The 63,161-nt window shown below is 42.3% G+C and overlaps 1 protein-coding gene across 2 annotated transcripts; it reads right to left on the reverse strand.

Moving 5' to 3' along the window:
- Positions 1-3,894: 3,894 nt before the first annotated feature.
- stac (SH3 and cysteine rich domain) lies at positions 3,895-42,353 on the reverse strand. Of its 2 annotated transcripts, XM_022197115.2 has the most exons (12): positions 41,829-42,352; positions 40,719-40,751; positions 38,821-39,154; positions 29,280-29,413; positions 22,589-22,670; positions 22,272-22,378; positions 21,450-21,531; positions 20,473-20,540; positions 15,222-15,319; positions 9,643-9,694; positions 8,896-9,033; positions 3,895-5,380 (listed from the first exon to the last, which is right to left on the reverse strand). In XM_022197115.2, exons 1-12 carry the CDS (start codon positions 41,940-41,942, stop codon positions 5,282-5,284), a joined length of 1,341 nt encoding a protein of 446 aa, XP_022052807.1. In that variant the 5' UTR covers positions 41,943-42,352; the 3' UTR covers positions 3,895-5,281. The 2 variants fall into 2 exon arrangements, with proteins under 2 accessions (XP_022052807.1, XP_022052816.1); XM_022197124.2 differs by lacking the exon at positions 40,719-40,751 and having other exon boundaries at positions 41,829-42,353.
- Between the last annotated feature and the right edge of the window lie 20,808 nt (positions 42,354-63,161).

A 63,161-nucleotide genomic window follows, 5' to 3' on the forward strand; every position in this document is an offset into this window, starting at 1 on the left:
ACAGGGAGGACATGCAAACTCCACACAGAAAGATCCCAGGCCAGTACGCGAACCGCTGATCTTCTAGCTATGAGGCGCAAGTGCTAACTAGGTCTAAACTACAAGTCTGAAAACTGACACGTCTGTTACCAGCATTAAGACTTTTCACTAGCACCCTGACAAAGCATAAGTCTGGGTGTTAACTGCAGCTTGAGAAGGACTTCATGTGTAAAACGGCCTGACAGAAAGTGTGAAGCAACTTATTAGTGTGAACAACTCTGATGTCAGCAAGAAAATGACATCAGTCTGAAAAAAGGCACGCAGCACTAGAGCATCGCTGCAATTCAGATAAATCTAATTTCTTGATATTTCTAGCAGTTTGACAAAAAAAAGCATCCAAATTCTCTGAATGCTCAACTGCCACGTTTGCAGTTTTCTTGGTTTTCACAGCTTCAGCTTGTATCAATAAACAGACCACACACGCCTCAAAGACTACTTCCTTCTTCACACCTACTGAGACACTCACAGCTTGTGTGTATACCCTTCACATGCACAATAGTCAAAATGATTTTTAAAAAAAAACTATGAGTGCATGTTGCAATTGTCAGCAGCTTTAACAGAGTAAATATGTGTATAAATGTCAAATGTTCAAAACAGCAGACAGCATGTTTTGTTTTTACGTGTTTATTGCTTTTATAAATACGTACATGTGTACTTTGTATCATGTTGGAAACGGAAACCCCTGTCTGAATATTCTGCATGTACTGCTTATACCCTAAACATGCAAAGGGAACCTGCACCCAGACAGCACCAAACAGAGAACGATTTTTCCATAACTGCCTGAATCATCAGACTCTTTAGCTGCTAAATGATCCACGATGTTCATCAGTTCCTTACTAATTTTGTGTAGTTTCTTGTTGAGGAAGTCGTGTTTTGTCAGTTTATGGCCTTTTGTTGCTGAAAACAACCGCAGCCCAGACAGCTACAAAAATGAGCTCAAAGATGCTAAAAAAAAACAATTCCACAGAGGTGAAAAGAACTTGCAAGCAATATTTTTCATACCGGTCATAGTCACTTGACTTATTGCTCATGGAAAAAAAGTTTGGGTGTTTACAGAAAAAAATCCAGTCAAAGTTGGGTGAAGTTGTTCCATTCAAACATGTAGAACATTTAAAAAAAATATTATGAGATTGAGGCAATCTTTGGGCTCCTTTTTGTTCTGTACAATTTAAAAGATCTGTAATAGTGATATTCAGCTCATGCAGGCAAGAGTGAGAGTATGTGTGAAAGTGTTATTTCCAAAGTCAAAAGTATCTCTGGTCTCACATTCTTGCTTTTCACTCACTTTGATGTGTTTGTTTCTCACTGGTTCAGCGGTTATTGCACAGGACCTTTGCAAAACCATCGTCAATAGGTTGCATATTGCTGTTACTCCAAAGAACCAACAGGGTGTACTAGAGTCAAATATGTGAGGCGTGGTGAGACTTATTACACAGACACACAACAGGAAAATGGGCAGACACTGAAATAGCAAAGTGTCTTTGATTGTCTATAGTTAGGCTGCGCCTCCAGCAACAATTTCAACACGTGAGCAGCTGCTTAATGGAGCTACTGAAGCCTCTTAATCTGCAGCGAGACAGCAAAGTGCAGGATGTGCAGGTTGAGGAAGATCAGATAGGAGTGAATCAGGAAGACTTCCTGAACTGAGAGAGTGATGGATGAGGAAGTGACCTTGTTCAGCAGAGAATGTCCTGGAAACAACATTTTACAGGTTGTTAGTTTGGAGTCTGAAGGCAAGTGAGCAAAATTCTTAACACAGAGAGTGAGAATGCTAATTTAACATTCATACTTACAATAACGCTTCCCTAATTAGCGTTACTGCAAAGCAACTACTGCAATAAAGCTGAGATCTTTGACAGGAAGTTTGCTCAGTTGTCAAGGAAGATGCTTAAACTTGACTGACAGATGTTCTGTTTCAAATATGAACAGAGACTATGAAATGTAAAAATACACAGTAAAACAATCAAAGACAGTTTACACATGACACACACACAATGCCAAACTTTATTAGTTTAAAGCTTGACAAGGCAGAGAATTTATTTTGTCTCACTTTGTCATTTCGTTAGATATTACTTTTTAGTATTGTATTTTTTGACTGGTGTTACTTGGAAACAGCAGAGGATCACAAAATGTTTAATCGACATTGTAAGGAATCTTCAAATCCACTGATTTTGCACATTAGCTTCTGTTTATGGATGTACATAAAACTACAGTTACCACTTCATGGTTGTCTTCCTCCACCGAGTCTTTGGATATAAAATGTTCTTACTTCATAGTTTTATCCAAACAGAAATGATGTCATAATTAGTGTGTAAATTCTTGAGCCAAAATGGTTCACAGACCTTTGACCACCAAATTGTAATGAATTCCTAGTTGAATCCAAATGAACATTTGTTTCATATTAGGACCAGTTCCCTCAAGGCTTTCCAGAGATATTATGTTCACAACACAGAGGTGGACAGACAAACATATGTATGTATAGGCAGAAAGACAGACAACCCATAAACACAACATCTAGCCAGCTTGGAGGCATTAACAAGCTTCTCGAAACCTAGTTTTAACTGATATCATCTGAGTCAGCGACAGGTGAAGATGAAGACTGCTAAGACTATGAAAAAGATGAGTGGAGATGAGCAGAACATTATTATACCGCTCCTCATCTCTGACGGAGGTGTTGGTGGTTGGCTGCATTGTGAGTAATGTCGGGGCCGTGTTTTCCCAAGCTGGAAGAAAAATAAAGATATTTTTTCTAGTTCTGCTACATTCATTTCTTTACCTCTTTTAAAACATCTGATAATGTTATAAGCATGTGAATTAATATCACGTAACATTCATAAAAGATGTTTCCTGTCTTGATATTTCATTTTTTTAGACTTTGAAGACAACGATCCTTTTACAGTCTTTCTTCCATCAGGATGAACTAGTACTGTACCTGCAATCGGGATTTCCGTATTAAAGGAAACGTTTGCTATAGAGATGTAAACCTTTTGCAAATATTAGGAAGGGGTCACCATCTGAAACCTCACTTAAACTTTTGCAGGCTGTACTACCTCTATTCATCCATTAGCTGTAGCTGCTTTATCCTGCAGGGGGTTTGCAGCAAGGCAGGAAAGAAGGCAGGATAACACAAAGACAGGCTACCGTGAATGCTTACATTCACAAAGACAGCCAAATAATAATCACTGGTTAACCTATCATGAATGTCTTTGGTCTGTAGGATGAAACCAGGACACAAAGAAATGTCCCCTGCAGGTTCCAACCCAGAGCTTGCTGCACAGGATTTTCTGCCTGATTTGTCACATTTGTTTAGACCTTCCAGAAAATGTAGAATTTCTAAAACTAGAACATTTTGTGTTTGGATCTGATGTGAAAAGTGAGACATCCATCCATCCATCCATTCTCTATACACCGCTTTATCCTCACTAGGGTCGCGGGGGTGCTGGAGTCTATCCCAACTGACTCGGGCGAAGGCAGGAGACACCCTGGACAGGTCGGAAAAGTGAGACACAGTAGTTTTAAATCAAAACTTGTCTTTGCATTACATCAGAAACTTAACTTGCTGTGAAAATGGATTTGTTTCTTTACACACTGAATAACATGAATCACAACCCTGTTGTTTTCACTGTCAGCTACATCACATCACAGTGTGCATAATCACAAAATACATTACTTTCAGGGACTCGCTTGAATGAAACACGACCTTATTATTAGTAGCAAATTCATCTGCATAACATGAACCAAACTCTGACAGAACTGTTCAGCATAAGTTTTAACATAATGTAGTTTTTCTTTTGGATGAGAAATGCATAAAAAATGTGAAACACCACAAAAAAAATCCTCAGAACACAGTTTAGATTATTGTAATAAAGAAGGACTTTTAATCTTGTACATACATTATGTACAATAAAGCATTCTTTGACATTCAATGAAGCCAAGTTTCAGTGAAGAGCAACCTTTGACAGATATACTATATCTACTATGATGCAACACCTCGCTGTAAATGCACTTCACTCGAATCTGAATGAGAAGTCCTGTTCAGAGCTTCCTCTGCTGAGGAAGAGGAAAACCACACGAGTGACTGGGTTTAACGTGAACAACGAGAAATGAAATGTTCACAGGTCATTCCCAGAAGATCAAAACCAACTTTAACCATTACATCATGGAAAAACTGCCTCTGCTCTGGTTATATTGTAGTTGTACCGTCTATTTCTGAGGAAAGAATAATACAAAACAGGTAAAATTAAAGCAATTAATGAATGAATTAATGAAAAAATAAACTTTTAAAGACACAGCTTGAGAGATAATTCAATTTCTATGCATGTAGCACTGACTTTAGTGTTGATATCAAACTGCTGTATATTATCTTCATCATGAGGGAAAAGACAGTGAACCTTGGGAGTTTGAGGATATATTTGGAGGCCAATGAGGATTTTAAAAAGCCTTTGATTGTGTCTTTCTCCTCTGAGAATTCTCCCTCATGTCTCTTTCTTGCTCTTGATGTGCTTTGCCGTTTCTCACCAGTTCTAAGACGAACATACGGAAACCTTTTTTCAGTCTGTCATGGGAGTTCAATCGTACACTCGAGATTATACATGAAGTTTTTTGATAGATTAGATGTTCAGGGGCAATTAAAGGCTTGAAAGCTCTTTTTGTTTTATTCTATATGATTCTATATTTGAATCAATTCTCCATCACTGTCTGATTTTAGGGAATTTACATTCTAAAATAAGAAACTCCTTTTGACTACTTTGCATTAGCTCAACTTTTCCTTGGAATACAATATAAAAGCATGAGAAACTACACTATTTAATGGAAGAACTCCATTTATGTAGTGCAGCCTTGAAAAATAAACATCCTAGCAAGCAGTTATTTCAGGCTTAAGCCGTCACTTAGCAGCCCCACTTTCAAAAATAAACGGCTTGTTGCTGAGTAAAACTAAGGGGAAATTTTTATAAAACAAATACAGACTCTATAAATTAAATCAAATCCAGTCACACAGTGATCTCCTGTCTCCGTGCAAACAATAATCAGTTTGTCATCCCTCTCTGTACGAACAGGGAGACCTGCAACAAAAGTGGAGTCTTCGGTGGTAAAACCAGCACCACTTGTTCAAGTTCAAACTCCACTTTCTGAAGAGGTCAACTCCCTCACATGTCGTCGATTCCTCCTCCTTTGACCTCCAGGTGGCTGATCCTGCCTCCCCCGCTTACTCTCTGTCTTCATTTTTCTCTGAGCACAAGTCTCATATGATTTCCAGAACGTCGCAGGGCACGAAGCCTCTCTTCTTTCCACTCGCCACTCTGATGAAGCCGCTTCGTTCGCCCTCACTGCTCACACAGATCTGAAAACACCATGAAAACAGTAATACCATTGTTGAAAAGTTTGGTGTCACCTAGAAATGTCCTTATTTTTGAAAGAAAATATTTTTTTTTAGTGAAGATAACATTAAATTAATGAGAAATACAGTGCAGACATTGTTAATGTGGTAAATGACTATTCTAGCTGGAAATGACTGATATTTAATAAAATATCTCCATAGGGGTACAGAGGAACATTTCCAGCAACCATCACTCCTGTGTTCTAATGCTACATTGTGTTAGCTAATGGTGTTGAAAGGCTCATTGATGATTAGAAAACCTTTGTGGAATTATGTTAACACATGAATAAAAGTGTGAGTTTTCATGGAAAACATGAAATTACCTGAGTGACCCCAAACTTCTGAGATTATTTGTATGAGCTGACACTGATGTGCTGATACGGAGTTTAGAATTAGAATACATGATGTGGACTCGTCATAGCTGCAAAAAGAAAATCTTCTTTGGGTGATGACACTAAATACTAGATGATAATAAATATACTATGAGGTCAAATATTCATGAAGATGCTTTTGCTTACTTGCATTCTGCTGCTGCATTTCATTTTAAGGTTCCTTCATTTCAATATACGTCACACCCACTTAACCCTCTGAACCCAAAAAACAGCTGGAAGGTTTCAGAGACATTTAAGAAAATTGCACCATCTATCAGTCTGACACATTAAAAACAGAACGAATTATTGGATTTTAAACTTCTCAACATCATCTGTGATAGGTGGTTCTGCTGGAAAATCAAACCAATATAACCTTGCGATCAATTTCATCAGAACATTGTATCCTACATGTCTCATTCAAAAATCTACCAAAAAAATAATCTGCTTTAACCAAATTAAGAAAAAAAATTCAAACTATTGTGGTCTATGGTGCAACTCAGAAGCTATGACTGACTCAGCAGTGACCAACGGCCATGTGCCAAAAATTCAGGGAATTTTGTACAGAACTGCAGACTGTGTTTACACAGAGCAGATAAGAGACAAGTATGGATGTACGTAATAAAATGCCTCAGTAAGTTGAGTATATTTTTTTCCATTACTGGTAACACTTGTGGACATTTGGGAAAATGCTGTGCATGTTGATTCCAGGCTTTCCATGTGCGTGCGTAAGATAAATAATCAAAGAAATTCAGCTTTTTCTTTTTTCCCCTTGCTTTATTTCTTGCTATTTCTGGCATTATATAACTTTGTTATACTGCAACAGGAGCAAAAAACACCCAGAAACTGCTTGGGGTTCAGATAATTAAAGTCTTTACACCGGTTGCAAGTCAGTCTTCAAACTGACCTTAAAGTTTCCCTAAACTTGTTTAAATTTTCCTTGTATCTCCGTTTCATTCTGTACATTTATTTATTAGTTTTTTGTTTTTATTTCTTTTGATAAATATAAAAAGGGATTCATTTCTGATTTTTGTCATACTCAAAGGTGATAATGGTGGTGATAAGTTGCATTTAGAGCCTTTTTCAAAAATTCTCATTTAGGAGGGCTTTAAAGATTATATACTATGTTTTATTTTTATCTTCAAGATTACAGTCAATTATATAGTTGATTATAGCCATATGGTGTCGGAACACACTGTGTTTGCAAGTTGTTCTAAGCTCTCCACAACATCCTCCCCTGGGTTTGTGCGACTGGAAAAGAGAGTCAGCAGGTCACAGACTCATTTTGTGTTTGGTGGTTTCATCTCCACTGGGGGTTGTTTACTTTAAGTCCCCTCAGAGTCCCTACATGCCCTGGAAAGTATTGTGGGAAAAAGAGGGTCTGATCTAAGTACAGCCATTATGCCAAAATGCTAATTTAATGCTAGCTCCCGAGACGGATCCTCCATGTGCCAACTCCAGTCGAGCTTCTCAGTGAGTAAGTGTCTGCGAGAGAAGAGTCGCTGGAGGTAAGAGGCTACGTGGGAGTTACAGAAGGGTAATAAGATGGTGAAAGAGCCGCTTCATAATGTGGATCTGATGTACTCTAATGGCTGGGGTGTGATGATGAATTAGATACAGGTGTAATGTGGAAATTTTATGGCCGTGATAAAGGTCATCCCTTCCCCAACCCACGACGAAGATCTCTGGTTCAACCACACTTATGTTTAGTCTGGCTCCTTATAGTAAAAGCTAGATTAATCCTCCATGTGTTTTGTCTTTCCAGCTGCAAAAGCACGCAGTTAACCCAAACAAGAATATCACTACATTCCTTACATTCATGCTTCTTATTTTTTCCTCACACATTTTAAAGTTAATCTAGCAGTTATGCTTTTCCAACGTGTTATAGGTTCTTCTTGTCCCTTAGAATATATATATTCCTTTACAAGAAAGTTAGCGTTAGCAGTATTCCAGTAAAAGTCCAAAACTGACTTCAAGTGAACCTACAACAAAACCTGACTAACAAAAATGAATTCTCAAGAAAAATGTAAAGATAATGACACCTCGTTTAGAGTGCAGTCGACCCAAACAGACCCTAACAGAGAGTCTGAGCAGTGACATCGACCCCAGCATGAAGCTCCATCAATTAACAAGCAGCTGTGGTTTTAAAAAGTAAGATCATTTTTTTAAAATAAGTGAGTCTCCTTGAATCACAGCACTTGATCTGATTAGAGTATAATTTAAAACCCAGCCTGACTCAAGTTTGGTTCAGGTCTCAGTTCATGGAAATCTACAGTACATCTCCTTAAAAGAAAATGTCATAAGGATTCCACTGTATTTATCAGGACTGTTTCATTTTTGTACAAAAAATATGTGGCAATAAAATTATTTAAGATGTCATGAACACACACACACACACACACACACACACACACACACACACACACACACACACACACACACACACACACACACACACACACACACACACATATAAATATACAACACGCTTTATACACAGTAGTCTGACCCATATGATGTAGACTATGGATATAAGCCTGTCATTGGCCATTGGTCTGCCCTTTACCTTTCTCCTCCCCTTCTGCTGTCAACATGTTGCCATTTTCAAAATCCACTTCCACACAGGAAAGAACAATAACCTAATTTTAATAAATAATAATCTTTTCCTCCCCCCAATAATTTAGCCATCTTAATGACAGTGCTTGCATCCCTGCCTGCAAATATTCCACCAAAACCTCACTATTTTGAGGGGACACTGTTGCTGCATCCTGGGCTTCGCTCCGCCCAATACGATTGTGATTGGTTTATTAACAGTATTATAAGGACTTCACTGGTCTGACTATGATAGACTACAACCACAGTAGCTGCATTTGAATGATCGCTGTGTTGTTCTGTTGAATGGCTAAAACCATTTTAAATCTCTTAAACAATAGAATAATAATACATTAAGAAGAAGAAAAGCCAGCAGAAGGACACAGATAGTGACAACTCAACAATGTAGCCAAAAAAAAGTGTGATATTAAGCTTTTGACAAACACAGCACCTCACTCACATTAGATTCACTCACTCATTATTGCCATTACAGAGGGTAGATTTGTGATCCTACAGTACCTGTCCTTCCTTCAGGGTGATCTGGCCTTGTTCCTTGCAGCCGATGAACGTCCTGGTACACCTGAACACTTGATCTCCAGCTCGCAGCTGATGAGCAAAGGCTGCTGGGAAGAAACCGATCCTGTCCTCAATTACCCCCTTAAAAAAACAGAACATGAAAACAGCTGACACATAAGAGGATTACAAACCCAGCATTTTCATACATGATTAGATTAAAACCTTGAGTAAAGACAGCAGGGGTTTTGTTACCGTTACTGTAAATGCACGTATACAACGTGCTATTACAAATTCTACAAATGTATTCAGTGTATACCTGCTGCATACAGTATATACATGTGTTTGCATAGAGCTCATATACACTGTATGCATATGTTACATCAGGTGCTAATGTTTGTCTCTTGACTTGGTTTCTGTTGTTCAAAGACCAAACAGGCCAGATGTCTGTGTTTATCTACAGCCTGCAGAGAACAACAGTGTTAAAATGCGTGATGAGTTTCTTCATGGTCTGGTGGCAACAGGCTGCCTCTGTGCAGTCACATTTTGGTCCTTTTGTCTCCCTAATTTATCTGTCATGCATTGGTGTCCCAACTTGGCCTTTTTCCTTGCTTTTGTAATTGATGGCTCCATTTTCTGTAATTTGTCAGTTCATTTCTTTAATGTCCCAGTTTTGGGACAAAAACCCAAGAAAATATGCAAATGTGTTACAAAAAAGCTCCAAGAAAAGTAAGCTGTTGGTTTTGCGCCTACCTTCCACCAGTCGTCATTGGAGTCGTCAGCCAATAAGATCCTGTCTCCTGCTCTGTAATACACAAAAACAAATATAAAACAGATTAAAACAAAGGAAGAATTACTCAAAGAGAAGTTTCTCTTAAATGTGCACTAAAATAAAGGTTTTAAATAGTTCTTAAGGAGGATCTCTGGTGCTTCTGAAGCGGCATCACCACCTGAAGAAAATCTTTAATGAACAGATGGTTCTTTAAATACTTTAGGTGCTTCTATAAAAAAATAATCATTTTTGCCAGAGTTATTTGGTTTAGCGGCACGTTATAGCACAAAATTAGAGCTCCAACTAACACTTGTTTTCATTATCGATAATCTGCAGATTATTTTCTCTATTAACTGTAGTAGCTGTAATAGTAAGAAATGCACCCAAATCCCAATTAGGCAGCTTGTCACATGCTGTTCTGTCAGTCCAGAATCCAAAACATTATATGTATTATAATGCATACACAATTTTGTATTTGATCTCTTTGTTTAAAAGTTCCTTAAACAAATGTAAAGCTCTATTATTGAAATACAAGCTGGTGGATGCACCAAGAACTATTTGAGAATTGGTTCTTAAAGGGCTTTTGAGGGTAATTTATGCTGCCTAAAGGACCATTTTTAGATGGCTCTTTGAGGGATGTTTGGGGGTTTTATGACGAACCTGTTGAAGAAATGATTGTTTCAAGGACTTCTTGCTAAAAGGTTTTTTTGTAGCATAAAAATTCTTTCTATACGGCATCGTTGTGAGGAATCACGGTTCCAGTTGGCATCTTTATTTTTCTGACTACGTGAACAAAGCTTACACTTAGTTTTACCTGTTTCTATATGAAATCAAAGACTCATTGTTTCAAGAGCAAACTCGAAGGTGAAGTACGAGATTCTCAAGCCAGAATTTCTTCTGCTAACTGTTCCACCATTGAGGCTACTAGATAAGGGAGATGGTGACTTTGCAGCTGCTCTAAAGCTTTAGAAATGCTTTCTTCTTTCAATCCAGTGTTGATCATCCATTGACATTTTTAAGAAAACTCACAAGACACACGTTTTCAAAAGCTTTCAGTTGCATTTGGTGGTCTTAATATGTTAGTATTTTATGATATTTTAATGTAGAATTTGATCTTAGAGGTAGCTATCTTGCTTTGTATTGTTTTTAATAGGTTATCTTTATCATATTTTATTTTACAAATTGATTTAGAAATTAGAAATTAGCTTGATCTGACAATCCAACATACTTTTTGGTCAAACTCATTAAATACAGCGTTTCTTTACTGTGCACTAGCTGTCTGTTCTGTGAGAAAAACACAAATCTGGTGTTTCTACACAGCTCTGGCTCTGTGAAAGGGGAAACAAACAATGTAAAGTGGCTTGAACCAATCCACACAACCAGATTCCAGGATGTACTGCGCACATTCCTGCTTGTGCACAAGACATGGGGAACTCGATGCAATTCTGTCTTCAGAATTGCTGCTTCCACCTACCAAGACATACATCCACCACTGTAAAAAGTGCATTTTCCAGATGGCCAAGGCTGAGCAAACACTGTGTACTACACTAAGTACATTATATTAGTACATTTAGGATGCATATATTGTACAGTCAAGCCGAACAGAAGGTGCTCTCACTTCTAAATGACACTTGATAAACCCTAATTCTGTTTGCTGTAAGCAGTTCCCCTTTATCCAGGAAATGCGTGATTCATTGTATCCCATCACTGCATGTGCTGTAATTACAAGCATCTGTTCAAAGCCGTCAGCTAAATTTGACCAATAAAACTCAAAAGGACCAGCGCAGTTGAGCCAAATGTTGGTTTACGTAATCGTCCCTTTTCTTCCTCTTGTGGTTCAGTTACAAGACTCGCTGCCCTTTGCTTCGGTAATAATCGGCGTGACTCAGACCACACTGTTTAATGTAGGTGAGAAAATCAAAGCACCTGACGTTGTAAAATCTTGTGAGGTGATGAAAACAAACCAAATGTTCCCGTTGGAAGAACAGGAAGTGCACCGAGTGAGTCTACACCAAATACTGTGTTAAGCTCTATCTAAATATGAAAAAGTGAGTCATGAAGGTGAGAAAATGAAACAACTAAAAGGAGATGTGGGTTTTCTGAAGCTGATATTTAAAAAAAAAAAAAAGCAGAACTCATCATCATTACAATCACCACATCCACAGTAATCATATAATCAGAGCATGTGGCGGCGAGTGAAATTAATCACAAACCTGATTTTCTCACTTAAAATGAAAATGGAACCTTTTGATTAAGGATTCCTTTTCTTTCTCTCATATTCACTCGATGTGTTTGTGTTTGATGTGTTGATTACTGCCTGCAGTCAGTCTCAGAGGAGGAAAAAGCCTTGATGTAGACTTTCATAAGAGGGGAAATTTGAAATAAAGGTATTGCCGGACAGGGAGTCCTCGAGGAAGAGGTCAGTAAATTACAAATGAAGTCTGACAAGTGAGGTTTTTCCTCTACCAAAGAGAGAGGGAGGACTTGTGACTGTATACGTGTGTGTGTTGGAAAGAGAGGGAGAGATCAAGTGCGCTCTTATCCTTAAATCCTCGAAAGATTTCAGCGAGAACGTGGAACAAATGGCTACTTATGCTGAAGGACTGTTCATGATGGATGTTCCCGTTCCTGAAGGCCTTCTTCAAAGTCTGTTGCAGATGCTGCTCTATCAATCACTGTTCATGCTTTAAATTACTGTTGCAACATCTGTACATGAAAATCACTGTCTGCTAATGACATTATAACATTCCTCATATAACTAATTATTTTACAAATTAATTTAAGCTCGTGCATATGCCGGATTGATGAGCAATAGCAGCTTTTCACAGGAAGGAAAACACAGGTGCAAAACTCTCTGCCAGTTAAAATGAAATCATGGTTAGCAGTCGAATAGTCAAAAAATGAATAAATGTCTTTTTGTCAACATTTTTCCTTGACCTTGATGGAACACATCAAGATAAGATGTGCAGGAGAATTCATAAGGACATAGGAGAAGATCGGATGGCACTGAAGACTTTTATTTTGTAAAGGTGCAGCTGTGCATCCTGTGCTAAATGATATAAGAAAGGAAACAGAGAAGAAAGCATATTTCCTTGACTCCAGCTCGTATCAAGGCTGAGTCATTCCACCTCAATTCAACAAATATCCAAAAAAGTTCACGTCTGACCATCTTATATTTGTCTAATGTTTTCTCTCTGCATATGTATGTAATTAAGTAAGACGTGTAAAATCTAGGGTCACAAGTAACATTAGTTTTTGAGTAATAAAACTACTTTTCGTGCTGTTTTCTTTGTGCCCATCTGAGGACCAATGAAGTGCTGGTTTGTACTATTCTATCAAAGCATGGCTGTACCACTAAAGACCATGTGCACATATCAATAAACCTGCAAAATGTCAGGACTCTACAGTTACAACACCTCAAACACTGCTCCACACATCGATGTGAAGAAAACAATGTGAAAGTCAACATGACCCTACTCGTCTTTAACAATTTTTAGCTCAAAAACTAATGTTAGCTATGACCACAGATTTTAAACGCAGTCAACTCAGTCAATATTTCCCACTTGAAAAAGAAAAAGAATGAGGCCAGATCATGCAGCTGCAACTTGAATACCCCTGTGTCATATTACCCAGTTAGGAAACCTTCCTAAGCTTCACAAACTATTGGACTCCACCCTATGTGTCAGTTCTGGCTCCAGACCAATCAGTGTCACATGAGGTGATGGTTTTAATTAGTGGCTAATTGCAGCCAAACACCTCCGGACATCAACGATTGAACTCACAGAGTGTGTTCGAAATCTGTCCCGCTTTGCTACCAAGTGCACTGCATTTACTTTCCCGTGTTGGAATTCTTTGTGTTGTCTGTTGACTGTATGTGCAGAAGGTTAAATCATCACAGGGCCCTTCAGAGAGTAAGATCAAGACCATACAATATTATACTCAAGATAAATTATATAAGAGAGAAGCCATGCAAATCCAGAAGTCTGACATTAAACAGGCACTTTGGCAGCAGTGGGAAGAAAAACCTCCCTTTTAACCCTCTGAAGCCCAAAACGAAGCAGAAAGGCCTTTTATCTTTGAACAAATTTCCAAAAGAACACCATTTATCAGCTAAAAACTGACACAGCTCACAACTAGCTGAAGCAGCTGGAAGCTACATGTAGCTTTGCTCTGAAGTTGTTTGCAGTGATTTTGAGCCTTATGACATAAATATGAATGTCTGCTACCAAGCTACTCTCTCAGGTCATATAAGTACTGCAGTTTGAATGCTATCTTTGCTATAAAGCCCAATTTAAATGCTCCTCCTAGAGATGTAACGCAACATTTTGACACTTTAAACACAATTTACAAATGCATGTACTTTAATTTTGCTTACATTTTAAATGAAGAACTTGTATTTCGGTGGTTTACTTTTACTACTTTCAAAAGAGTCTGAGAACTTCTTCCATCACTGCTAGCTTCTACATTTGTTCCTCATTTGAGAGCTAAGTGTGATTTTGTGCGGCAGCGGGTCTCTTCAGACTCCATCTACCTTCAGCCCATCTTCTAAATTACGCAGGTATCTACTTCTGTGAAAAATGTCTCATCATTTCAACTACAATAAATCAAGTCAAACCGACATATCCCATCTTTGTCACTGGCACACTGTCAGAGACTCGTGGGGGCTATAAATGGTCTCATGAAATTTCCAAAGACTGTCGATCTCTCTCAAGCTCAATCTAAAAAGACACGTGACCGACTCTGTATTAATAGACATTTGCGGCACACACAGGTACCATTTACGAGGCCACTCCAGAGAAAGAAGTCTTTGAGGAGCACTACTTAAAAAGAGGACACTAATTAGTTCCTGTTGAGACTCCTTTCTAGTATAATGTAACCTGTGCCACTCTGACTGCAGTAATTACATCAGATAAATGGAAAAACAGAAAAGGAGCAGACAACTTATTTGCATTTTTTTGTATGTGTAAAGAAAAAAGTATCTAATTGCACTGGACTATTTTGTTCTAAAACATAAATTACAGTTTTTCTTATTATTGTACTTACAAAAGGCAACCGGACAAGTGACAAGAATCAATTAATAAATAATGAGGCAGTTAATCAGTATATTATAATTATAGTATTAATTTTCTGTGTAAGATGCAAAAAATAGTCTAAATAATTACAACTAATGATCATCATTAGAAAGTGTAATATCCAGGAGCTGGAACTGGAACAGATTGGTTTCAAAGATGAAATGAGCCGAGTAACTTGTTGTGCTTTACATTTTGCCTGGTAGGTGACCTTTGGGGACAAAAATGCATGTTTGAATTAATAAGAGCTGGATCTAATTTGTGTTGTTCGGAAGATTTAAATCCAATTTCACGAAAGAAGTGAGTTTACAGTCAGCCTCTGTTTACTTCTCAGAAAAATGTGTCAAAAAGAATCATTGCAGGCCTGTCAGAGTCAATCAGTTGGTGATATTTCATCTGTAGTCCCAGAACAGGTGCTGTGTTGGGTAATGACAGTAGTATTTTTTGTATTAGAGTGTCATGTGTGTGAAAGCGGACACGGGAGAACCAACCTTATCTCCAAGTCGTGGCTCTCTTGGGCTGCGAAGCCATACAAGGCCACATAGGTGTTGAGCTTTAGGACGTCTTTCTCGAGCTGGCTCTGCTCCAGCTGGACAACAAACACACACAAAACACATCAGCTCCTGCAAACGCACAAATGCAAAGTCCAAGACTATATATTCTCTGTTGTCGCTATTCTCAGTCGCGTCTTAAAATAGCATTTTTGGCATTCACGTTAGCAGGAGAAGCCCTTGTTTACAGCACAGTGATAGAGTGAGGAGCTGCTTAAGTTGTTCTGCAATCTGTTCTCTTTAATCCTCCGTCAACATGAGTGGGAGAAGGAGGATCAGGTTTTTGTGAACGCTCGGGAAGTTAAGACGGCACTGGGTTGTGGGTGGAGAGGAAGATCTCAGTGAAGTGTTAGCACAATTAGCGAGGAGATATGCCGCCATTCTGGTGCTATTCACACCTGCTCAGAAAACTGGTGGGTGCATTTTTCATGTTTCATCATCCAATACCTTGAGTCTGAATCCTGCATGCTTTGTCCCTGAAATCCATCCAAATGATGCTGTGTCTCCTGTCTGCATGGCAACAGGAGGGAAAGTGCTAAAAGATTTGACCATAACTTGTTTTTGGGGCACTGTTGGCTGTTTTGGTGCAAGAGTAGAGTTTTCCATCTTTGTGGCGCTGTATAGTAATGAAGAGTAGTGTTCCTGGTCCTCTGTGGCTCCCCGAGCGTCACCCACGTGGACTGGAAATGTAGCTGATGGATGAGTTGAGTTAACAGCAGCCACAAGGCAAACTGCCTCTGTGGCCTCTGGGCGAAAATAACAGCACCGAGCAGTGGCGATCCATTACAGCTAACTATGAGCTGCTCGCTCGCCTTGAGAGGCTGCGGATGCTTTGGCAGCCAGGAACAGGAGATGAGAGGTTGGGTCGGCCAAGATAACAGCCTCCTTTGTACTGAGTTATCAAAAAGAAGAAAGAATTCGAAGTGAAGGACGTTGTGGTGAAGAGAAAATGGAAGAGCAGAGTGCATTCCTTTAAATCTACAATGGAAGATTTTTTATTCACTTGAAGGCAACACAGCAACCTCTGAATAGACTAGCATACTGCATTATTACCTTTTGTAGTTCACATTTTAGGCAAACACTTGTGTTTTCACACGTCCAGCAGCTACTGGGCCACATTATCATTAACCCTCTGAACTCTGAGCAATTTTTGCTATTGTCACATTTTTACTCACTGTATTGCACTTTAATTAAAACAGAAGTACCACTATTAGAAATAAGGAGTGGTCTAGCATGACTTTTGTGCCATATGACGCAGTAATAATGCCATAAAGAACAAAACAGAAAGTTGAATTTTTCTAAGGATTTTCCAAAAAAAATGAAATATAAATTACATTTTTCCAAGTACCCAAAGATGGTTCCCATACTGCAAAAACAAAAGTGGCTCTATATACTATGGCATTGTACTACTAACATTTTTAATTTATTTCCATTTGTGGAGTAATGATCAAGTTTTGTTTTTTGTTTTTTTTGCCAGAATCTGATAGAAGTCATTTAAAATTTAATGTCTACCAAGTGTCCCAACGCAATACCATTTTAGGAGAAAAGACACAGTTAAGAACATTAAAGCTATTAAAGTCAAGTCAACGTGTATGTTTCACAATGAATAGCTGAACAGAAATGCATTTTAAAAAACGCATCATTCCTGTAGGGCATTGTCTAAAATGCATTTACAGAGGCTCCACAAACTCCAGAAAAGGTGGAAAACTGTGCTGTAGATTAGCTGTTGTACCACCAGATAAGGCCTCTTACTGTTAACTACCGTAACAACAAGTGGAGGTGGTCACTCAGACCAGGAGAAGCTCTGCGTTGGCAAGCAGAGAATACTGGGGTGGTTTAGCTAGCAATGGATACCATAACACCACCAAGACTTCTGTGACACTTTTTGGCATCGAGCCACAGCTTGTGTTTGTAGAGCCAGCTGGAATCAAAGAGGACAGACTTCCTGTAACCCAGTATTATATATGACAGAGCTACCCCTACCCCATGTCCAGTGAACAATAAACAGCAATACCAGCACGGGCCAGATGTCTACTTTGCTCATTTTTGACAACACTAAAAATTACTGACACTCTTTGCATCCTTCGTATCCCGCTACAAATTGCGCTCTCAATTTCTGACATTTGCGCTCAACAAAGCCAGCATTGGTCAGCTTAAAAAAAGCCTTAATTGGCCTCCATAGTTTCCAGATTTTCTCTGCTTTATGTAAACACATTCTACAGCCAGTGATTTAAAAACAATCTTGTAGTCTCTCCACTTTGCAAGGTTAATATCTGGCTCTAACTTTGCCTGACATTTGGTGCTGGTTGGGCAAATAACCGGGTTTCTAAGAAAATCTTCCAATAAACAGCTGCCTGCTGGTGAGAGATCAAATCATTAAAGCTGCAGGCCAGAAAAAAAAAAGAGCTGAAAGATACTAAAACAGTTCACAGATTTGGAGGCAACTGCAAAACCAATATAAAACCAATAAAAATCTTGTTGTTCAACCCACTGTTGATATAATATATAAAATATTTACTAGTGCAGCTATAGGAGATCATTTTCCTTTTGTCCCATAGAAAAAGAAAGTAATGCATCGTATGTGTCCATCAGCAGGGGAAGAAAAGTGTGTTTGGAGGAAACAGAAGCCATCACAGATGAGCAGAAAAATGAAAAGAGCATCATCTCATAAAATCAAACTTTCCAAACAGAGAATCCAAGCAGAAAGAAATCACAGCGTGCATCAGACTATTTTACTGGCAATCGATCTCAGAGTTCAACGCTGAACCTGAACAGAGAGAACAGATGGCGATCCTCTGTGTGTGTGTGTGTGTGTGTGTGTGTGTGTGTGTGTGTGTGTGTGTGTGTGTGTGTGTGTGTGTGTGTGTGTGTGTGTGTTTCCCATTTGCGCATATGAGTCTCTCATCTCAATTTGGAGCCTCCTTCTCTGGTGAAGAAGCAGTTTTCAAGCGTTTTTCTCTGCTCATTACCCTGCAGAGCCTCCATCTGTCTGTCCGCCGGCCTGAGCTAATGGACCTGTCGGGTGACAGACAAACAGCCCGCTGCCAGCTGTGTTCGGGCCAGCCTGATAACACTACACAATGCACTTCAAGCCTCTTTCCCGAAATGGACGACTGGACTGCTAGATTGTATTGCAGAGCAGACTTGTGTGTGTGTGTGTGTGTGTGTTCACCTTGTATGGTTATTTGTTCATTTTTGTGTTTGTCCAAGTATCTGTGGTCTTTTTCCACTGTTGACAACGGAGATAAACATGCTAAACTATAAAAGTAAACAGGATAGATGGCTGGGCATAGAAAATATGTGAAGAGAATGGTGATACTGAACGCACCCCTCCCACAAATCCCATCGTGGAGGGAGAAGACTGAGGACGGAAAAGAACGGTTATGAAATCTGCCCATGAAATATTCATCGCTGCTCTGCAGGGGGTGACGGGATATTCACAGAAGTTTAACCTTTTTCTTTCTGTGGCATGAATTGTACACCATCAGCGCTGCATCTACGCTGCAGAGAGTAAATACAGCAGCACAGACCTCAGAGCTGCAGATCCTAACATTAAGGTCAAGGCTTCTCCGTATCAGTGCAGGCCAGTGGTCGCGTCAGCTTTGGCTTGATTTGTTACGGCAGGAAAAGAAAAAGAGAGTTTTTCCACCACAGTCCTGGGAAATTCAGCAGCAGTGATGGAGGCGGAGGAACAGAATGCTAAATGGACACTGGCTGGGTATCAGTTCTCAGACTGGCCATGCAGAGTTCAGGCAGTGGTCAGCGAACAAAGTCGGTTCTCAGAGGTTTTCAGACGACGCAAATAATACATGTCACAGTAATACTGAGCTGCAGAATAACTAACACTGTAAAAGCCTAGGAAAAAGAATGAAACTAGAAAGTTGACCATCCATCCATCCATTCTCAATGCACCACTTTATCCTCACTTAGGGTCATGGGGGGTGGGGCGGTGGGGGGGAGGGAGCCTATCCAAGTTGACTCGGGCGAAGACAAAGGGACACCCTGTACAGGTCACCAGTCTGTCACAGTGCTACATACACAGACAAACAATCACACTCACATTCACACCTATGGACAATTTAGAGTAACTAATTAACCTCAGCATGTTTTTGGACTGTGGGAGGAAGCCGGAGTGCCAGGAGAAAACCCACGCATGCACAGGGAGAACATGCAAACTCCATGCAGAAAGATCCCAGACCGGGACATGAACCGGGGATCTTCTTGCTACAAGGCGACAGTGCTAACCACTAGACCACTGTGGAGTCCAGACAGTTGGTCACCAGAATGAAATTATAGAAAGAGCTTGCAATTCCTCCAAAATAATGTATGCCTAAATGATTAACACTTTATTGCTTTGCTTAATCTCTCTGAAGGCTAAAACCTGCTGGCAGATTTGAAAGACATGTTACTTCTGATTCTTTTAGTGTCAGAAACTGGAAAAATCGACACAACAATTTAACTGCAAAAGTCCTTAAAAACTATTACGTATGAAAAATGAATCAAAGCAAAAATTAAAATTGTGTTATTTCATCGTAAGTTTTTAATTCTATACAACTAATTTAAAGTTAAACATTTAAGAATAGATCACTTGCTCTGATCAGATTTTGTAGAAAGAAGCACAGCTTTGTGTTGCAGTGAAAAATGACTGGCAAAACAAAAATAAAATGTGACAAAGAAGAAGAAGCAAATAATGCCCACAAACTGCGGTTTGAAGAGGTTTAAAAGCTTATTTGGTTTATAAAAGTGTTAGCAATTTCTCTCTGCCAGTGAAAAAGCTCTCAGAAACTTGCGTTTTAACCTACACTGAATGCTCACATGATTTCTGAAGGACAAAAGAATTGTGCGACCTTTCATAAGTGTCAGAACAACTGACAAGTGTTGTGTTATTTGGCTCAAAAAAGAACAAACACATTTTGAATATTAAATGTTTTCGTCAAACGACAGTCATTTCATTGACATTTGGGTTTTGTCTGTTGGCAGAGTGGTTGCCTTAAAATTAAAGTACTTCTGAGCATAAAAAAACCAGCACAAGATAAAAACTCATGCACTTTGCTTGAATGCTGCACGTTAATGCACATTTGCAGAATAGTACAAGGACAGCCGTGCTCAGGCTTCTAGTGCACTCATGGTCGCACACCTGGTAAAATCAGACATGTATTATGTAAAATAATTTGATGGATTAGTTTCTCACCTGCAAATCATCAGGTTTTCTCTCCGGTTGGTGGTAAAGCTCTGTTCCGTTCTCAATGACTGTAAAAACTGGAAAGCAAGGAGCAGAAAATCAGAATGCGAAATAAACAACCTTTTTAATAAATAGTTTAAACCTAAAGTCCTGCTGGTAACTGGTAAAAGATGCTGTGTTTATTAGTTTCAGTGTCATACAATTGAATAAAATGGGCAAAAATGGTACTTCTTGTTCAAAATGTGGTTTTTGTGCAAAGCAGTGTCACTTTGATTCTTGATTCCACATCTTGTTTGCAGTTGGAGACTTTGGCCTGAAGGTGGCACTAAATCAAAGGTGTCACTAACATTTTTTTTTCTCTGGGCTTCTTATCATATATATCTATAGGTAGGTTCCATTGAGCACAGTTGTTTTTTTTCTGTTAACCCAAGAAACACCAAGAAACTAAAGTATTATCAAGGCCACCACAAGACAGAGGCCAAAAGCATATTCGGTCTGTCTTTTGTTGGGTGTGCTGCTATTCTCTGGATAAAATAGCTCAGCATTGTAACTACTCTTCAAATAGCCTTTTCCAATACTATGGACTACCTCGGTGCGTTCTACCAATCTCCTTGTAGTTCTGTCTTCACTGAGTGAAAGCCTCAGAGTGGAAAGGGTCAGCGCCTCGCCCTTTTCTACAAAGACTATTGTGTGGCTGAAAAATCCCAAGACACCACTTAATCAAGAGCTACACACAATGCAGGCAAAGAAAAAGAAAAGAAGAAAGGTCCAACGTTTTCTCAGAATTTTTATAGTGTGCTCTACAGAAGAGACAAACACGTGAGACGGAGTGGGTTAAGAACTTGGAAGAACTTTCTTTGCTGTTTCGTAGGAGAATTCGATGTTGAAACCTTTTCGAATTCTCTTATGGGAAGAGAAGTGGTTTTTCCCGTGTCGCTGCATGGCTTCAATCCAGTTGTACACTGTGTACAGTAACGGATACTTACCATCATCGCTGTGCTTTCTCGACAACTCCTGCCTACTGCTGTGAGCCACAACTTCCTCTGGAACCTTGTCCAAGTCGCTGGTCTGCAGAGATGAGACAGACAGAAAGACAGCAGGGAGACAAACTAGTTATATGTATTGACTAGTTCAGATTTGTGAGAACAAAACTACCTAAAATTTATCCACTTTCATAGACTTAACCAGCTCTCTGGAAATCTAAAGTGTAGTAAACATGCTGCTCCACAGTCTGCATTTGGAAACTATTATCAGAACCCCTGTTGAGACTACATCGTCTTAGTAAGCCTCCGCTGACACACACACCCATTCGCTAACAGCTGCACAGGACAGGACAGCATGGCCCAAACCCAACAGCTTTCAGATGTCATCATCCTGAGGCATGCGTCCAGAGCGCACACGCCGCTTAGCTTACATTACAAGTGATACGCTATGAGAAACAGATTTGGCTGAGCATTACACATGCAGATGGGGAGGACGGTGGCTCTACAATTGGCCTAATTCATCTTCGGTACTGTAACACAAGCATCCGCACTGACATCTCCCATCATGAGCACCGGGACCAGACTGCCTTTATTGGTAGCGTTTACAGCCCTGCAGTGGTCATATCTATTTAGACCATCAGCTACAGAGTGTCTTCTGAAAGTGGGGCAAAATATAAAGTACCGGAACTAAAGTCTTAATTTGTCTGCATGAAGTTTAACAAAGTGGAGGCTTGAGATATCAAACGGGACAAATAATACTAACAATATAAAGAGTTTATCTGTGTGGGGAAATAAAAACAACACTGACTGATATCCTGTTCTTACCGAGTTTCTGTGTGGAGACTCGGACCCACTGGCCCTCTTGGCCTTTTGTGCCAGCGACGTCCCAAACCTCAGGGCTTCATACACAGGATCCACCTTATTACCACAGGCTGTAGATGAGAACAATACCGGCCATTACAAAAAACGATGACAAGCTCTCATCACATCAAAGTGGTGATTTACACAAACTATAAAACCTCGTATGTATGAAATGGCTCAAGCGGAAAAGTGGCTCAGGGAGAGTAGAGGTAAGGTTTCCACTTTACATCATCTCAACCCACACGGAGCTGAAATCATTATGGAGATTTAGGCTTCCTCACCGATGGGCATGACTTCTTTGATGCAGCCATACTGTTCCTGGATCAGCAATGGAGAGCTGTAGTATCGCCGAAAGCCTTTTGGCTGAAGAGAGCAGGACAGAGAGGTTGCAAAAAAAAGAAAGAGGCGACAGGCATTAGAGACAAATCGATGTGCAGAACCGCAGGCGGCACTGAAACAATGCACATTACTCTGTTCAGTCAGATGTTTCTGAATGCATCAGACTTCGTAGAATTAAAGTTCTGCAACGCTGGATGTCGGGACTGTTCTGACAGAAGCATATTTTCATAGAAGACAATCAGTCAGTCTGTCCCAGGCAGGAATTATAGCATAAAGTGTTTGTGTTTGCTGTGTATGAAGCCAAACATTAATATAAAAAAGAGCCATTGAAGGCACTAATCCGAACCATTATGAGAGGTAATGACATCGTTCTAAAGAAACTGGTGTAAGGAAAGAAGAAATTAGTCATTATTCACAAAGTTAAAGCAAAACAAGTCAACAAATAATTTCTAGACATCTAGAAATTCAACATTTAATATATCATGCAACCATTGTTCTAGAAAAGTTAGAGAAGCTATTAGTTAATAAAGAGCACTTTTAAAACAAACTACTTGCATCTTTAATCTTGTCAGGAATTTCTAAACTGTTAACATTATAAGGTAATTAAAAGAAATAATAAATTCTTAATTATAAAACGTGGTACATTACAGTAACTTCCATTGCAAAGGAAATCTCTGCATTTGTTTCTGAGATTACATTAAAAACTACTAAATGTGAACATAATGTGAACATTTGAGCATTTTAACAGCAATTTTAATGTCAAAAAGAATATTCTGTTAACACGTAAAATGAGTAGTCTTCTATCCTAAATCAAGATAACAAAGGAAAAACTTTGAATACAGTTACCAGAAGACAAAACTGGCTGCTAACTGTACTAAATACCTACGCACACTGTATGCTGGTGGGGATGGATGGAAATAATGCTGATAGAGACACTGATGCATTGCTTCAAGCTAGCATGTGTCTCCACAATTAAAACTAAATATTAATTAACAGTTTCTACAAACAGTTTTGTGTTTGCCATTAGGTGAAGGGCATTTTGCAACCTCTTTGAGCAACATGAAATGAGAAGAAAACTGACAAAAACCACAAAGTCAAGGTTTCAGTTCAGGATAGAAGAGAGAAAAAATGCTGACAAACACCCACCACACACCATAGTAGCTATCTAGCAGCTCCCAAAAAGATGAAGGCATGGAATAAATGCTGAGACTGACATACAAAAGATAGTTACAGCATAAGAGAGATGGATCAAGGGCAAAGCAGACACTACAAGGGCTGTTTCTGTTTACAAAATGACGTCAGACTCCGTTCACACTTAACACGGTACTACTCTGAGGCTCTACCGCAACATTAGTTCCACTCAATTTTACTTTCAGCACATATTACTACATAAAAAAGCGATTACAGTGTTAAACTGAGCATAACCTTCATGAATGAATAACTGATTTATTGCATCTGCAGCTGAAATCCCAACATGAAGGAGTAGAGAATGTGATTCCGATTGAAGTGGCTCACTGCCTGTTAGAAAAACTTCTAAAGTTTCTGTCCTAATTCATCTGCCTGTCATGTCCTCCTCCAGCCTCCCCCGGCACTCAGACATTCATCATTTATATATCTATTACCTGCCTCCATCCCAACCAAATCAATACTTCCCCATCAGTTCTGAATCCTTCCAGAGTACAAAGAAACACAGAAGATTGAAATTATCCTCAGTCCCTGGAGACATGATGTCATCTGCAGCACATTCATTAATGATTAATGTGTGTGTTTACAGTTCTTTTTTTGTAATTTTCTCTAAACATCCACACGCTGTTGAGCCATTTGCTTATAAGATGCTGAATTTTGAGAGAGGTCACTTGTTGACCAGATGCTGGACACCTACTGTACTTTGTGCTGCCTTCTTTCAGTTTATTTGTATTTTGTGTATTTATATCATGGGAGGTGAAATCTGCATTGCTTAATCAACTTTATATTTGAAATTTCTCAACGACTAAAACGAGCAATCCTTGAGATCTTCAGGTCCATTTCAAGACGTGACATGTCGGATGTACAGGAGCGAAGTTAAATGTTAAAAGAGCAACTTGTTGGAGCCCATCTGATCCACGTGGCTAAAAGGCACCACTTAGTGCTGCTGTGTTTACAGTGAGTTTGCTTTATGGGACATTTTGGTACAGAGGCAAGAACAGCTTTCTCATGTGTCTTTTATGACAGATATCATATTGCAGTTTCGAAACCTCCCCATTGAGAATGTTTTAGGCCAGCCATGTCTCCAAGAAATTGTTTATTTTCTTACATTTTGAGGCTAAACACAAGAAAATTACTAGTCAAGATATCTAACAAATAATATATTAGATAGGGAGAGACTAGTCAACCCGCCCAGAAAATGGAGGTGAAGCTTCAAAGATATTGTTTAGGGTCATATTGCAACCCACAACTTTATTTTCCAAAATCAAACCAAACAGTTTCGGTTCCTCGGCCTCTACCGTGCAGTAAACATTGTGACAAAGTCAGTTTTCCCTCAAAGCATGACATTTTCATAAATCGAACCAAACAGCGAGTAAATATGAAACTTAAGCCTAAGAATAAAGGTCCAACATGGTGGACGAATCCTTAAAACCTTCCCCTCCCCTGCAGTTTCAGAGTTTGTGACTCTTTCAAACTGAAAATCTTTCCTACAACATCACACCTTCTAGGGGGAGAAAATAAGTTTCCTTTAAAACATAATAAAAGCACAGTATGGTTGTATAAGATCAGGGTTGGGACCCCTCCTCAGCAAAGTTACAACTAAGTACAGCAAAAAGCCACATTAAGGAAGGGCAAGAAATGAGAAAAACATCAGTGAATAGGTTGTTATAGCTGTGTGTTGTTGTGTTTTTGGGTTTTTTCTTTTGAAATAAATTATTTCTGTTTCTGAGAATTCAATGCTTCCCTGAACACAAACTAATCAATGATATCCATTAATTTATACAGTCCTATTCATTTGTCGTGGCTGTGGGCACCAATTTGTTTGCTTATCTGGGAGATCAGTAACTTAATTACTATTGTACATAATTAACATGTTCTTCACCTCCAGCAGGAATCCATCCTGATAAATCTGTTTTCCTGTTACCAATTTTAAGAGGTCGTGAGCTCTGAGATAATTTCACAGCTTAGTAGAAACTCATCTAAAGCCGGGAAGACTTCCTATGATTGTACACAAAGCAAATGCATTCACTGATCTTGTCTCTTTTAGAGGCCAAACACATTTTGACAAAAGCAGTGATTCGTCTGGCTGTTAGCACCGAGGAAACACAAAAAGCTGGAGAAAACATCTGGATGAAGCTGTGAACAAGTGACCTGAAGGAGTTGCAGTCTGTTTTGTGCAGGAAACGTATTATTTATATTTGCAACGAGCGCCGCTCATCAAAAGTTGATGAGTGAATCACTGTATTTACCGTGAGTAACGTTCTGAATCTGTCAAATCACTCTTAAATTGCAGCAGGTCTTGTGCAATATGTGATATGTGCACCGTTGCTGTTCTGTTAGCTCAGGTTGAAGCAGTGACTCACAGATTTATTGTCACATATTGATTATTAATCAGATTTGATGCAAACTGGACAGTCCGCTGGAAATGTCAGTTGTATTCGAATTGTAAACAAAAACTGTGTGGCGCACTGTAGCTGCAAAATGCTGTGGATGTTTTGAAAACCTAACAAGTCCTATTACTATAAAGTGACTAAAGCAATATTAACTGTGTTGTAGGTGAAACTGAAGTGAAGAATTCAGGTGTAATTGGGTTATATTAGTGATTTCTCAACTGCAGTTGTTAAGGAGTCATTATCACTGTATGAGGAGGTTCAGAAACTTACTGAAAAAATGATTTCATGTTTAATAAAGACTCATTCGATGAGGTAAATTGCTTTCCTCTGAAGGGTTCTCAGGCCAAGAGAAACAAGCATGGCTGCAGAAGTGTCCAAGTTTAGAGTTAGCTGAATTTAGAGCTGTACTCCGCTGGGGAAACTTCCCTTTTTATGCTTGACCTCTCAACCTCATTTTCCACTCCTGAGAGCCGATCATATCTCCGGGCCTCATCCCTCAGGCATCTAGTGGAAAGATGTCACAAAGGGGAAGGAGGAAGACGGCCTGTACTGTTCCGTTTTATATGACGTTTATTAGCTTTATTTAATTCCAGATTTCTTTAACTAAAGTGTAGTCAAATACTGTGAAAGAACGAGGTAGGAGAGGTTGAAAATGACACAAAACGTGACCTCTGGTCTGTGTCTCCTCGGTGTGGGATGTGAGTGAATGACTAAAGAGTCCCAGTTCAGTCTTGTCTGTCAGTTTGCTGGACCACTACACAAGTGAAAATGTTTCTTGGCAGTTGTTTTTACTATAATGGCCAAACCCTCCCCAGTAAAAACACCCAGACCACCCTGGCAGACCCACTCCCCAACCAAAGGGTGTCATTTTGATGCAGTCCACAGATGATGATAAAGATTTAGAATCATGCCAAAGCTCCCAGTCAGAACTGTTATCACACAATTACAGCGACAAAACCACGAGAGTGTGTTTCAGGGAGGAACGCCCTCTATCAGGGAAACAATGTTTGGAAAATGACAGCAACCAGGGTTGAAATCTTAGGTTGTTATTTTTAAGTTACTTCGAATCTGCAATGTAATAACACTAAAATACGGGCTAATAATGTTCCTACTCTTAGACAAACTCTCCTACAATGTAAAAGAAATGTGCTTTTATAGCATGTTTCCTTTCCTGAAAGATTTTTCCTTTATTTTTCATTTACACAGTAATGTCGACAGACTAATTCTATTGGACTGTGAATTTAAACATCAAATGTAATATAAAATTTTAAATTTGTCACTGAAAAACCATAAAACTTCCAAAGTTTTTTAAAAAAAATTCAATTTTTTGACATCAAAATACTGTTAAGATACATTCTGAAATTTATCGAAACTTCACAAATGTTTCCTTTTTATTTAATAGAGTAAACTATTATGTTTATATTTTGTACCATGAATATTAAAAAAATAAAGAATGTGAGACAATTTAGAGAAAAAGAAACATTGGTTGTTTAGTTTTAGATAGATTTGTTTGCTAAATGAAAGATATCTTATAAGATTATAGTTTTCCACAACAAAATGTAAAATAATTGTGTTTTCATAGGTATAAAATATCTAACAACACTGATGCTCTGTTAAAATGCATTTTTTTTGACATGATACATATGTATCGATATGTAGGTAATTTAACTGTTTTCACATGTAAATATCATCCAATAAACATTAAAAAGCCCAAAAAATAAACATGATACAATGCAAAAAAGGCTACAAAATGTATATTTAAAATTAGGAAATTATGATGTTCATATAAAAATATTTTCAACATTTCACAGTTTTTCTTTTGTTTTGTTTGCTGCCAGAGTGTTTTTTAGTAGTAGTAGTAGTAGTAGAGAGAGTGCTCATATGAAACAGCCCAAGTACTGAAATTAAAGCACTGAAGAGACATCACAGGTGCATTCCAGATACTTCAGATAAGTGCACAAAATTGCAAGAACAGTCATTGCCACCCCGTCTACAAATTTGCATGAAATGTTGCAGCTTTTCTAAAAACTAAAGAAAAAAGTTAAGAAAATCAAGTTGACTTAAGGTTGACCAAAAGGTTCTAGTGCAGTTTTTAAAAGGGTAATTAAGAATAAAATCCTGCGACTCTATTCTCATCCCTTAATGATGAAGCACGCTTCGAACACACTACAAAAGCAGAAGTCAAACCCTTGAAGATAAAGAAGAGGATGAGACTGAATAGGAATGATCATTTACACATTTTCAGACAATCTTTCTTCAGAAGAATTCATATTTTTGCGCTCTGCTAAAAACAGCATTTGAGAAAGAGATTTAAAAAGTGTTTCAGTCAGTCCACTGGGTAGCCCCGAGAAGTGAAAAGACTGGTATCAACAGAATATGTCAGGGCCATATTATTATTTATTCAGTGTAATTATCACCAATCAATATTGCCAACTTTCCCATTGTTTATATGCTTAAAACTTTTCACAATCCATTACTTCCATTGATATAAAAGCTGCAGCTAATTTATTCACAATGTGATAATTGATCTGCTCCTTTCAGCGCCATAAAAGACCAAGGCTTGACTTTCATGCTTAAAAACAGACATCAAGACTGACACGGTGAATGTCAAACATGTCATTAATCTGCCATATGTGGCTTTTTAATAGTGGTTATAAACTTGCTGGAGGCCAATCGCATGTATCCTGATTTAATGGTTTATGCTGATGGCAGCACAGCAGAATTTGAGGGAGGTGAGGAGGAGGTCAGCATTTTTTGCACATGGAGAGCTGCATTACTATTATCTAACACAGACAGAGTGGTGATAGATCGATGATGAGGACGATGACGAGGATGGATGGTGGCCACAGATGTACCAACACACTCACACATAGAGTGTGATTTCTGAATAAGCACATTCTGGTGGGAAACGGTCAGACAGCCAACTCTCTCTGTTTTGGTTGCTATCATAATGACATCAGTAATTATATTCCTGAGACTCAGAGTCCCCCAAACTGTTAAGAGCAAAGTGAAGAATCTACTGTCTAAATCCTGCCTTCTGTGTCATGCAGCTCACCAGTTTTCCCATACAGCGCTGCTGCCCGACTCCGTTCTCGCATTTGTGGTGGAGGCTCATCTTGCAGGCTTTGCAGCGGAGGCCATGCTTCGCTGTGTTTCCTGCCAGGAACACCACGTGTTTGGCTGTTGTACCTGATACACACACACACAGAAAAAAGAGGTAACAGGTTCAAATCTGTCATGTCAGGAATTGGAATCCGGTGATGTTCGTAAGTGAGGAGCAAATCACACACAGAACAGAAAGGCAAGTGGAAAATATTGCTCAGATCACAGCACAATCATTTATTCATTGTCTTAACGCGTTTATTCCTAGCCAGCGCTTCTGGAAGACGTCCCGGCATGCACTGGGAAAAACCTGTGAAATGACATGTGGAACGTTTTAACAGGGACACAATTTACCAAATCCAGCTCATGATGTGGACTTCTGCAAAAACCCTTTTTACCAGACTGACTGTACCTGAGCCAGTTCTGTCTCCAGCATGTGAAACCATTTCTAACTGGTGTCTGTGTGCAGCTCGCTCTCACTTATTATTATGTGACTCACAGTTGCTGAAATAAATGAAGATTAGTCGGACTCATTTGTGGGCCAAAGTTATGCAACATTGCAAGCACTGTCATTTAGAGTGTGTGTGTGTGTGTGTGTATTTGTGCATTTAGGTGTGTGAATGAGAAGCAGACAGAGACAGAAAGATAGATGGAGAAACAAAAAGCAGAAAGATCGCCTTGTTTAGGCGTCAAGGAGTCAAGAGACTGTAAAGGTGTCAGAGAATAAAGCTCACGATAACTGATGGTATCACTGCAGCACAGTTCTGAATAAAAATCACTGAGCTGGGACAGATGCAAAGATATCAAAGGTAAGAGATGAACAAGCAGGTATGAATGAAGGTGCAGTAGGCTGGAAAGACAATCTCACTTTTTAAGATTTAAAAGGCCACCAAGCCCAGGACAGAGAGAAAGTCCTGAAAACTGGCTGAGAAAATGTTCATATAACCCTCCAAATGCTCCAATATTTGCCTGTTCTCTGAGCCTAAGTGCCCCCAGGAGAGGTTATTGTCTCTGCTCCACTGAGATTGTGTATTCTTAAAATGAGTAGCATGGCCACAGCCAGTCTTCAGATTTTACATATCGTGCAACAAAAAGAGTTTATATAATAGTTAGAACTGCTGATGGAGATTCACTAGTTGAGCTGATAGCAAGCTGTTATTTACCTCTGTGCAATCTCCTGGTATGAGGCCAAATGCGTGAAAATGTGAAAATTATATTCTGTTGGTTTTCAGAGAACTTGTCCAGTGATAAATGTAGGCACAGAAAATAAAAACGAGATCAGCCACAACATTAAAACCCCTGACAGGCGAATAAAGTGAGATTGATCATCTCATTACGATGCAATGTTCTGCTGAGAAACGTTGGGTCCTGGAATTTGTGTGGATGTTACTTTGACGCATACCACCCACCTTAACATTCTGCACTAGTGTCCTCCCTCAATGGCTGCAAAAACTGCTCAGGAACAACACGACAAAGAGCCCAAAGCACTGAAAAGCCATAAAACCCCCTTGAGATCTCAATCTGACTGAGTATCCACATGATGCAGTGGAACACGTATGATCCACTGACGCCCCACCCTGCAACCCACAGGACCCACTGCCAACATCAAAGTGCCAGACACAACAAGACACCCCCTGAGGTCCTGATTCAATGACCCAACAGGTCAGAGCAATGTTCAGCAACGGGTTTTAATGCCGTGGCTGATTGGTGTAGCTGTCTCCAAGTAGACACACGACATCTAAACCATAATTTGCTGCACATAACATGCAAGAAATCACCCAGAACAAACAGCTTCTTTTGAAAGCTCCCTCACATTAACACTGGGAGAACATTGTTACCAAGTTCCAGTGATGTTATTAGTTGTAGTCTAACAGCTATGCACCTCCAGTCCTTTATTGATTAATCAATAAGCACGTGCTCTGCTCAGGCTCTTCGTGTTCGAGTGAAAATGCGGACATGCCAAAAGCACTATCGATCTACTTTAGTGGAGAGTACAGAGGGGTAATAAGAGGATCTGTCCAACCCATCACTGAAATGCTGTGAACTGTGTGCATTTTTTAAAAATCCATCATGTAGCGCCACTGTGCAAACGGTCGGAATTTCAGTCCAGATTATCCTCAAAAAATGCATCGTGTTCGGTTTGACAAGCGGGCTGAGGAGGGTCAGCAAGCAGAGGTAATCCTGTACGGTAAATATGAAACCAAGCAGAAACACCTGATCCCCGAACAAGACCGCAAATACAAGATACTGTGTACAAAGCTCCCTCATGTGTAAGTTTACCAAGCCAACAAGAGGAGGAATGAAAAAATGTCTGCTCCCTCTTCACGTGCTGTAATGTGAACTGGTGTCGCAGCTATCTGGATCTGGCAGCGGTGACAGGAACTTGAAACTCTGCGATGGCTGGAAAACTGGATCTGTATCCCCATTTAAAGCTTTTGTGTTGCTTGGCTGAGCCACGCGACACAGAGCTGGAGTGGAGTTAGTACTGAGACGGAAACTGAGAGCAAGGGGATCCTGGCTTGAACTCTTCACCGTCAGTCAGCCACAGATCACCACAACAGCAGCAACAGGGCGATGAGTCTGACCGATTTTTAGGTCAGTCACATGAAGTTTGAAGGTCTGTAGCGATTGACTCTACAGAAAGTTGGCGACCTCTTGGTACTATGCGCCTCAGCATCTACTGACCCCACTCCGTCCGTTTACGTGGCCTACCACTTGGTGGCTGAGTTGCTGTCGTTCCCACACACTTTAGGAGTGAGGAAATGTCACGACTGGATTTGTCGCACAGGTGGCAACCTATCACAGTTTCACGCTGGAATTCACTGAGCTCCTGAGAGTGACCCATTCTTTCATTAATTGCATGCCTAGGTACTTGATTTTATACACCTGTGGCCATGGAAGTGATTGGAACACCTGATTCTGATTATTTGGATGGGTGAGCGAATACTTTTGGCAATATAGTGTGTGTGTGTGTGTGTGTGTGTGTGTGTGTGTGTGTGTGTGTGTGTGTGTGTGTATTATATATATATATATATATATATATATAGAGAGAGAGAGAGAGAGAATATTTTCTATAAGAACATTCACAAAAAAAACCTTTGTGAACGTTCTTAAGAAACATTTTAACATTTCTTTTTTTCCGCCAAAAAATGCTCAAAAATTTCCCCAAAATTTTGGAAATGTGGACATCAGAAGTTTCATTGTGAAAAAAAATTTTCCCCCCACATTTTGAAGCTTTCAAATGGATCAACCTTGACCCACAGGAGTTCGAGTTTCATTCGGTCTGATGAAGTTCTTTTGTTGCTGATTGGCTTGTGTGAGGTGATACACTCCAACAAGAGGGAAAATGAGATGCATTTGTGTTAACTAAGAAGCTGGCATTGTCAGCCTCCTTTGCTATTGATGTTAGTGTGTGTGTTTTCAGGTGCCTTTTCCTGCGAGGCTTAAATGTAACACAAATGTGTGTGACAATGCTGCACTCTCTGATATTTGCACTTTCTTGGCTACTCTGCTATTTACACTATAGTAGAAGATTTCCATCCAGATTTCCGTCTATGTCTACCCTCTTTCGCCGTCCATATCCTCTTTTCTCACACGCTCCTTGCAATAGCCACAAATTGATCCATTAAGCCGCTTCATGCCTCCTGATCTCCCGTGTCAATAACCTTCACGGTGACAATAACCCCTCCATCTCCTCTTCTTCTTAAGCTCCTCAAACACAATGACCTGACAGCTCTGTTTGTTTAGTTGTAGGCTTTGGTTAGTTCTTCCTGTACAGTCATTTCATTATATACCACTAAAAAAAGCTTAATTCCAGGCTACAGATGGAGAGTTGCTGTTTTATTTTTTCATGCCTTCATCTGCTATGAGGGATGTTCTGAAATTAGCTATAGAGGCTACAGATGTCACATAAACTGTTTTTAGGTATAAATTGGAATAAAGAGGAGGAGGAGCAGTCTGTTCATTTGCCACAGACTCGTGAAAGTTCAGAGGGTCGACTAGTTTCAGCGCATCTGTTAGCATTACCACTGTGGGTTTGTTTGTGTATTTATTTCAGGATGTATCTGAACAAGTCTGTGCTAGCATGCAGAGGCAAAGCAAATACTGTCCGAGGATCCCCAAAGTCTGCAGGATTCATCTTCTGGGGAACACAATTGTTCAAATATCATAGCTGGCCATTCAGAAGCTGTTACTACACTCCAAAGTACTGGACCAGACTCATTTTGAGCCAAAGCCCAAAAAATATTCACATCTTTCTATCTCCAAATGTTCACTTGCTTCAAATTTTCATGACTTTTATCAGCTGACATTTTACCTGACATTTAAAAACAGGTGTGAGGGACTTTTATTTTGAAGACCTTGCAAACGGCACCAGCTGCAAAACTCAACACTAAAGTGGATAAATGCAGGATCAGTGGAAGTGCAAGGTTGTCACAACACACAGTGGCTGCACCCTGCGAGACCAAAAAGAGAGAAAACACACATATGTGGTGACATATAGTGTGTCACTGGGATTAGTAATAAAATACATTAAACAACACTGATACCACACAGTGTTTTATGCAGGGAGGAGGAGGAGGAAAGCGTCATATAGGACCACAGCAGCATCTGTCTTCTGCCTGACCTTGACCTCTGATCCCAAGATTAATTTCTTACTGGTTTCATCCAAACCTGTCATACGTATTTAGGGAGTTTCAGAGCAGATTTGTAGAAATAATCCAGTGAGATTTCTCCCATTACTCATTGCTTGTCTCGTTAATCCCAAGAATTTAAGTTATTTAAGGGATTTTTAATGAAACTTTAATGTTTCATCCTTCAAAGTTGACTGACAGTGATATTTTTCAATACCAGCTTAAGTTTCTGCGTATTTCATCTGCATATATCTCACATACTGTATGCCAATTATAAACTTCCATGATTTGTTTTGTGCGACCTGAAGGCAACCCTACTCTGTAAATTACATTTCAGTCACAAAGAAGCCTGCAATCAAAATCTCAGCATCAGCTCCTACTCAATCAAAGCATTTCTGCGTGCCAGTGAAACTAATTTATATGCTGTGAACCTCACAACAGAGACACTTTGGTTCAGAACAAAAGCAAAGTGCTGCACAAAGCATTTAGGCTACACAACAAATGAGAAAAAAGAATAGGTGGAACAGAATAAGAGAAATCTTGGACTAAATACAGAAAAGTGTGGTTGAACAATAACAATTCTTGGTTAAGGTATAAGTAAAATAAAGTGCTGTTTTATCTGTTTAAATATAAAAATGATGTTACTGCTCAAACCAGAGAATGACACTTGTTGAATCTTATTTCATTCAAAGGACAGAAACTCATAGCGTCATTAAATGTCATGCTATTAAAAGAGTTTATGTGTGTTTGATTCACATCAAACTACAGGAGAAAATGAGCTACCACCTCACACAAAAGAAAATCTACAGAAAAATAATAACATGTTGTTGCTCTATTAAATATTTATCAAGTAAATCTAATGAATGAGTCAGGGAGAGCTATAATATAATTCAGCCTTTGTGATTATGGATGATGCATTAAATTGGTTCAGGCTTTTATATAATAAAGGACTCTCCTGTAGGAAGAAAGTGGGTGTTTATTATGTCCTGTCTGCCTTTTGTATTTTTAGAAGATTGGTTTTCATCTATTGAGCATTTGTCAGTGTAGGTTGTTTCATAAATAGAGCTAGAGATGTAGAGATTTAAACACTTATTATTTTTAAAACAGTGACAATGATTATAAAATTGATCCTTGGAACTAAATGAGTACATATTTTATTTATTCATTTTAACCCACTGAACCCCAAAACCAGCTGGTAGGTTTGAGAAGCATGTTATCTTGGAAAAATCTCATGTGCAACATACATAATAAAGAATATTTTTATCTCATCAAAATTCTGGTTGTTTTGTTTAAAGAAAATTGCCAAAAATCAACTATTTAAGTGAACCATGATCTGTAAGAAAACAAAAATTCAACACCTCCCAGCAAAACCAGGAAGTAATTCATTGCTCAGCTGTGACCAACAATGAAGTTGCAAAAATTCAAGGAGTTTTCAGTTGAACTGCAGGCTGTGTTCACACAACACGGAGAGTATGGAAACAAAATAAAAATGCAGGTACTTAAATACCTACAGTATGTGAAGTCACCTTTTTTTCCAGTAATGTTGTACATAATGATTCCAGGGTTTGTTTGTTTTTTTTAAACATTTTTGTAAAATATTTAAAGAAATTTCAGTTTTATGATTTATGGCATTTTAACCAAGTTTCCATATTTTTCATTATAACTGTTTCCATAGAGGGGTAGGATGTAATATTGTAGTGAAAAATTAGGGTACAGTGAGTAAAAAATATCCAGAAACTGCAGAAATGTTGCTTCTTGATTTTGACAGCTCAGGGTTCTCATGGATTAATAAAGTTACAAAGACAGTTTTGTACTCGAGAGGTGTAAAAGTGGGAATTGATGTACAGAAGTGTACAAACGTGTGGTTAGTTTGCTGTAAAAATGTGTCAAATCTAAAATAACTACTGCTCCATTCTATCTCCATAACCCTGCAGCTATTTGCAGTGAGTGGCTGTTAGGATTTAATAATTACAATATGATCATAAGTCCTCCATCCTCCTCCATCTTCACCACTGTTTCTTCTTCTGCCTCCTGTGTGCTGCTCTTTGACTCTGGGACACCGAGTCTGAGTTTGACAACACCACAGCATTACACACAAACACACTGAGAAAACCATCCTCCATTCCCTCTTCTTGTGACCATACTGTGCTCTCATTAATGCAGGACAAATGAAGATGAGGGCAGCATCTTTTTTCATGAGTGGACCAGAGGGCGCAGCACCTATCAGAGCCAGGCAGGACTGATATCACTCTTTGATCACCAGCAGCCCACCTGAGGCCCATTCAGAGCTGCAGCTACTGGGCGCCTTACTAACCAGGCAGATAAACAGACCACTATTAAGTAGCAATGATCATAAATATGTTGTGCAATCTTTTGTGGTGTAATGAACCCAAACAAAGTTATATTTCTGTGGTAAAAAAAAAAAAGCTCAGATCTTCTAGCTAACCTCCACAGAATTCACATCCCAACATTTCAGCACTACTGTGTCCTATCGCCATTAAAAAGCACAACATGTACTTTTTCGACTTTTATCTCTGCAACTTTACGAATGTTTTTTTTGTTAGTTTTGTTTTTGGCATGAAGTTGGGGGTTTGGTACTACAAATATGGCAACTTTTCCTTTGGATTGATCATCTAATAGATCTGAGCCCTCTTCAACCTATTGTGCAATGACAGTTCTGCATCTGTTTTTGGTTTTTCCCCTTTGAAGAGTGTTGAAATGTTAGTCTGCACAATTCTAGGCTGTGGACTAATCAGTTTCATTTGTGTGCCTTTGCGTTCAAAACTGTTTGTGCAGATAGTAAATTACTTTGTGACCATTTTCATAAATCCTGTGCTTCTCTGAGAAGTTCATGTTTTTTACGGTAGAAAAGAATCTAAACCACATTAATCATGACACTACTACTTTTTTCTACAGTTAAAGTGATGGGTGAAAAGTGGTAATAACTGCTATGAATATGAGCTCAATCTACCAAGGTGGGAAATAACATGTGCAGGTCAAACAAACTGACATGAAACCGAGATTAATCAATTTTTTGTCACTTTGGGGCAACAGAAACAAGATGTAGATGCAAACTTGGCAGATTTTCATCTATATCTGGATTTGATAGGGCAAATATGGGCCAATTCAGCCACTCCTCTGTTGTTTGGTGCTTTGTGGGTGACATAAAGTGAGTTTTGGGCTGAAAGCTGCTGCCAGCTACAGCTGCAAACAATGCTTCTGAAAGTGTTGAGCCTAAACCAAAAGAACAAACACTCATGTAGGCACTTAAAAGTGGGGGAACTGCAGATTCTGGAGGAAATTCTCTGTGGATTTTAAAGGAATGACCAATTTGAAAAAGCACATAGTCATTTTATACAATTAATTCTAAAATAACAATATTAGCAGTTTTAATTTTTATGTTTTCATACATAATTTAGTGTGGAAAGCCATGCTTATTTAAATTGTGTTGGAAAAGGGAGTTTTAGCTTGAACTAAGAATTTCAACTCACAGGGAAAGAAAACTTCTTTTTTGTTCTTTTTTTTATTTCTACATGAATTATTAAATTTTAGACACTTAATTTCTTTCAGTTGTGTAAATGAAAGTGAAGACTCCTGGTGAGCTGATAACATGGCGGTGTAACTCCAGTTTATACGTGCACAATTACATGCACATTTTTCAACCTGCCTACCTTCCCAATAGTCCGATGTCTTTTATCTGCTACCAAATGTGATATCAGGGGCTTGTAGAGCAGATGGCACGGGTAGCCCTTGTCATTATCACGCTGCAGAGGCCCTGAGATACAAAGACTCTGCAGTCCCTCAGTACTGATGGTTAACAAGGAGGGGAGAAGCCAGAGAAACCGGAACATCTGGCGAGGGGAGAACAGGTAGAGGACCTGGCACGGCTGTTGTTGGCTGTCTGACACCTCAGCAGACAGATGGAGGGACCGTGTGTGAAGAACAGGGATTGAGAAACTTTATTCACAAGTCAGCAGTTCGAGTCGGACGCTCACTGTCAGGCATCTGATTGTCTTTCTGTGTTTCTATACTCATGGAGCGTTTCGGTGCTTTGCAAACTATTATCCGTCGATAACAGTGAAGTACTTAGAATGAACAAACAAGCGTAAGGCATTTTAAGAGACTGCAACTTCTCATGTCCTGCTGTCTCCAGATCATATGCATACATTAATTAGAGATTGACAGATATTGTTTATTTAGGGCCGATACTTATGTCGACTATTGGTGCTCAAGATGGCCGATAACCAATATTTAGAACCAATATACATTACATGTAATGTTACAACATCAAGTAATATAAGGGTGACTGTAGGAGAATACGTCAAATGGAAACAGGAGTGATTAAATTAGGATGCTCTCCTCTATTTATATGCGATCGACTAAGATTGATCAGTTTGTCTCCTGCAGCTACATCTGCAGTTCCTCTGTATTTTCTTAATCTTTCACTGTTCTATCACTTTTATTGCCCACTAAGGTTCATATTTTCAAGAATTATTAATTATTGTTTTCCAGACTGTTTCAGGTTAATCTGTGGCTGCCTTCTAACTTAGCTGTTAGCCATTAGCATAGCCTTAGCCACTGTGAGAGGAGCTAACTTCCTGGTTTGTGGCAAAAAGTTTGTGTTTCTTTTTCAGTTTTTGCAGTCTCTGGTTGAGAGATATTTCTGTGGCTGCATCAGACCTGAAGTAGCGCATTCAATTTGTCAATAATCAGTCAATAATAATCGTTAAAATGCCAAATCTCGGCCAGGACAATCAGCCAGGCCAGGCCATGGTTTCGTTACTGAAGAGTTGACCTCAATGCTGTGATACTGTACTTTGATGTAGTGATGACTACTGAAGCAGGGCGGTGTTGTGACCGTACCTACAATCATGTGGTTGCAGACATCACAGAACGTGGGCTTCTTGAAGATGTGCTCCATGAAGCAGTGTCCAGCCGAGTCCACCTGCAGCGGGTTGCGCGACTGCGAGCGGGAAGTAGGAGGAGGAGCGCAGGGGATGGCCGGAGGCACCGGAGGGATGGGCAGGTTGGTGGTGTGTGGCGGGGCCATCCCGATGTTGCAGAGATGGCCCGTGCTGCTGCTCACATCAGAAAGCAGCTCCGTCTTGTTTTCGTTGCTCGTTCGGAAGAAGTTGTCGGCACTCTTGCTGCGGATGCTCTTGGTCTTGAAGGACAGCGAACGTTTGAGTCTTTGCAGCTGAAAAAAAAGAAAAGAGTTGAAGAAAAATGGAGCAAAGGGGGGGGGGGGTGACAGACTGCTCGAGGAGAAAACATTTAGTGCAACTGATGTGAAGCAAATCAATTTGTGTAATAACCTAAATAAATTACAAGCGTTCCGTCTAAAACCTTCAGGCAAATCTCAGTGTCCAGTGGCTGATGAAAAAGGCCAACTTATCACTGCTCGCTGAAAAACCTTCGAGGTTCCCTACTTGGAAAGTAATGTGATTTCCAAGTTAGGCAGATGCTTTACCTTAACACAATTTCTCACACACTGCGCTGCCGTTTCTGGCTGCAGCCTCCATCAATCTCATTAGGCTTCTCCTTTACAGTAAGACTATTCATAATGCTCCATGCTGACAACTCCTCATTTAACCTCTCAACGCGCACCTCCTCTTCAGTGAAACCCACTTAAATCTGGCCTCAAACACATAATAAGGAACCTCTAACGGCTGTAATGTGACTTTATGTTTCTGGTTCCTGGTTGGTGTGTGGCTGCAGGTTTCTGACTGAGCAAATAGATTATGCTTTTTGGTCGGCAGAGAGAGATTTTTAATGATGCATAAGATCGCATCCCACAGTGCAGGCTTGTCATTACAGCTGTAACAGGTAGGAAAACACTTTTTTTGTGCTCAGTTCTCAAGGTTAATCAGTCCTCTTCTGTCTTTGTTAAAAAAGTGCACAGTTACCATCAACAGATTCTGCAAACCCGGATCTAAACTACAGGAATATTATGCAAATAAACAAGCATATGTTGTTTGTGCACTTGTCATTTTGGTGAACATCCCTGTGCAAATTGTTTGGAGAGCTTATCACTGCAGCTTCGGTATGGTGAGGATGAATCAATTCTACGGGTCACTCTGGAAACAATCAATCTGGACCCTTTCTCTACCATTACCACCCACACAAATGGAAGCACAGACTAACACTGACATGAACATACAACACTAATACATTCTCCTGCAACCTATTAGAGCTCTGCATCAATGTAGCACATCCTGAAAAGAAAAAAGTGCTTATTACACAAAACATTTGGGTCGATGAACTATTTTTCCCTCTAAATTTGCTATGCACAGATGACGTGATCTTAAAGGATACTTATTTCTTATACTCCTATACTGCATTGTGGTTTTATGCGTGTAAAATGACATAAAATAAACAATCTTAGTAAATAAAACACAGTGAGGGAACGTGTGCATGCATTGAAGAGCTCATGCTGTGTCCGATGGCACCAAATCTATAAGAGTTGTGTTCCATTACAGAGCAGGGAGCGTTAATGGGGGCTGGGGACGGAGGACTGCAAAACAAACTGCAAAAGCCATCTATGTAAGTAAATACAGTTACCGATGCAGCTCGGAACAGAATGCCCTCTACAACAAAAACATGAGTGATGATGGATCTGACGTTGTTTGGCACCGGCTTCGCTTCGTCGTTTAAAAGCAGTAAAAGTTGCACAACGTGAGACAACTTTTATCCTCATGTGCATGCAGCTGTGCCACTATGATGAACGGAAATCTACAGTTTGCACAAGAGTGGAGGCTCACCTTGCGCTTGTGATGTTCAGGCCTCACAGTATTCTTAAGAGGAGGAATAAAAACACAAACACAGCTTCACTTAATAGTAATAAACTTGTCCATCCTACTCGGGGAAACAGATTCTGCTCATCGTCTAAAATCACCTTTTTAAAAAAAAAAAAATTCTACCTGAGATATTGGAAGTTGTTTGTTTGTTTGGCAGAGGCGTTGAAATTATGTAAAGTCATCAGGAGTCTCTTGAAAATGCCCAGTGATGAGTGCCAAAGTAAGAGTTCACATGCTGAAATGTTCTCTCAGCTGAAACTGAGAAAACTTGAGCAACAACAGCAGATCATGCTGACGATTATTCAGATAATATGAGCTTCCTCTATCCTCTGTGGGACTTTTGAGGACAAGAGAGAAAAGAGGAGAGCTGCTGCAGCCGTTCACTGCCACAATGACTAGTCCAATATTGTTCTGCTAATTGTATTAGTCTGGGCAACATGTGACCCACATAGTTGGTTAAAAAAAAGAAAAGCCAGAGGCAGTGGTGGGTCTCTATCACAAGCAGCCCAGTATAAAACCATGTGCAACTTATTTATAAAGACATACACATATTATTAGGACCGTATTGTTTTCTCTACCACACCATGAACCCGTTTACAGCCTAAGAGCTTTAAACAACCTTTAGATACTATTTGATCCAATGATATTGCATTTAAATACCACAATCCATATGAGCTGAACCCATCCCATGTGTTCTACCCTAAAGAAAAACAATATTATACTTTTAATATAGTTATATAGGACTTGTAAGGAGCATATGTACTGGTTTTATTATGAAATACAAAGTGATTCAATGGTTATCTGAAAGTTTTTGTGTCCCATTTGCGCAGCTGCTGCTATGTTTTTATAGTATATTCCTCAAATTGAATCAGGTTCAGGCTTTTTTTAAAGGTGAATCAGTGTCTGAGTGTGTTAGGAAAAAGAATTCACACTGTTCTTTCTAGGAGCTGATCCTTGTTGAGTCGATTTTAATTACATGTTGATGAAAGTTTGTTTGCCCTGCTGTATTCGTAAATTCCTAAGACCGACGTAAATCCGTGTGGTGGATGAGAAATAAGAACAGGGCAGTCCTACCTTGGTTTCCTGCTGGCTGGCGTTCGCTGTCGGGGATTTGGGTGTCTCATTCTGGTCCCGTTCGTCCTCTTTGCCCCCACTTTCGTCCTGAATCATGTTGGCCGGTGGGATCATACTTTCTCTTTCTGTGATCTCGCTCTTTTCCTTTTTGGAAAAACACACACTGTTGCTCTACAGAGTTTGTTTCCCCTCCCCGAGCTGTTTACATCGTTTCCATTCCTCTAATAGTCACAATGACCCGAGGATAAGAGAAGTCATCCGCTGCTGCTGCTGCTGCTGCTGCTGTGAAGTGGAGACCCGAGAGGACAAAGATGAGAAGAAAAAAAACGTCTTAAAGAGAAAAAGAAGCGGTTTCCAAACCGAATAAAGTTGAAAGTCGTTCCAGTTCGGCTTCACAGTGTCCTGCACGTCTGAGGAAGGCTGAAGCGTTTCTCGAGGCGTCGTGCGTAATGCTGCCAAGACATCTCCAAGTCCACGCTGTGCGCCGTGCGCCTCGCACTGCCGTTACCCTACTCTGATGGGCGGAGAGCTGGGAGGGAGGGAAGGAGCAGAAGAAATACGACACAGTGACTCTGTCCTGTCAATTTATTAGATGCAAAACACAGTCACAGAAGAAAAAAAAAACACCCACGTACTCCAATGGAATCACCACTTTTCTTAATAGACGTATGTTCACTGAGGTGATGGCACGATTAGGCTGCACATATGTCAGCTTTTTTATTTGGACATGTGTCTTTTAATGGGCCAATCTTCCTTGTTTAGGCCAATAAACACTGACTGTGAGAATGTTCCTCACACAAGTGAAGTAATATACTATTCTATATACTTTTATATTAGTATTTTTACACTTTATTGTGCATTTTGTGTCTTAGTATATTTTTAGGTGATATTTATATTTTATTTCATATTTTTCTATTGTGGCAGTGGTGGTCACCTTGCTCTTTTGGCTTGCTTCTGCAACAGAATTTTTCCTTGGGGATCAATAAAGTATTTCCTTCTATTCTATTGAGCCTGAGATGATCTAAAGATATGCTCTAATTTGAAGAATAATTAATGTCTAATATGGTTCCCCACTAAAAAACTGAAAGGTTAGAAGTTCTTGACATGAAACCAGCTTCTACTCTTACACAAAAATGCACAATCTCTACATACATGATGCATAAAATGTATTATTTACACATTATTCTGTACACTGAATGTCAAACATGAGAGAAAAGTCACAGTGATCCGAATACATTTTTTATATTTTGGATTTTAGAGTGAGTTTGTTGCTCCTATAAGATTAAAAAGATTGCCAACTACCATCATGTTTGTCTGTGATATGAATCTGTATCATAGAGGCAGTTAGCTTAGCTTAGCATAAAGACTTTTGGAAACAGTAAATACCAGTAATAACAGTAAATTTCACAAATCAACATGTTGTATCATGTGTTTTAGCCTGAAAAAAGACAAAATTTAAGTTAATTCAGTTTCATACGAAGCTATTTGTCCAACTTCAGGAAGTCATTTAGTACCTTTGAGTCTTTCCATCTAACTCTCAGTAATAAAGTGAATAAACACACTCCATTCCCTGAAATGTCAAGCCATTATTGAATTAGTCCCGAAAGGCCCATCTGTTGAGATGAACTATATTTACACACTGATAAACCATTATTTCGGAAATAAACAACATTATGACGCTTCAGCTTTTTGCAGTGAAATATGAGCCATCTCACCCGCCTCAGATGGGATAGGTGTGATGCTTGCTGTAGTGATACATCACGCTGCCTCCCTCCAGGCTCCCTTGTGATGTGATGTCCTTGAAGTTAAATTGCAGGACGAAGGAGGCAGGCGCCAGACTGCAGCCTCCTCACTCTGACAGGAATGCAAACAGCAGCACAGTCCCGTGGAGTGGCGATCCGGCTCGGTTTTCAGGATCAGACGGGATTCCCTCCCTTAAAACTCAACCACGTTCTCAAAAATGTGCCTCTGAAGGGTAGCTTCAAGGTTGTCAGATTACAAATTAGCTCCAAAAAAAAAAACTCCCAAAAAACCTGTGGATGTGTTAGTGCAGCACCTCTTATGAAGTACAAGCTCTAAACAATTTACAGCATCATCAAAAAGCTTATTCAACAACTGAGGAGGCATTAAGTAGCAATAAATCAAAGAAAGCACAAGTGCAGAGACGCATGCCAAGTGATGTCTGGGCAGTGGCATACACACTATATATATCTGTATCTGCAGGATGTCACTGATTAAATTGGGGCCACAGGTTGTTTACATTGTGTTTCTTTAGGTGTGAAGAAGGTGTTATTTGTCCACAGCTTGTCTAGACTTTGGAATCACTGCCAGAGAAGCAGATAAAGCTCCCAACAGTGTCTGCATTTCATCCACTGTGAGAAAGAGCAACTACTCTTAATCAAAAGTGTGACTTTACAGTGTCTGAGCGTAGCAGTAAGAGTCATCCTGCCAAAAGGTATGCTTGTGTTTTCTCAGTGTAGCAAGAATGTGTCGCTTCAGCCCATTTGTGGTCTAAAATAAACTAAAGTCTCTCATCTCGGACCGCAAATGAGCTGAGGTCTTGAGCTTTCACACGATTTGCCCGCCACCTGGAAAAAGCACCAGACAACACCTCCCCTCTTGAATTAGTCAGCCGGAGCATGAGTCAATGTTGCATTTGTGCATGTATGTCCATGTGGTGTGTCTGTGTGTGTGGTTACTGTGAATCATGTCAGCAGGAAGAACCAAATGCATGACCAGTCGTGCCAGGAAGCAAGAGCGGAGAGCTGACTGCGAAAGCGAGACGAGGAAAGAACATTATAATTTCCTCTCTCAGCTGCTGGACCGTCACAGTGGAGGGAGGGCGTGACAAGGCGAGAGGGGGGACGACGGAGCGATGGAGGAGGATAGGAGAGAGGACTGGAACGATGGGGGTTAATTATTCCATGAAAGGTTTCATTACGGCAATCTCAAGTTGAGCAATTTCATGGTTCACAGTTCCTGTCGCTTTTAAGTTTTTCTTTCTTTCTATACTTAGAATGACCGTATGATCCTACTCAGGCTGTTAGCTTTAATGAAATAAATATAACTATTCAACACCTTGATGTATTACCTCCTGTTTACCTGCCACCAGATGAAACAGCCTGTAAAACATTTGAGTTGTTTAGCAGATGATATCAGAAAGTAAACTCCCTCCGGGCAGAGGTTTCCATTCAAACCTCCCTGAAATACCTTTTCCAGTCATTTTTATTCATTATTTTAGACCTCCATTCACTTTCTCAGGAAATTTAACATCTGTTGTATAAACTGTTGTAGATTTGGTTTAAAGTCAGACAGTATACTCCAAACATGCAGTCTGATTGCCACTAAAAAGACGTTAATATGACTCTATGCACACTTTGCTGTTTAAGCCATCAAACGTATTTGTAGATTTCTTTATTTGAAACATGTTTTTGTTTTCATATTAATGCTGAAGATAATGTTAAAGATCAAAATAATTATATACTTGAGCACAAATGTCAAATCATACAAGTGCAAAGTGGAATTTTCTGCCATCACTTGATCACATTTGGTTTTACATGTGTTGCAGACTTGTTGATGAGGGAGTGTATTTTGGGATGTACTGTGCGTGTCTGTGATGTAACTGTGCCTCACAAGCATTTTGCAGGTTGCCTGTCAAAGAGTTGTAAATGGTTGTTATCGTTTTAGTACCTCACTGCATATTTAATGACTTCGCACATAAATGTGTTGTATTGATTTAAAGAAAAACACTCACTGTAGCGGAGATGTGCGTTTGGAAGATTGGAAGGTTCTGCAGATGTCTGAACTGCTGCTGACTGATCTTAATAGATGTACTCAGTCTAACATCCAACCAGGACAAATCATTCCTATACATCTTGTACCAAAGTCAGGATTTTAAGAATACAGTTTTATGTAAAAAAACAAAACACGTATTTTGATTGCCTAAATCAGAAGTCAATATTTACGTTGGGTTATATTAAGCAGAGACTATACATGCACAGTCAAAGAGAATATGTTTAAAATATGTTTAAAATTATAATGCCAACAGGGTGATGGTTTGCAGACATATCACTAGTGTGTTAGCATACAACATCTCTTAGCTGTCACTAAATACATTTAGCGCTAAATACATAAAAGGTTTTTCGAGGTATTTAATCAAATGTCAACTTATTGGACAAACCAAAATTCTGACCCAAAGACAACACTACATACTCAGTGAAAATCATGAGGGTTTTTCCTCTGGGGATCCTGCACCAATGTAAAATATGTCACTGGAATATATGTATTAGTTAAATTCAGTTCACTAATTTCTTTAGGTGGCTTTTTTTAACCTAAATTTAAAAGCTCCTTCAGGAACATGGCTTCAAATGAATTTTGAACGCCTTGCACGCTGCACATCCATGTGGTGCACTGTTTATCCCAAAATGATTATCTTCCCTGTTCACCAAACAAACATATGACATTTTCCACAGCCGGAACTTGCAGGCTGCTTTAAGCCCAATTTATGCTTTTCGCATATGTTCGCATACAAGGAGAAATCCACATGGGACTGTTGGCGTGCAGCCCAAAACATGTGACCTGATGAAACTCTTTTAGGGGCATTTTAGAGCCAATTCATGCTATCTGCATCTGCATGTTTGCAATGATCTGTGTTTGCGGGACATAAATTTTCAGCATTCACCCAAGCCCACGAGGGTCCATGTGGACCCCTCTGCAGTTATCTTCTGGTTCCCAAAGCAAATGCTTGTCAGGAGAGAGACTGATTGAGGTGAGTTGTCATTATCTGTGCCTTATAAAAAATGGTTGTATTTATATAGCGCTTTTATCCAAAGCGCTTTACATGATACATCACATTCACACACACATTCACACACTGATGGCGGAAGCTGCCATGCAAGGCGCTAACCATGACCCACCAGGAGCAATTAGGGGTTCGGTGTCTTGCTCAGGGATGCCTCGACCTCGGCCTTATAAAGTACATCATCAAAGAAGCTGCAACTGAAGAAGTCACTGTTTGCTTCTTCTTTTGAGGAGCTTTGATTACATGCTTTCCGATTGTGCCCAAACACAGGAGGAGGTTTCAGATTCTTCAGGAATCCTGTGCCATGTCCATGCACTGTGCTCAGCTCACCTCAGAAATAAGCACACCGACACTGTGCCACAGCCCAATCTGTAAGTAGCTGCTATATTCTGTAGCGAGGATTTACAGAAAGCCTTTTAGAACCAAACATGGGAGTCCAGTGGGGTTTTTATGTGGTCGATATGAGGGTCCATGAAACATTCTGCATAGCAAACAGATACCTATTGTAGTAAGAATGGAAAAATGTAGTTGTCCGGTTGCAAATTCAGCCCTGGTCTGCACACACAGATGTGGGAGGTATAAAGTATTCTAGGACTGGTATTTCCAAGCGGGCTTGAAAAACTGCAGGGCAGGTCTTAACAATAATTGGTTAAACTTGGAGAAGTGCCGTTTTGTCAGCCCTCTTTATATTCTTGTTAATTTGCAGTCTTCTCTGCTCAAACATCAACCAGCAACAGCAAAAATCTTAGCATGACCAAAAGTATGTACACTAAGGCACAGACAATATTCCTCTTAAGGAATGATGTTGATCATTGGTTAAATATCTCAACCCCAGATTTCCACCAAGACTAAAAGTTAAATATTCCAGCGGGCTGGAGATAGTTACTAAATCCTCGTTGTTTTCTGTGGTAGCCACATATACAGAGCAGAAAATAAACATAAATACAAAAAGACCCAAATTAATGATTACACTAATAATGTAGATTATTTGTTAAAATTATGACTTTCATGAAAATGTGCCTCCATACTTGACTCTATGTTGTTGATTTGTTGTTTATTTCAGCTGTATCCCTGTAAATAATTCACAACATGAGACTAAAAAGGTTGCTTTCCTTGTAAACAGTACATAATCGGATGAATCGGTGCCATTATGCCTCATTGTGTCTCGAATAGCAGGAAGTTATGAAACCCCCTCTCAGACTTTGTCACACTTACATGTGCCAAACTCCACATTTTTACTGGCGGGTTCTCAGCTCTTTTGGGAGACTCAACATGTCACCAAGTTATTCTTGGAGTGTGGCCTCCTGCTCACACACAAGACATTTGTATCCATTTGTGGCACCAAGAAGACATGTTGGTGTTGAATCCTGTCATTTTAAGTTTTTTCGCCGAAGTATAAGCGTCGATAGAACTAACATATGGCTGTAACTTTCTAACAACAAAGTGGAAAACTAATGGAGAAATTGACTTTCTAGATGGAAAAATATCATGATCGTTCTAATAGTGGAGCTTCTTCTGTACAATGACTGCTTTCTAATTTAACACTGCAGCAGTTCTATTATTTATAGTGATCATAAGGCACTGCAAAGCTTCTTGGAAATGTCTGTAAATTGAATAATTTCAGAGCGCACAGCAAATATGTGAAGCAAAGTAAAACCGGTAATTTGATGCGCATTCACTGCACATTAAGGGCGACATATGGAGAACAAAGCGATCTGAATAGATTACTATTAAAAGCTGAAACCGCCCTTTAACGTCCATCATCTAAAAGAGTACATCATCTATTTATTATCTGTGTCCTCAGCTCAAAGCAAAACTGAAAATGTTAGCAATTATCAATGACCCAGCCTGACTTTATACAACACAAACACACACACACAGACACACACATATGTCCCAGCATGTGTTACAGTGATGGGCAAATGGATTCCCTCAGAACCAGGGCTAATTAGTCGATCTTATTATGAGCCACCCTCGGAATAGTCTCTGCAGGGTAGGACAAAGTAATGAGAGACAGGAGTAAAGTCTATGTGTGTGTGTGTACACTGATTTTGATTCAAGTCAGGGCCCTTTCTTGCATGATTATCCCTCCATCTCCTTATATTTTGTGTCCTCATATCCGTTGTCATATGTATGTACAACCAAAGCAAAAAATATCTAATCTTAAATCATGTTCCAAAGTTAAATTAACTGTAAAGACTCATGCTGCGTCATGCCCCCCCACCCCCCCAAAAAAAAGAAAAAAAAAGAAAGAAATGACAGCATGTACTGTAGTCATGTTTCACTTTGGAGTCATCATGACATTCTGAGAAACACAATTTCACACCAGAAACTAAGAGGACTGAAATTACGCTTGTGTCTGCTACAGCCAGGAGGCAGATATCTTAGACTAGTTCGTGTCTCCAGGAAAGAAGTTCTGTCATTTTAACTCTGGTTTTAGCACAAATCACACAAACCAGATGCAACATTCATGAGCTGAGGAGGTTCAGGCATCTCTGAATCTATATCACATAAGAAAGCACGAGGAGATTAACTGGAATGAAATAAGACAGAAAAAAGGTGAAAAGCTGGCCTGGCTCTGTCCAAAATTTAAATAAAAAACACCTATAATCACTTCTGGAGCTCACTAATTATGTTTTTAGTCAATCATGTCAAGAAGGTAAAAAAAATAAATAAATCGAAGCAGGCTGAACTTGCGAGACTTCCTGGTGACTCAGTTGGTTGCCTGGCAACCTGATGGTAACAAGACCCTACTCAGAAGTGCACTATCGATCTTCTCACCAAGTCCTCTTAAGGAATGCAGAATTGTGTGTGTGTATGTGTCCACAAGCATCCTGACATTCATGTTCTTTTAACACAGCTGGTTGAGAGTATCACCAGGTTCATTAAAACACTAACTTTGCCTCATCTGTCTCGGCTGATTCACGGATCTTTCGGCACCTCACAGGATCTCACACTTCAGAGGTGTAAAACTCGGCTGATTGAGGTACTGAACACCGTGTCTGTTTTCTGCACTGGACACTGATTGAAGTGAGAGAGTCGCTGTTCAGACCGAAGCGTCGTTCTTTCAGCACTGTGTTTGATCCAGTGACGCGCCGCTGACCCCCCTGTGACCAAATAACTGGTCTCCAGCTGGTCATTTCTAAACCTCAGTATGTGCCAGTCAGGGCTAATGAGACAACAGAAGCTAAAAGTAGCACAAAACAGCAGCTGATCCATGCTGAGAGCACCACCTCTCTGACTGAGGAGCCATCAGAGTCAAAGAGCTTTTCTCCTTTTGCACAAGCTATTTACTGTGAATTCACTCTCTTTTTTGGGATTTTTGTATATTGCCATAATGAGCTGTCATAGGTATCTGTCGCAGGAATCATGTTCACAGAGTTACAGTATCTGCAGAACCTTGTTTTCACCAAAGAAACATGACTACAAAGATGAAAACATTGGATACCTTCTGCTGCAAGTTAAAATAACATGAGCAAAGATTACCAGAAGTACATAGAATAATGTTGTCATTATATTACACTTTTTTAACATTAGCAGTGCTTTAGCCTGCCTCTCAGCATTTTATGAATTTAGCTCTTCGTCAGTGTTTGTGGTTCTAAAGCCCTTTTGTTCCTACAGAAGTGTGACCCCAGTAAGCACTTTAGTTTAAGTTGAAACACTCACATTGCACATACAAAAACGCATGAAAAACACATAATTTATCATTTCAAGTTAAGTTGTACTCATAGCACGCACATTTAGTTAACTTTTTTGTGTTCAGAATCATTTTGTTTTTACCGGTACTGGGATATTGGTCGTCTGTAGCTGTGGTCATCTGGATGACTTCAGGCAAAAAGTGGCATCAGGGGAGCAGCAGGTTTTTGTAGAGCCAACAATCAGACCATTCCAAGTGCTGCCACTTCTAGGGTGGACCAGGTTAATTTGATTAAATATGACTTTATTCATTTGATTTACTTGATGCAATTAGAAACATTTTGCATTTGTTTATTGTGATTATTTTGACTAAGTAGTCCAATTGTACCGTTAGGGTTGTTGTTAATTTAGGTGTTGTTCTTTTATGATCCCCCTACTGTGGGAATTGGTTGGATGAGCCAGTATACAATATATCCCTTTTGTGCAGTGTTTTTAAGGTCTTTATTGAGTTGTTTTTAACAGTGCACTTGGATCTGGGTTATTTTGTTGCCTTGGCCTTAGTTAGCTCTTTACTTTTGACTCTTCTTGCATGGATTCAGTATTGGTTTAACTTTGTTTGGTTTTTTGGCTGAAATAATTTTGATGAATTCGCCTGTCAGTCCTCGTGTTGCAGCTCAGTCCCTCACCAGAAGACATACACTTTTTTTTAATGTCTTACAAAATATATAAATAAAAATTTCATCAAACAGTAGTTTATTGTAAAAATAAATAAATAAGGCTAAACAGTGTACTGGGTGGGGACTATTTTCAGTGGTGGATTAATACACATTTGAAGTGCTAGTGATTTATATAGTTTCGGCATTGAATGCAAACAAGACAATGTTGATGATAATGTAGAAACATGACACTCATTGCAATAGTGTGGCCTTTCCTGTGTTTTTATTTAATTTTTCATATATTGCACTGAGGAAGACACTAATAAAGACAGAAACAATACTATTAGCATCAGTTTACTAATCAGCTTTTGTGGGATTTGTTGTCACTGACAAAACAACATAATATAACTAGTGTTCTTCTTCATGTTCCGCAAAAATCTTGACAGACACAGGGCCACCCACTGAAACGTGATTATCTAAGACAATGTTTGTCCACCATTTGCCAGTTGGATAAATGTGCTATAAACATCACCGACTCAAATGTCGGTGATGTCACTGGAAGATATTTTTCTGCTTCATAGGGAGTAAAGCTCAGTGGGTAGAGTGGCTGGCTGGCACCCGGGAGCCGGGGTTCGATTCCAGGTGTGAGCCGGATAGGGAGTCCAGGAGTGAGTGAGACCTAGGCATAGGGAGAATAGGAGTGAGTGAGATAGGCCATAGGGAGAATAGGAGGAGTAAGATCGGCCATAGGGGAGGATAGCTCAAGGGGTAGAGTGGCTGGCTGGCACCCGGGAGCCCGGGGTTCGATTCCGAGGTGTGAGCCAGATAGGATAGGGAGTCCAGGAAGTGAGTGAGTGAGTGGATAGGGATCGGGGAGAATCGCCGAGGGAGTGAGATAGGCATAGGGAGAATAGGACGGGAGTGAGATAGGCATAGGGACTATAGCTCGGTCGGAACTGGTCGGTGAGTGAGATAGGCATGAGGGAGAAAAGGATGTGAGTGGGAATCGGCATCGGTGGGGAGTATAACTCCGGTCGGGTCGGTCGGTGAAGTGAGAAGGCATAGGAGAAAGGAGTGATTGGGATCGGCATAGGGGAGTATAAGCTCGGTCGGTCGGTCGGTGAGTGAGATAGGCATAGGGAAGAAAAGGAGTGATTGGGATCGGCCTAGGGAGTATAGCTCAGTGGGTAGAGTGGGCTGGCTGGCACCCGGGAGCCCGGGGTTCGATTCCAGGTGTGAGCCAGATAGGGATAGGGAGTCCAGGAGTGAGTGAGATAGGCATAGGGAGAATAGGAGTGAGTGAGATAGGCATAGGGAGTATAGCTCAGTGGGTAGAGTGGCTGGCTGGCACCCGGGAGCCCGGGTTCGATTCCAGGTGTGAGCCAGATAGGGATAGGGAGTCCAGAGTGAGTGAGATAGGCATAGGGAGAATAGGAGTGATGAGATTGGCATCGGGAGAATAGGAGTGAGTGAGATAGGCATAGGGAGTATAACTCAGTGGGTAGAGTGGCTGGCTGGCACCCGGGAGCCCGGGGTTCGATTCAGGTGTGAGCGAGATAGGGATAGGGAGTCCAGGAGTGAGTGAGATAGGCATAGGAGAATAGGAGTGAGTGAGATAGGCATAGGAGAATAGAGTGAGTGAGATAGGCATAGGAGTATAGCTCAGTGGGTAGAGTGGCTGGCTGGCACCCGGGAGCCCGGGGTTCGATTCCAGGTGTGAGCCAGATAGGGATAGGGAGAATAGGAGTGAGTGAGATAGGCATAGGGAGTATAGCTCAGTGGGTAGAGTGGCTGGCTGGCACCCGGGAGCGCGGGGTTCGATTCCAGGTGTGAGCCAGATAGGGATAGGGAGTCCAGGAGTGAGTGAGATAGGCATAGGGAGAATAGGAGTGAGTGAGATAGGCATAGGGAGTAAGCTCAGTGGGTAGAGTGGCTGGCTGGCACCCGGAGCCCGGGGTTCGATTCCAGGTGTGAGCCAGATAGGGATAGGGAGTCCAGGAGTGAGTGAGATAGGCATAGGGAGAATAGGAGTGAGTGAGATAGGCATAGGGAGTAAAGCTCAGTGGGTAGAGTGGCTGGCTGGCACCCGGGAGCCCGGGGTTCGATTCCAGGTGTGAGCCAGATAGGGATAGGGAGTCCAGGAGTGAGTAAGATAGGCATAGGGAGAATAGGAGTGAGTGAGAAAGGCATAGGGAGAATAGGAGTGAGTGAGATCGGCATACAGAGTATAGCTCAGTGGGTAGAGTGGCTGGCTGGCACCCGGGAGCCCTAGGTTCGATTCCAGGTGTGAGCCAGATAGGGATAGGGAGTCCAGGAGTGAGTGAGATAGGCATAGGGAGAGTAGAAGTGATTGGGATCGGGCATAGGGAGTATAGCTCGGTCGGTCGGTCGGTGAGTGAGATAGGCATAGGGAGAAAGGAGTGATTGGGATCGGCATAGGGAGTATAAGCTCGGTCGGCTCGGTCGGTGTGTGAGATCGGCAAAGGGAGAATAGGAGTGAGTGAGATAGGCATTGGGAGTATAGCCAACTGGGTGAGTGAGATAGGCATAGGGAGTATAGCTCAGTGGGTAGAGTGCCAGGCTGGCACCCGAGAGGCCGGGGTTCGATTCCAGTTGTGAGTGAGATCGGCATAGGGAGTATAGCTCACTGGGTGAGTGAGACGGGAATCGGGAGTATAGCCAAGTGGGTGAGTGACATAGGCATAGGGAGTATAGCTCAGTGGGCAGAGTTGCTGGCTGGCACCCGGGAGGCCGGGGTTCGATTCCAGGTGTGAGTGAGATAGAGATAGGGATAGGGATAGGGAGTATAGCTTCCTGCGTGAGTGAGATAGGCATAGGGAGTATAGCTAACTCGGTGAGTGAGATTGGCATAGGGAGTATTGCAAACTGGGTGAGTGAGATAGGCATAGGGAGTATCGCTCAGTGGGTAGAGTGGCTGGCTGGCATCCGGGAGGCCGGGGTTCAATTCCAGGTCTGAGTGAGATAGGCATCGGGAGTATAGCTCAATGGGTGAGTGAGAAAGGAATAGGGAGTATAGGAGTGAATGAGGTACAGGAGTGAGACAGGCATAGGGGGTATAGCTCAGTGGGTGAGTGAGATAGGCATAGGGAGTACAGGAGTGAATGAGTTAGGTATCGGGAGTGTAGCTCAGTGGGAGAGTGAGATAGGCATCGGGAGCATAGCTCAGTGGGTAGAGTGGCTGACTGGCACCCGGGAGGCCGAGGTTCGATTCCAGGTGTGAGTGAGATAGGCAAAGGGAGTATCGCTCGGTGGGTGAGTGAGATAGTCACAGGGAGTACAGGAGTGAGTGAGATAGGCATCGGAAGTGTCGCTCAGTGGGTTGAGTGGCTGGCTGGCACCCGGGAGGCCGGGGTTCGATTCCAGGTGTGAGTGAGATAGGCAAAGGGAGTATAGGAGTGAGTGAGATCGGCATAGGGAGTATAGCTCAGTGGGGAGAGTGGCTGGCTGGCACCCGGGAGGCCGGGGGTTCGATTCCAGGTGTGAGTGAGATAGGCAAAGGGGGTATAGGAGTGAGTGAGATAGGCATCAGGAGTAGAGCTCAGTGGGTGAGTGAGATAGACATCAGGAGTATAGATAATGGGGTGAGTGAGATAGGCATAGGGAGTATAGCTCAGTGGGAAGAGTGGCTGGCTGGCACCCGGGAGCCCGGGGTTCGATTCCAGGTGTGAGCCAGATAGGGATAGGTAGTCCAGGAGTGAGTGAGATAGGCATAGGGAGAATAGGAGTGAGTGAGATAGGCATAGGGTGAATAGGAGTGAGTGAGATAGGCATAGGGAGTATAGCTCAGTGGGTAGAGTGGCTGGCTGGCACCCGGGAGCCCGGGGTTCGATTCCAGGTGTGAGCCAGATAGGGATAGGGAGTCCAGGAGTGAGTGAGATAGGGATCGGGAGAATAGGAGTGAGTGAGATAGGCATAGGGAGAATAGGAGTGAGTAAGATCGGCATAGGGAGTTATAGCTCAGTGGGTATAGTGTCTGGCTGGCACCCGGGAGCCCGGGGTTCGATTCCAGGTGTGAGCCGGATAGGGAGTCCAGGAGTGAGTGAGATAGGCATAGGGAGAATAGCTCAGTGGGTAGAGTGGCTGGCTGGCACCCGGGAGCCTGGGGTTCGATTCCAGGTGTGAGCCAGATAGGGATAGGGAGTCCAGGAGTGAGTGAGATAGGCATAGGGAGAATAGGAGTGAGTGAGATAGGCATAGGGAGTAAAGCTCAGTGGGTAGAGTGGCTGGCTGGCACCCGGGAGCCCGGGGTTCGATTCCAGGTGTGAGCCAGATAGGGATAGGGAGTCCAGGAGTGAGTGAGATAGGCATAGGGAGAATAGGAGTGAGTGAGATAGGCATAGGGAGAATAGGAGTGAGTGAGATAGGCATAGGGAGTATAGCTCAGTGGGTAGAGTGGCTGGCTGGCACCCGGGAGCCCGGGGTTCGATTCCAGGTGTGAGCTAGATAGGGATAGGGAGTCCAGAAGTGAGTGAGATAGGCATAGGGAGAATAGGAGTGAGTGAGATAGGCATAGGGAGTATAGCTCAGTGGGTAGAGTGGCTGGCTGGCACCCGGGAGCCCGGGGTTTGATTCCAGGTGTGAGCCAGATAGGGATAGGGAGAATAGGAGTGAGTGAGATAGGCATAGGGAGAATAGGAGTGAGTGAGATAGGCATAGGGAGTATAGCTAAGTGGGTAGAGTGGCTGGCTGGCACCCGGGAGCCCGGGGTTCGATTCCAGGTGTGAGCCAGATAGGGATAGGGAGTCCAGGAGTGAGTGAGATAGGGATCGGGAGAATAGGAATGAGTGAGATAGGCATAGGGAGAATAGGAGTGAGTAAGAACGGCATAGGGAGTATAGCTCAGTGGGTATAGTGTCTGGCTGGCACCCGGGAGCCCGGGGTTCGATTCCAGGTGTGAGCCGGATAGGGAGTCCAGGAGTGAGTGAGATAGGCATAGGGAGTATAGCTCAGTGGGTAGAGTGGCTGGCTGGCACCCGGGAGCCTGGGGTTCGATTCCAGGTGTGAGCCAGATAGGGATAGGGAGTCCAGGAGTGAGTGAGATAGGCATAGGGAGAATAGGAGTGAGTGAGATAGGCATAGGGAGAATAGGAGTGAGTGAGATAGGCATAGGGAGTATAGCTCAGTCGGTAGAGTGGCTGGCTGGCACCCGGGAGCCCGGGGTTCGATTCCAGGTGTGAGCCAGATAGGGATAGGGAGTCCAGGAGTGAGTGAGATAGGCATAGGGAGAATAGGAGTGAGTGAGATAGGCATAGGGAGTAAAGCTCAGTGGGTAGAGTGGCTGGCTGGCACCCGGGAGCCCGGGGTTCGATTCCAGGTGTGAGCCAGAAAGGGATAGGGAGTCCAGGAGTGAGTGAGATAGGCATAGGGAGAATTGGAGTGAGTGAGATAGGCATAGGGAGTAAAGCTCAGTGGGTAGAGTGGCTGGCTGGCACCCGGGAGCCCGGGGTTCGATTCCAGGTGTGAGCCAGATAGGGATAGGGAGTCCAGGAGTGAGTGAGATAGGCATAGGGAGAATAGGAGTGAGTGAGATAGGCAAAGGGAGTATAGCTCAGTGGGTAGAGTGGCTGGCTGGCACCCGGGAGCCCGGGGTTCGATTCCAGGTGTGAGCCAGATAGGGATAGGGAGTCCAGGAGTGAGATAGGCATAGGGAGAATAGGAGTGAGTGAGATTGGCATCGGGAGAATAGGAGTGAGTGAGATAGCATAGGGAGTATAACTCAGTGGGTAGAGTGGCTGGCTGGCACCCGGGAGCCCGGGGTTCGATTCCAGGTGTGAGCCAGATAGGGATAGGGAGTCCAGGAGTGAGTGAGATAGGCATAGGGAGAATAGGAGTGAGTGAGATAGGCATAGGGAGAATAGGAGTGAGTGAGATAGGCATAGGGAGTATAGCTCAGTGGGTAGAGTGGCTGGCTGGCACCCGGGAGCCCGGTGTTCGATTCCAAGTGTGAGCCAGATAGGGATAGGGAGTCCAGGAGTGAGTGAGATAGGGATCGGGAGAATAGGAGGGAGTGAGATAGGCAAAGGGAGAATAGGAGGGAGTGAGATAGGCATAGGGACTATAGCTCGGTCGGTCGGTCGGTGAGTGAGATAGGCATAGGGAGAAAAGGAGTGATTGGGATCGGCATAGGGAGTATAACTCGGTCGGTCGGTCGGTGAGTGAGATAGGCATAGGGAGAAAAGGAGTGATTGGGATCGGCAAAGGGAGTATAGCTCGGTCGGTCGGTCGGTGAGTGAGATAGGCATAGGGAGAATAGGAGTGAGTGAGATAGGCATAGGGAGTATAGCTCAGTGGGTACAGTGGCTGGCTGGCACCCGGGAACCTGGGGTTCGATTCCAGGTGTGAGCCAGATAGGGATAGGGAGTCCAGGAGTGAGTGAGATAGGCATAGGGAGAATAGGAGTGAGTGAGATAGGCATAGGGAGTAAAGCTCAGTGGGTAGAGTGGCTGGCTGGCACCCGGGAGCCCGGGGTTTGATTCCAGGTGTGAGCCAGATAGGGATAGGGAGAATAGGAGTGAGTGAGATAGGCATAGGGAGAATAGGAGTGAGTGAGATAGGCATAGGGAGTATAGCTCAGTGGGTAGAGTGGCTGGCTGGCACCCGGGAGCCCGGGGTTCGATTCCAGGTGTGAGCCAGATAGGGATAGGGAGTCCAGGAGTGAGTGAGATAGGCATAGGGAGAATAGGAGTGAGTGAGATTGGCATCGGGAGAATAGGAGTGAGTGAGATAGGCATAGGGAGTATAACTCAGTGGGTAGAGTGGTTGGCTGGCACCCGGGAGCCCGGGGTTCGATTCCAGGTGTGAGCCAGATAGGGATAGGGAGTCCAGGAGTGAGTGAGATAGGCATTGGGAGAATAGGAGTGAGTGAGATAGGCATAGGGAGTATAGCTCAGTGGGTAGAGTGGCTGGCTGGCACCCGGGAGCCCGGGGTTCGATTCGAGGTGTGAGCCAGATAGGGATAGGGAGTCCAGGAGTGAGTGAGATAGGCATAGGGAGTAAAGCTCAGTGGGTAGAGTGGCTGGCTGGCACCCGGGAGCCCGGGGTTCGATTCCAGGTGTGAGCCGGATAGGGAGTCCAGGAGTGAGTGAGATAGGCATAGGGAGAATAGGAGTGAGTGAGATAGGCATAGGGAGAATAGGAGTGAGTAAGATCGGCATAGGGAGGATAGCTCAGTGGGTAGAGTGGCTGGCTGGCACCCGGGAGCCCGGGGTTCGATTCCAGGTGTGAGCCAGATAGGGATAGGGAGTCCAGGAGTGAGTGAGTGAGATAGGGATCGGGAGAATCGGAGGGAGTGAGATAGGCATAGGGAGAATAGGAGGGAGTGAGATAGGCATAGGGACTATAGCTCGGTCGGTCGGTCGGTGAGTGAGATAGGCATAGGGAGAAAAGGAGTGATTGGGATCGGCATCGGGAGTATAACTCGGTCGGTCGGTCGGTGAGTGAGATAGGCATAGGGAGAAAAGGAGTGATTGGGATCGGCATAGGGAGTATAGCTCGGTCGGTCGGTCGGTGAGTGAGATAGGCATAGGGAGAAAAGGAGTGATTGGGATCGGCCTAGGGAGTATAGCTCAGTGGGTAGAGTGGCTGGCTGGCACCCGGGAGCCCGGGGTTCGATTCCAGGTGTGAGCCAGATAGGGATAGGGAGTCCAGGAGTGAGTGAGATAGGCATAGGGAGAATAGGAGTGAGTGAGATAGGCATAGGGAGTATAGCTCAGTGGGTAGAGTGGCTGGCTGGCACCCGGGAGCCCGGGGTTCGATTCCAGGTGTGAGCCAGATAGGGATAGGGAGTCCAGGAGTGAGTGAGATAGGCATAGGGAGAATAGGAGTGAGTGAGATTGGCATCGGGAGAATAGGAGTGAGTGAGATAGGCATAGGGAGTATAACTCAGTGGGTAGAGTGGCTGGCTGGCACCCGGGAGCCCGGGGTTCGATTCCAGGTGTGAGCCAGATAGGGATAGGGAGTCCAGGAGTGAGTGAGATAGGCATAGAGAGTATAGCTCAGTGGGTGGAGTGGCTCGCTGGCACCCGGGAGGCCGGGTTCAATTCCAGGTCTGAGTGAGATAGGCATTGGGAGTATAGCTCAGTGGGTGAGTGAGAAAGGAATAGGGAGTATAGCTCAGTGGGCAGAGTGGCTGGCTGGCACCCCGGAGGCCGGGGTTCGATTCCAGGTCTGAGTGAGATAGGCATTGGGAGTATAGCTCGGTGAGTGAGAAAGGAATAGGGAGTATCGGAGTGAATGAGGTATAGGAGTGAGATAGGCATAGGGAGTACAGCTCAGTGGGTGAGTGAGATGGGAATCGGTAGTAGAGCCAAGTGGGTGAGTAAGATCGGCATAGGGAATATAGCTCAGTGGGCAGAGTGGCTGGCTGGCACCCGGGAGGCCGGGGTTCGATTCCAGGTGTGAGTGAGATAGGGATAGGGAGGATAGAAGTGAGTGAGATCGGCATAGGGAGTATAGCTCGGTGGGTGAGTGTGATAGGCATCGGGAGTATAGCCAACTGGGTGAGTGAGATAGGCACAGGGAGTACAGGAGTGAGTGAGATAGGCATCGGGAGTATAGCAAACTGGTTGAGTGAGATAGGCATAGGGAGTATCGCTCAGTGGGCAGAGTGGCTGGCTGGCACCCGGGAGGCCGGGGTTCGATTCCAGGTGTGAGTGAGATAGGGATAGGGAGTATCGCTCGGTGGGTGAGTGTGATAGGCATCGGGAGTATAGCCAACTGGGTGAGTGAGATAGGCATAGGGAGTACAGGAGTGAATGAGTTAGGTATCGGGAGAAAAGCAGTGAGTGAGATCGGCATAGGGAGTATAGCTCAGTTGGTTAGTGAGATAAGCATCGGGAGTGTAGCTATCTGGGTGAGTGAGATCGGCAAAGGAGAATAGGAGTGAGTGAGATAGGCATTGGGAGTATAGCTAACTGGGTGAGTGAGATAGGCATACGGAGTATAGCTCAGTGGGTAGAGTGCCAGGCTGGCACCCGAGAGGCCGGGGTTCGATTCCAGTTGTGAGTGAGATCGTCATAGGAAGTAGAGCTCAGTGAGTGAGTGAGATTGGCATAGGGAGTATAGCTCACTGGGTGAGTGAGACGGGAATCGGGAGTATAGCCAAGTGGGTGAGTGACATAGGCATAGGGAGTATAGCTCAGTGGGCAGAGTTGCTGGCTGGCACCCGGGAGGCCGGGGTTCGATTCCAGGTGTGAGTGAGATAGGGATAGGGATAGGGATAGGGAGTATAGCTTCCTGGGTGAGTGAGATAGGCATAGGGAGTATAGCTAACTCGGTGAGTGAGATTGGCATAGGGAGTATAGCAAACTGGGTGAGTGAGATAGGCATAGGGAGTATCGCTCAGTGGGTAGAGTGGCTGGCTGGCATCCGGGAGGCCGGGGTTCAATTCCAGGTCTGAGTGAGATAGGCATCGGGAGTATAGCTCAATGGGTGAGTGAGAAAGGAATAGGGAGTATAGGAGTGAATGAGGTACAGGAGTGAGATAGGCATAGGGGGTATAGCTCTGTGGGTGAGTGAGAAAGGCATCGGGAGAATAGGAGTGAGTGAGATCGGCATAGGGAGTACAGGAGTGAGTGAGATAGGCATCGGGAGTGTAGCTCAGTGGGAGAGTGAGATAGGCATCGGGAGTATAGCTCAGTGGGTAGAGTGGCTGACTGGCACCCGGGAGGCCGGGGTTCGATTCCAGGTGTGAGTGAGATAGGCAAAGGGAGTATCGCTCGGTGGGTGAGTGAGATAGTCACAGGGAGTACAGGAGTGAGTGAGATAGGCATCGGAAGTGTCGCTCAGTGGGAGAGTGAGATAGGCATCGGGAGTATAGCTCAGTGGGTTGAGTGGCTGGCTGGCACCCGGGAGGCCGGGGTTCGATTCCAGGTGTGAGTGAGATAGGCAAAGGGGGTATAGGAGTGAGTGAGATAGGCATCAGGAGTAGAGCTCAGTGGGTGAGTGAGATAGACATCAGGAGTATAGATAATGGGGTGAGTGAGATAGGCATAGGGAGTATTGCTCAGTGGGCAGAGTGGCTGGCTGGCACCCCGGAGGCCGGGGTACGATTCCAGGTCTGAGTGAGATAGGCATCGGGAGTATAGCTCAGTGCGTTAGTGAGAAAGGAATAGGGAGTATAGGAGTGAATGAGGTATAGGAGTGAGATAGGCATAGGGCGTATAGCTCAGTGGGTAGAGTGAGATCGGCATAGGGAGTACAGCTCAGTGGGTGAGTGAGATAGGCATCGGAAGTATAGCTAACTGGGTGAGTGAGGTAGACACAGGGAGTATAGCTCAGTGGGGAGAGTGGCTGGCTGGCACCCGGGAGGCCGGGGTTCGATTACAGGTGTGAGTGAGATAGGCATCAGGAGTGCAGCTCAGTGGGTGAGTGAGATAGGCATCAGGAGTATAGATAATGGGGTGAGTGAGATCGGCATAGGGGGTATAGCTAAGTGGGTGAGTGAGATAGGCATCGGGAGAATAGGAGTGAGTGAGATCGGCATCGGAAGTATCGCTCACTGGGTGAGTGAAAAAGGCATAGAGAGTACAGGAGTGAGTGAGATAGGCATCGGAAGTATCGCTCACTGGGTGAGTGAAAAAGGCATAGGGAGTACAGGAGTGAGTGAGATAGGCATCAGGAGTATAGCTAACTGGGTGAGTGAGATAGGCATCGGGAGTATAGCTCAGTGGGCAGAGTGGCTGGCTGGCACCTGGGAGGCCGGGGTTCGATTCCAGGTGTGAGTGAGATAGGCAAAGGGAGGATAGCTCGGTGGGTGAGTGAGATAGGCATAGGGAGTACAGGAGTGAGTGAGATAGGCATCAGGAGTAAAGCTAACTGGGTGAGTGAGATAGGCATAGGGAGAATAGGAGTGAGTGAGATCGGCATTGGGAGTATATCTCAGTGGGTGAGTGAGATAGGCATCGGAAGTATAGCTAGCTGCGTGAGTGAGATAGGCATAGGGAGTATAGCTCAGTGGGTGGAGTGGCTGGCTGGCACCCGGGATGCCGGGGTTCGATTCCAGGTGTGAGTGACATAGGGATAGGGAGTATAGCTCGGTGGGTGAGTGAGATAGGCATAGGGAGAATAGAAGTGAGTCAGATCGGCATTGGGAGTATAGCTAACTCGGTGAGTGATATCGGCACAGGGAGTATTGCTCAGTGGGTGGGTGGGTGAGTGAGATAGGCATAGGGACAATAGGAGTGAGTGAGATCGGCATTGGGAGTATAGCGAACTGGGTGAGTGAGATAGGCATAGGGAGTACAGGAGTGAGTGAGATAGGCATCAGGAGTAAAGCTAACTGGGTGAGTGAGATAGGCATAGGGACAATAGGAGTGAGTGAGATCGGCATTGGGAGTATATCTCAGTGGGTGAGTGAGATAGGCATCGGAAGTATAGCTAGCTGCGTGAGTGAGATAGGCATAGGGAGTATAGCTCAGTGGGTGGAGTGGCTGGCTGGCACCCGGGATGCCGGGGTTCGATTCCAGGTGTGAGTGACATAGGGATAGGGAGTATAGCTCGGTGGGTGAGTGAGATAGGCATAGGGAGAATAGAAGTGAGTCAGATCGGCATTGGGAGTATCGCTAACTCGGTGAGTGATATCGGCACAGGGAGTATTGCTCAGTGGGTGGGTGGGTGAGTGAGATAGGCATAGGGACAATAGGAGTGAGTGAGATCGGCATTGGGAGTATAGCGAACTGGGTGAGTGAGATAGGCATAGGGAGTATCGCTCAGTGGGTAGAGTGACTGGCTGGCATCCGGGAGGCCGGGGTTCAATTCCAGGTCTGAGTGAGATAGGCATCGGGAGTATAGCTCAGTGGGTGAGTGAGAAAGGAATAGGGAGTATAGGGGTGAATGAGGTACAGGAGTGAGATCGGCATAGGGGGTATAGTTCAGTGGGTGAGTGAGAAAGGCATAGGGAGAATAGGAGTGAGTGAGATCGGCATAGGGAGTATAGCTCAGTGGTTAGAGTGGCTGGCTGGCACCCGGGAGGCCGGGGTTCGATTCCAGGTGTGAGTGAGATAGGCAAAGGGAGTATGGGAGTGAGTGAGATAGGCATAGGGAGTATAGCTCAGTGGGTGAGTGAGATGGGAATCGGGAGAATAGCCAAGTGGGTGACTGAAATAGGCATAGGGAGTATAGCTCAGTGGGCAGAGTGGCTGGCTGGCACCCGGGAGGCCGGGGATCGATTCCAGGTGTCAATGAGATAGGGATAGGGAGGATAGAAGTGAGTGAGATCGG

The sequence above is a fragment of the Acanthochromis polyacanthus genome, chromosome 1, assembly GCF_021347895.1.
Source record: "Acanthochromis polyacanthus isolate Apoly-LR-REF ecotype Palm Island chromosome 1, KAUST_Apoly_ChrSc, whole genome shotgun sequence".
Taxonomy (NCBI): Eukaryota; Metazoa; Chordata; class Actinopteri; family Pomacentridae; genus Acanthochromis; species Acanthochromis polyacanthus.

What these genes read in the sequence shown, in the direction of transcription:
- stac (XM_022197115.2), bottom strand. Translation starts at nt 41,942, where the DNA reads ATGATCCCACCGGCCAACATGATTCAGGACGAAAGTGGGGGCAAAGAG. An exon ending in CTGCAACCACATGATTGTAG is followed by an intron (nt 29,414 to 38,820) that starts GTACGGTCACAA and finishes TGTGTGTATCAG; the next exon opens with GTACAACAGCCAAACACGTG. An exon ending in CAAAGAAGTCATGCCCATCG is followed by an intron (nt 22,379 to 22,588) that starts GTGAGGAAGCCT and finishes TCTCATCTACAG; the next exon opens with CCTGTGGTAATAAGGTGGAT.